Below are 71655 nucleotides of genomic sequence, written 5' to 3'. Positions count from 1 at the left end.
TATACTGTAGGTGTACAACATAACATATATATGTGTAAGTGTGACGATTCATCTTCACCATCAGCTGACTGGATTTGGAATCACCATGGTGTGTCTATGAGGGTGCTTCCAGAGAGGCTTAGTTGAGAAAGGAAGATCAGTCTTGAGTGTGGGTGGCACCATCCCACGGACTGCAGTCCAGACTAAACAAAAGTGAGTGTGACACCAGCACTGGCCCCCACTGCTCCCTGACCGTGGATACAGTATGTTCCACTGCTCCCTGACCGTGGATGCAGTGGGATCCACTGCTCCCTGACCGTGGATGCAGTATGTTCCACTGCTCCCTGACTGTGGATGCAGTATGTTCCACTGCTCCCTGACCGTGGATGCAGTGGGATCCACTGCTCCCTGACCGTGGATGCAGTATGTTCCACTGCTCCCTGACCGTGGATGCAGTATGTTCCACTGCTTCCCTGACCGTGGATGCAATGGGATCCACTGCTCCCTGCCATGGGGGCCAATCATCTCAAACCCTGAGCCCAAATAAAGCCTACCATCCATCCTTAAGCTGCTTTCCATCCGGCATTTTGTCACGACAATGGGGAGAGTCGCTAATATTTTAATAATTGGTGATAAAAGTGAGGAAATGGTTGTAGTAGTGAAGCAAATGCATCTATCTGTTATCTCACATCCACTGCGTCCTACAGTGTTCTTACAGTGTTCTAAGATGAACACATTTTCGCCAGGCCATGGTGGCACACAACTTTAATCCCAGCACTCAGGAGGCAGAGGCAGGCAGATCTCTGTGAGTTCGAGGCCAGCCTGGTGTACAGAGCGAGTTCCAGGACAGCCAGGGCTACACAGAGAAACCCTGTCTTGAAAAAAAAGATGAACACATCTTTGATTTATATTTTTGGTTAAATGTAGTGCATGAAGTCAAGCATTAATAGCAAGAACCAAAGGAAAAATTCCAATATTCAGAGTTCTATACTGATAGAAATTCCCACCACACCCCCACGGTCGGGCATTGGTCGTGCATGCCCGGCGGGACACTTAGTCATCTCCGCCTAGTCATATGTCCTGCGTGACCCATGCCCCACGGTTACGCGGCCATGTAGTCTCTCGGACTGTGTGCGCAGGTGCATCCTGACCTTTATAAGGCAGCGCCATGTCCGTGTCTCCCCCCCCCCCCCCCCCCCCCCCCCCGGTCTCCTTTCTCTCACGTGTCCTTCCACAGGCCTGATCACATCTGTCCCTTTCTCTTTGTCTTGATAAAACTCTTGTTAGTGGATTCGGTCGTGTGTCATGACTTTTCCTTTGGGGCAAGAGCGTCAAAAAAAAACCAAAAACCAACATATACTCCCGGGTTTTGTTTTATAGTCCCTTTGCTTTGTTTACATATGAACCAATAACCAGTTTGTTACTGTGTGTGTTTTTTTTTAAATAAGATGTCATCCTTTTGCAGAAAAATTGACATATAGAATAAAACCATGAGAAGTCTGGCAAAATAGACTGGGAACAGCAACTGCCCCACTCTGTCAAATGTCCCAGCAGCCTTATAATTACTGTCACCTTCCTTTAGGGAGCCCTCACTAGGAGCTCCGTGCAAGCCTAAGCATTTTGTGGCTTTGTCTGAAGTAATCTCCAAGACAGCTGCTGCTGGAGAGGCGTGATTACCTTGTCTCTGACTGGAGGTTTAGGATCCAGGCAGCAACCATCTAAGGGATGGCAGCTTTTCCAACTCAAATCAAATCACAGTGAATATTTCTTAAGGGATTTGCGTCTATTAAAAAAAAAAATACACACAAAAAAAAGCTCTACTGAATTTGATGTTTACTTCCTTTGCCGGTGACTCTTGTTAGGGGAGAAATGTTGAATTCTTTTTGAGGTCTAATGGATACATTAAAATCCATACGTGTTCAGTGCATACAACTGGATAATTATCCAGTGAGTGCCTGGTCTTCTAGAGCACACTCCGCCGGTAGACAATAATTGTTAGAAATCAGTTGTTTAGAATGCGACTGCCTAATCAGATGCTAGAGACCAACTCAAGCCTTTAGAGGCAGTTTACATCCTAGGAAAAGATTGTTTGGTTTTTTTTTCCTCTGACAAAAGGGCAATGTCATGGGGGCTTTGGAAAGCATGAGTGGAGGAAGTCTTCGGGAAAGTTCCTTCCTCTGTCTCCTTCCCAGGCCTTCGGCAGCCCTTGCCCTTCCTCTGTAGCTGGAGGGTGAGGGAGCGAGTCCTCCCACCCACCTTGCTACTCACGAACTTCCAATTTTATGCTTCCTACGTCCCTCTTTTTAATTCACAAACACACGTCATCTCCCATCCAAGTCCATGTGTTAATTCCTAGCTGATAAACTCAAAATAAAAATAGGGATTTTTACATGTCAAGTTAAACGCAAATGAATAAGACTGTCCCCTGATTGTGCCACCGACATAACCATCCGTCGGTGGAGGACACCGAGAACCAGCTAATTTCACAAAAGCTGCCCCGCAGACCTATTCTGCAGTCATTGGGCTGCGCTGACTATTCTGTGTGAAAGCCACATTGAAATCAAAGTGTTTTCCCAGGCTCTTGGAGTGCCCGGGTCAAGAACGCTGACAATCTGCTGTCACAGAGAGAGCCTGTCAGCATTGCCCCTGTCACACGGCCCAGTCGTCACTCCAATGAGAACAAGCAGGCAACCTGCTGCCTTGTGACAGGCGCTGTGACTCAGGGAGAGAGCCAAGTGCTATGAATGAAACCCCGGGGAAGGTCATTGTTTGGCCAGGGGAAATATGGCATCGCCCGCTGCACATACATAATTTTGAATTAAAAAGTGGGTAACTGTAAACCCAAGGGCAATATACTGACTGGGGACCCAACTCCTTTTTATAATCTCTGAGTTCCGCTCCAGCTTGAACCCTTCAGTCAAAGAACAGAGGGAGTGTGTCCTTTGAGGTTATTAATGCTTTAGGTAGGGGAATTGTTTGTGTTTTTTTTTAAATTATTTCCCTCGCTCCCTCTCTCCTTCCCTCCCTTCTTTCCTTCCTCCCTCCCTCCCTCCTTCCCTCCCTCCCTCCCTTCCTCCCTTCCTTCCTTCCTTTCTTAATTTCAGTTAAAGACAGGGTCTCACTATGTAGCCCCAGCTGGCCTCGAACTCACAGATATTCTCCTGCTTCTGGCTCCTGAGTGCACACGCTGTAACACTCAGCTAAGGAAAGTGTGGTTGGTGATTTAATTTGGTGCTCTGCCCATGGCAGAGTTCTTCAGAAGAGCTTCTAGCCACCACAAGTGCTATCATGAGGATCTCATAGATGCCCTTAGCGTTATTAGGCTCGACAAACCTTTTTGGCCAGAGGCTGTAGCTCAGTGGTAGAGTGTTTTCCTAGCCTATGGGGGACTCTGAGTTAAATCTCCGCCACCAAAAACAAAACACAAAAATAAACAAAACCTGAAAGTCTTTTTCAGGCATCATTTTCCCTGACACCCAGAGACACAAGGAAATCTGGTGAGCTCCCTCAAGTAACAGAATAAACCCTCAGAGCGCGTCAACTTTTTTTTTAAACTCCACAGATAAATTTCAAACGGCTTTTTAAACCCAATTTCTAAATAAATTGTTTCCAATGAAAAAAATTAAAAGAATATAGTTTAAAAATCACATTTAAAGTATGTCAGTTTGCCCTACCTTTCATCCCACCACTTGGGAGGCAAAGGCAGGCAGATCTCTGAGTTCAGAGGCCAGCCTGGTCTACAGAACGAGTTCCAGGACAGCCACAGCTACACCGAGAAACTGACTCGAAAAACCAAAAATAACTAACTAAACAAATAAAATATGCCTATTTTAAAAAAATATGCTTTTAGTTTCTTTTGTGAACTGGCCCCATGTTTGAGGTTTTTGTTCACGCTGGCAGATAATATTTGAAAGGACTACATCACTGCAAAAAAAAAACTGTAAAATTAAATAGATATTTTCAATATTTTAAAGGCCTTAAAGACTTCATGAAATGAAAATAAAAATCTGCACTCTGGAGGAAAAAATAATTGAATGTTTATCCATATGCTGAAAAGACCATAAATGAGTCTAAAAACTGCAAGTGGTTATATGTAAGAATAATCACCTTCAGGGCCAGCAACATGTTCAGAGAGTAGAAGTTCTTACCCTGCAAGTCTAAAGACATGAGCTCCATCCCTGAAATGCCCATACAGGTGAGGAAAAAGAACTGACACCAGGAAGTTGTACACACACACACACACACACACACACACACACACACACACACACACGCACACATACACACACACACTCTCGCACGCACATGCACGCACATTAACTTTTTAAAACTCACCTTTAATTTACATACATTGTTCCTCCAGCCCTACAGGGTAGTGCAGTGGAAAGACCATCTGTTAAGAGCCAAGCTTCACTCAAGCTCTGGTCCTGTCTGACTTGAACTGCTGCCCTGGGTGGATAACTGGTACCTCAACGCTTCCTTTCCTCCTCTATAAAGGAACGGGGGCTGGATGATGCTCTGTCTCAAGTCCTACAATGTCATTATGGTTCTGGCTTCAAATCCACCTTCTGTTCAGATCAAGGAAAGGTCTGACTGCCTAACATTTTTTTTTATTTAAAACAAAATAAAATAAATACAAACCAAAGTCCACCTGGAGAGACTATCATAAACCTCAGGCCACCCAGCGGCTCCCTGGCACTAGCATCAGGAATTTCATGTAGACCTCTGGCGACAGTTACCATCACTCCATCCTAAGCCTGTATGCTGTAGGAAGTGCTGCATTCATTCTCATGGCTATAATGCAACTTGTGTAGTCACAGACACCTTACTCTTCTCCTTTGCTGTCAGTATCTAAGAGTGAGTCACTGGACTATCCTCCCACTGAGAAGAGCCGTTCCCTCCAGCGAGTCTTGAAATTTCACCACAGGAAATTACACGGGACCGGTACCTCAGCTACAAAACAGGTCCCTGTTGTGTAATGAATGTTTAGAGTAAGCAGGACCAACCCTCAAAGCAGGGTGCTCAAACCTCTGAAGAAGCCAGCTCCCTTCTCGGTGATGTCCCAAGTCTTAAGATATAAATTGCACACAATGAAGTGGGCCTGCCTGTCTTTCTGGGCCATGAAAATGACTGGGGGGAAGTGGGAAAAAAATAAAGTAACATTACACTCAGCACACACACACACACACACACACACACACACACACACACACCCCAGTGTGTGGATTTAGGGTCACTTGGAAGAATATTTACTACCTATAGTCAAGATTTATAAAGCACAGAAAGGGAGCCAAAATCAGAGACATAGAGACAGGCAGAGACACAGACACACAGAGAGGCTTCTTCTGCCTAAGAGAATCATGAAGCCGGTCTGCCCTTCTGAGGCACTGAGTCAGTCCTGACCGGAGCCACACTCCTGGCTAACTGGCTAGAAGCTGCAAAGCTCAGACTACTTCCGAAACAGTGAATGATCGGCTTCAGCCAAACTGACCTCAATGAACCACCAGCTTCAGGAGAAAGCGAGCTAGCAGAGGACAGTGACGTCATAAAAACTTCGAAACTTGGGGACTCACTTCCTGTTTCTTTCCATGCACTAGCTGAATAACCGTCCAGTGGCTTTGGAGGCACAAGATGTGTGGTCTTAAGGACTGAGGAACGGGTTGGCTCACCCTATTGTAAACGCCTTTGGCAGGGCTTGAGGGTGTGCAACATGATCGCACTGACTCTTTTTTCAAGTTTCCATTTCCGGAGTCTAACCAAACACCAAATGCTTCAGGTGAGTGGCCCGGCAGGGAGCAAGCCTTTCTCACCCTGTCTGTCTCAGAGGCAGTGACTCTGACCCTATCTGGGGACAGCATAGTGGAAGATTTGTCCTCAGGTCCCGGCTCACTTTGTGAGTAAGGCTTGAGTTCTAGGACATTCATGCAGCGACGACACTCACTTCACAACAGCCTTCCTCTGTTGTTGGTGAAACAAGCAAAAATACCCTGCTGAAGAGACATGAACAGACAGCGTCTTAGCCCCTCATCACTGGCGTGACCCACTTAACAGGAGCAAGGGCTTATTTGGCTTGTGTGTCAAGGGTTTCAATCCACAGCAGCTTGGCCTCCCTGCTTTTGGATCTGGAATGAAGTGATGTAAGTGGAGGAAGCCTGCTCACATAGCATCTGGGAAGAAAGAGCTAGAGAGAACAGGGGTCATGGCAGAAAAGTGTTCTGCTGTGGAGGGCACGCCTGTGTGTTACAGTTATCAGCATATTTGGTGTCTGTCTACCAGCTGTGAAAACCAAAAATGCCTCCAAACATGGCTAAATGTTTCCTGCAGAACAAAACCATTCCAAGTTAAGACTATCCTTTCAAGTTCAAGCTTCATTTTGTCTTTTTTTTTTTTTTTTTTTTTTTTTTAGCTGAGGACCGAACCCAGGGCCTTGCGCTTGCTAGGCAAGCGCTCTACCAGAGCTAAATCCCCAACCCCCAAGTTCAGGCTTCATGCAATATTACAGACTCCTTTCCCAGCACCCACGGCCTTCATAGAGCAAGCTAGTGGTGGGCGTGACAGACATAGTCATACATGGGATCCCTTGAGACACAGGTTTGAGACTATGATTTGTCTACAAGAGATGAGAGGGAGGGCACAGAAGTTTTGAGAAGGACCAGGGAAGCAGGATTGGACAGAGTTGCAGTCCACATCACTGCAGAGAGGCCTCAGTCGGTTCCACAGGGGGATCTAGGGCTAGATGGCGCTTTAGAGTTGGGTTGACTGGAGGAGACAACATGGGCCTTACCTTATTTCCTTCCCCATACACTGCTATCTAGATCTGGGCGACACCCAAGGAAGGTGTATGTTCTCAAGCAAGGTGACATTCCATGAGGGCAATTCCAGGGGAACACGACAGCCACAAACAGTGCAGTGTGGGCCCTCTGTCTAAAACTGGTAATCAGGGTGGAGTCTGGCAGCCATAGAAATGGGTGTTATTGATTATACAATCATAGACTAACATACATAAGTACATAGATGAAGAATGGAAAATTAATATCAAAATAGTCATTAAATTGATAGTGCTGGGGAAGGCAAGATGGCTCAGGGCTTATCATGGCCTGCTGATGAGCCTGAAGACTTGAGTTGGATCCCAGGAACCTACATGGTGGGAGAAAGAGAACTTTGAAGGTCAAATAGTCCTTTGACCTTCAAGGCATGCTGTGTCCACTTCCTTTGCATAATAAGTAAATAAATGTAATAAAAACTTTTTAGAACCTAGCACTTTAAATAATTTATTTTCCTCTTGTTTTCAAAATCAGACATGATGATTTACACCTCCAGCATGATGGAGGAAGAGGCAGAAGGATTGCTAGTTCAAGGCCAGTCTGGGCTACAGAGTGAGCTCCTGTCTCAACAATGAAATGTTACTTAGGTTTTCATCATCTCATTCCCGCCACTAAGTGAAAAGTGCTACAGCCCCAAGAAATGGAATCCGTGGCTTCATAATACTGTATTACCTAGTCTCGTGGCTGTAACGATGCCAAACCTGTGTTATCTGGCCTGAAATACAGGAAACTCCCTTTTGTAGAAATGCTAGGCCATCTAAGCACTTTGTACACAAACAATCTCTGTAACTCTAAGGTAAGCACTTTATTAAGTCCATTTCACAAAAGATTTGGTTAACTAAGTCCAGATCAATATAGTAGGTAAATGGTGGGACTAAGGCTGGATCCATGACTTCCCGGTCCTGGCTTTTCCCAACCCCGTTTGATACCTGTATACATCTATTTCAAGTAGCCTTGAAGTTCCTTCGCTATATCATTAATGTACCTTCTTAGGAAAACCATGGTAGAAAAAGCTGCCCATGTTAACACTATGCTATAGGATTTTAAAAATGCCTTCAAAGATCTACTTTAAAGTGTTTTGGTATTTAAAAGCATTTAGATGCCAATGGAGATTGGAGGCCTACGGCTCTCAACTCTAAACCGGAAGCTTTGAAGGTGCCTATTTGAAGGATGACTCCCTAGTCAAAGCTTTATTCTTCCTAGAAACTTAAGGATCAAGACAAAAATTGCTTTAGAGATAATTCCCTCGGCACTATTTCTCAACTTCTGGGGGAAAGATAAGTCAGCTCAAATCCATTAGCATTTTCCTCCATTCCTCCTCCTCCTCTTTAGAAGGAGAAATATAGTTTATTGAGAAAGAACTCACCCGCAGGAACTGAAGTGGGCTAACGAACCCAGGGTGAAGCCCCCAAACATAATTAGCATTGGGGAAGCTAATTATTTCACCAAAAGATGAGCGAATTTCTAGATTCAAAGTTCTTAATCTTTAAAAAAAAAATGTCTAATCTTAACCTCAAAAATACCCCTTTCATCTGAGAATGGTCCTAGCCTTTTTAAGCCAAGCTCTTCAGAACCTCTGTCACACAGGAGTTCAGCGTGCATGCCAGTCATTAAGGCCTCCAAGACACATGAGCAAGTTGTCTCAAAATACTTTATTTGAAAGGGAGTGCATTTGCAAAGCGTGAAAAATAACTCCTCTCTACACATTCACACAAAGTCTGACCATGCTCTTGGGTTCACAACGCAGTAGCCTGTAAAGCCCTTGGTGCAACAGGGTGGTGCTTGCTCTAGGGAAGCTGGTCCTTCCATATTCTGAAAACTGGAGTTACAAGGCTGACCACAGAAAGGTAACCATCAGTAGAGTAATCTTGAAAAAAAGGGGGGGGGGGGCGGTGGTGGCGCACGCCTTTAATCCCAGCACTCGGAAGGCAGAACCAGGTGGATCTCTGTGAGTTCGAGGCCAGCCTGGGCTACAGAGTGAGATCCAGGACAGGCACCAAAACTACACAGAGAAACCTTGTCTCAACCTGCTTCCCACTGCCTAGCCAGCCGCTAGCCGGTCAGCTTCTGAACACAAAGGAGGATGTGTCTAAAGATGAGCTCTTTCCTCCATTGAAGAAGAATTCCTTTTAGAATGATCAATCCCAGGGCTTTATATACGCCAGTCCAATATTCTCTCACTACACTTACACTCCTAGGCCCAAGAATGCCCTCTTTTCTCTTTGGTGAATAGCCTGCTGACGGAGTCACAGATCTCTTTGGCACCCAAGCTAATACATTGGTTGCTTATTCAAACTGCAGACGGGGAAAGAAAAAAAAGTCACTTTTCAAAACTAGGTCAAGAATTTAAAAATGGGAGCCGTGGATGCGGCTCAGTTGGGAAAGTGCTTGCCTAGCATGTACAAGGGCTCTGTGTGAGCTCTCCGACATTGAATCGACTAAATGGGATGGTGCACACCTGTGATCCCAGCACCCCGGAAGTGAAAACTAAAAGTCCAGAAGTTCAAGGTCATCATCAGGTACATAGCAAGTGTGGGGCCAGCCTGGGCCATGTGAGTCTCCCTCTTAATATCTAGATCAGTGGTTCTCAACCTTCCCGCTGCTGTGACCCTTTAACACAGTTCCTCATGCTGTGGTGACCCCCAACCACATAATTATTTTCATTCCTACTTCATAAATGCAATTTTGCTACTTTTATGAATTGTAATGTAAGTATCTGTGTTTTCCAGTGGTTTTAGGCAACTCTTGTAAAAAGGTCATTGGATTAAGAACCACTGATCTGCCAGGCTATGGTGGTGCACCCCTTTAATCCCAGCACTCGGGAGGCAGAGCCAGGAGGATCTCTGTGAGTTCGAGGCCAGCCTGGTCTACAGAGCGAGATCCAGGACAGGCACCAAAACTACACAGAGAAACCCTGTCTTGAAGAAAAAAAAAAAAAAAGAACCACTGGATCTAGATCTATAATTTCTCCACTTAAAATTTATGCTGCTGAGGGTATGTATTCATTGAGCGAAACCCAAGTAGTTTGACAGTTACTCAAAAAGAAATAAACAAAGGCTCACAGACTGATCACAGACCGCTCTTCATCCCACACAGCACAGTCACCTGTGGAACCACTCTACGTCCATTCAAATCTCAGACACTTCCAACCCTGCCCTAAATATGATATGTTAACATCTTCACCCAAATACATCACATCCCCTTCCCTGGGGACAGAAACAAATGACACATTTGAACTCACAGGCTAACCGTACTTACTCTGCATCAGATTTAAAATTAAAATTTAAGAGAATTAGAGAGAGAGACAGAGACAGAGACAGAGACAGAGACACAGAAAGACAGAGAGACAGAGAGAAGAGCTAACCCAGACAGGCCTTTCAGCTTCAGCCAGACTTGCTGGCATTGTTTACATTCAGAGGAAACTCCTTTACTACGAGCGCTGCTTTCTTTTTAACCATCACTGGAAAAAAAACATACATGAGTTGAAATGAGAAAGTTGGTTTGATTCATCCAGGATTAGGGAATCCTTGCTTGTTTGATAAAGCCAGGTGTCCTGAAAGGACCTCACACACATTTATTCTCTGACCTCAGGACACAGCAGCTCCAAATGAATTTCTACTGAGAAAGGAAAACCAAGGAAGGTCATGGCACCCAATCTGTCCCCTGATGTCTCAGGAAACATGGACAAGGAATAAAGGAAACACTCAGCGAAGGGAGAGAGACCACCTCCTGGGTGCTGAGGCTTTTTCATGCATCCTTCCTTCTTTCATTTGAGTTGTTGAGCCGACTGTGTGTGGGGGAGGTTGGCTGCCAACACAAATCCAAGGACAAAAGTTCAGTTTCCAGATGGGACACCCCTTTTCATTTTTCATTTTTTTTATGTTTCATGTTTGTTTCTAGGGTGGATTTTTTTTTTTTTTTAAATTGGACCTGTCTGCCCCTTTGTCTTTCTTGGGGTAAAACTATTTTCAACCTTTTCCATGATGAAACCCCTTCCCTTGCCAGGCAGGTTTCCCAGGGTCTTAGGTGGTCTATATCATTTTCTTACGGGTAGACTGCCATCAAGTACATTTGTATTTTGTTTTGTTGAGCATGATTGGTAGTGCCCCCCTCCCTGGAAAAAAAAAGTACTAATTTCAGAGTATTAAAACAACTTTAAAGAAGCCAGGTGTGGTGGCACACGCCTTTAGTCCCAGCACTCAGGAGGCAGAGGCAGATGGCTCTCTATAAGTTTGAGGCCAGCCTGGTCTACAGAGCAAGTTCCAGGACAGCCAGGGCTACACAGAGAAACCCTGTCTTGAAACACAAAACCAAACCAAACAAAAATCATTTAAAGAAACTTATTTTTCCAATCTCTGAGATTTCACAGTTTAATGTCAAGAGAAACCTCTGGGGAGGGTCCATTTAACATGTGGTTGCAGAATCAAGGCTACGAAAAGACAAGAGGCCACAGGTCTGTGGATCCTATCAAGAGCCATGGCTATTGTAAGAAAGAAAATATTCTAGCAACCAGGACAGCCTGGGCATGTTTTCCTGGTTTGGGCTTTTCAATGAGATGACCCAGTTCTATATGTAATCCAACAATAGATGTGTCTTTTAAAAAGCTACAATTCATCTTAGTTTTCAACTCATTTGGGATGGGCTTTGCTATCCTGATAATACATCAATTTCGAAGTGAAAAGCTGCAGCTGGAAAGAGCTGTGGGTTAACCGGGGTTATATGCTCTGCATGTATAACTATAGTACATCCTGGGGGCATTCTATCAGAAACACAGAATTAGCTCCAAGGAAGCCAAATCAAACCTGAGAAAGGCGTCAAGATGCCCTCTCGGGGCTGTCCTACATACTCGGTATGCTTTAACCCGTAGGCAGAATATTTTCACGACTACAAATTAGACAGCCCTGAAAGAGGGAACTCAGTCAGGTTTTCCTGCGTGAAGTTCTAATCTGTCCCCCTGCAACTTTTCAGTTGAATTATGACTTCAGAATCACAGCATTCACCTCACCAAATCGTCTTTCAACTCGGTTCTGAAAGACAGCATTCCAGTCTGGATGCTGGAAAACTACTGACCAAGACACTGTGAAAAGGTCAGGGCCAACAGAGACCAGTTAGTACAGCCAGGCAGCTAGGAAGTGGTTTTCAGCCCCAAGAGACTCTGGTGTCATCCGGGACTCCTTCTCCACTGTCTGTCTTTGTACATCTTGACCATCCCTTTGATTTCACACAGAGGAGGGTTTGTTCTACCTTTAAAAGCACATCCTCCCCCCCCCCCACGCCCTCAGCATCCTGAACCAGTGGCTGTGAAAACAGGAGTTTGTTTTCTCACTGACAACTCTAGACTCCAGTGGTTCTCAACCTTCCTAGCACTGCGACCCTTTAATATAGTTCCTCATGTTGGGGTGACCCCTCCCAACCATAAAATTCCTTTCGTTGCTACTTTATAACTGTAATTCTGCTACAGCTGTAACTGTAATGTAAATAGCTGATTTGCAGGATATCTGATATGTCACACACACACACCCGTGGGAAGGCCAGTCAACCCTGGGGGGTCACAACCCACAGGTTGAGAACCTCCGCAGAGTGTCTCCAGTCCTTCCTTCCTGCCTGTGAATTTAGCAATCCAACCAAAACATGGAAGGCCCAGATTTCTTCCTGAGCAACAAGGAGAAAAGAGATGATTTCTCTGCTCAGTATTATTCTCAGGATGAAAAATAGTATGACTCCTGGTCCTTTGAAATATTCACAAATTATTTTCACAGTGTGTCTAAGACAGGGTAAAAGGCTAAGACAACATGGCCCAAGCCAAGCACACAGAGCTCTTGGTGAAAGGCTTGGCATTCTGAATGGGGGTAAAAACACCCTCAAGTTAAGTGGAGTGCCTCCTACATTTTTAAATAAAAACATCGGTGCATTAATATCTACAATCAAAATGACATTTTTTGGTGCTAGGGTTGAATCCCAGGAGCCCTGCTCTCAGCTCCATATGGATTCATCAAACTTTCCTACACAGTTGCTACAAGCTCCCTCCCCTAGTTTACCATATTATCAAGCCAGGCAGCACACACAGCTGGGTGGTATTTAAATATTTTTAAATCCAGGGTCATTCCTACTGGTTTCTTATAAGAAAAGCATGATCTTGACCATCAGATTTTTGTAATTATGCATTCTGACCCTTTAGCTTAAAAAAAAAGCTTCTGTACTTTTATGAAACTGCACATTTATGAAAGAGACCTAAACAAGTAAAAGTAATGTCAGAATTTAATTTCAACCTCTTCAAATACAATGAAAGAGTCGACTTTCTGAGAACACCCTAAGGAGAAGGAATCAATTTTGTAGTGTTCGCCCCCTCCAACACCCTTTTTCTTTTCCAAGATTAGGGCTTACTAGGAAATAAGTTTCTGAAAATAAAGTTTCATGGGGGGGGGCGGGTGGCCTACATTCAGAAATGTCTTAGAATAGGCATAAAAAAACTAATAAATAATCATAAACCAAAATACATTAAAATAAAATTACAGTACATAAATTGCTCCTACAAGGTCCATTACATTAGATGATCCTTTCAAAGGTTCATAAATAAAGTCGTCTTGACTCAGAATCGCTTCCTGCACGGTGATGAAGATTACGCAGAAAACTAAGAGGAACTGCAAGCAAGTTATCAGTCGGGTGATGTCCAAACTACTTGAGCTGGCACGGGGTGGGGAGACTTGTTCTTGATCCAAGTAAACACAACAGCAATGCATTTGTCCCACTTCCCGGAGTCCTCAAAACCTGGAAAGAAAGGACACGGAATGAAATGGGTGACTCAGAAATCAAGACCCCAGTTCCCTCCCGGCCAGTCTAAAGGATAGAGGGTCCAGAAAGACACCTTGGTGCGGAGACACGATTAAGTAGCACTAGAGTATTATGGCACTGGCCAAGGGCGATCGATCGCGGTGGTGGGAAGTTAGTCCATCCACCGTGCCCCGCTCCCTGCCCGAGTTCCTGTCCTTCCCTCCCCGCCTGGCCTCAACTAGCTCCAGCTTGCTCATCTTCTCGCCACCTCTCCAGAAACTTGAAAGGATTATTTCATTTTGCCTTGAGAGCGGAACCGGTGAACAAGCTCTCCACCCTTTCCCAGCAACCATGCCGCCAGGTTTCTAGGTGTTCCAAGTTGCCAGGACCTTCCTTACCTTGAGTGGCCGGGGTGCCGCCCTCTTCAGGCAGAGTTGGAGGTGCTGCGGAGAAGCCGGTGGCCGTGCGGCTGCGAGTGAGGAGGAGGCTGGTGCGCGTGCTGGAGTTGGTGTGGATGAGGGTGCGGGTGCGGATGAGGATGAGGGTGAGGGTGTGGATGAGGATGCGGGTAGGAGTGGAGCTGTTGGGGCTGAGGCTTGGGTAGCTGTTGGGGCTGCATCTGCGGCTGGGGCTGCATCTGCGGCTGGGGCTGCATCTGCGGCTGGGGCTGGATCTGCGGTTGGGACTGGGGCTGGGGCTGGGGCTGGATCTGCTGCGTCTGCGGAGGCTGCTGCTGGACCAGGTGCTGCTGCTTCTGCCGCGTCGACTTGACCGCCAGTATGGCCTGACGGTTTTTGTACTGCACCATCTGCAACGTGATCTCCGCGTTCCAGCCCTGGTCCTGGGGGCACCGAAAGTCGATCTCTTTGCCCTCCGCCATCACCACAGTGAAGTACATGTACTTGCCCTTGCGCTCCACGCAGTCCACAGTCTTCATATTGGAAAAGTGCAATTCCTTGAGCTTGACTGGTGGCTCGAGGCCGGCGACGGCGGGGCCACTAGGTTGGGACTGTTCCGCGGTCCCCTGCCCGGGCTGCTGCTGCTGCTGCTGTTGCTGCTGCTGCTGTTGCAGCTGCTTGGGCGGGATGAGCAGCAGCCCTTCCTCGGTGAGGATGCAGCACTTCTTCTTCCAGAGCTGCAGCAGCCCGTCGCTGCGCTTCTCCAGCACTCCTTCCTTCAGCGCCTTGCAGCCGCTGCTCTCCAGCATCCTTCCGGCATAAGGGGTGCTGCTGCTGCTGCTGCTACTGCTGCTGCTGCTGCTGCTGCTGCTGCTGCTGCTGCTGCTCGGCTCGGCCTTTCGGCTTCCAGATGCCCGGGCTGGGGGCAGCAGCAGCAGCCGCGCGCCGTCCTCACTCCAGCGGCTTCCGCGGCCGCCTGCCCGGAGAGCGCAGAGGAGGCTGAGTCGCAGGAGGCAGAGCGGTGGCGGTGGCGGTGGCGGTGGCGGTGGCGGTTCGGGGTCCCGGCACAGGGACAGCCGCGTCCTGACGCGCCACAAGATCCCGGAGCGGCGAGCCGGCTGCTCTCTGCCGTCCTCCCGCGAGCGCTCACTGAAGGGCACTGGCCGGGCCCCCTCGCGGCGCTTTTCAATGGGCCACCCTCCCCGCCCCCGAGTGACACCCAGCGGAAAAGGCGGCTCCTGGCGCCCGCGCCGCGGGGGAAAACCCAGCTCCGAGAGGCGCTCGGCGGCCGGCGTCCGCCTCATGAACTGGGGGGCCTTCCCCGGGCCCGCCGCGGACACGCCCCCGCGCCCCGGCCCCGCCCAGCCGCCACGCCCCCCTCCGCGCCCTAGCTCCGCCCCCGCCGCCCACGGCCTTCCGCGCCCGGCTCCGAGCTCCGGAAACTCTTGGCGGCTCCAGGCGGTCGCCGAGGTCGCCGCGACTGCCAGGCGACAGATGCCTACGCCCAGAGGGCGCCGAAAGGCCATCCCCACGGTCCCGCCCTTCCTTGGCGGGGCAGCTCTCCGCAGCTGCCCGGGCGAGAGTGCCTGGGGAGCCGGCCCTAGGGTGAGCGCGTAGACGGTTCCACGGCGTGACACCTATGTAAACATCTCAGGGAACAAAGCCCAAGAGTGCTTCCTACTTTTTTCAGTCACTAAATGGTGCGTCCTGAAGAAAATTAGGTAAGTCAGAACAACAAGGCTACTGGTTTGATGTCGTGGCAGGGAAAGAGGGGTAGACTCACTCCACGTATAATCTTGACTTCCCACCCCAGGGCACTGGCAATGGCCAGATTCACCACCCACCCACCCACTCACCCCGGCCCCACGCTCTCAGGTTTTTGTTTCCTTATGTGTGTTTCCCTCTATGTATGTATGTGAACACAAATCAGAAGTCAGCAGATCCCCTGGTACTGGAATTTAGGTTGTGAGCCAGATGGAAATTGAACCAGTGTCTTCTGCAAGAGGCGCTCTTAACTGCTGAACCATCCACCTCTCTAGTCCCTTGGGCTTCCTTCTGGATCAGACCTTGCCCTCCTCTGCAACAGGAGCAGTATTACGAGATCACATGCATAAGCCTTGGCAGGTGTCCTACAAACACCTACTGGAATCTTGACTTTGGGAAGACCCCACCCCCATCCTTGTACTTAAATATTTCAGAGACGCTGCTTCCTGGGAAGGCAGAATAAAAGGTAGAGATCTCTCCTCTGATTGGGGAAGTAACCTCTGAGTCTTACTCTCACCATAAGGGTGGGACAGAATAGTCGGGTTGGTCAGACATGGGCTGCTGCCACACCGCAAGAATCAAGAATCCAAGCGAAGAGAAAGTGAAACATGAAGCACTCAAGTTGTGTTCCATGCTAAGAAATTAAAACTTAATGTCTTAAAAAACAGGATTCTTGAACCTTCCTCCAAGGCACAATGCCCAATCAAATGGGCCAGTTTCAAACCAATCTTGAGTCCTAAATGAATTTGGCTGTATTCCAGGGCCTTTCAATACTTTTTCAATAAAGAATTAGAACTGTGTGAAGATTTCTAATGCAATTACACACGAACAGTATCTCCGTGTATATCTATGAGTAGATTTGCAATTCTGACTACCAAACATCTTTCTTTTCCCCCCTGCCTCTGTAGAACAAGTGATCATTCCAGTTCCCACATGACCAGTGGTCCATCTTTTTAGCAGAATGGCATTCTCGTATATCTGTAAAGGGCACTCCCAATCTCTAATTCAGAGTCCCTGAAGCCAGGTACAGTTGACAAAGACATTTGTATGGAAAAACAGACTGAACTGTAACCCAGTTTACCAGAATATAAAACACTCTTTTCCTAAGTTACTTGCCAATGCCCAAACAGCCAACACAGATTTCAAATGCACTCACTTAATTCTGACTAAAGACTTTAGTCAATGTACAGTGACCACAATGAATTCGATTATTGCAAATTTAAGTTTCAGAGTTTTGCAGAAACTCTGTTTATTTCAGCAACCACCATTACCACCTCACTGGCTATAGTGGTCCTTTTTTTTTTTTTTCTTTTAAGAAAAACAAAACCAAAAGCCCCAAGATAATTTGTCAGAAAATGCACTGTAGGAAACAATCATTAAAAAATGTTTTGCTGTCAGGCGGTGGTGGCACAAGCCTTTAATCCCAGCACTCAGGAGGCAGAGGCAGAGGCAGGTGGATCTCTGTGGGTTCGAGGCCAGCTCTGGGCTACAGAATGAGTTCCAGGAAAGGCACCAAAGCTACACAGAGAAACCCTGTCTCGAAAAAACCAAAAGTTTTGCTAATGGTTCATTCAACTTTTCTTGGAGGACATCATTGTTTTCCACCTGTCTGGTACATCCAGGTACTTAGTGCCAAAGAATAAGACTACTAATGAAGTTAAAAGCTCTTATTAGTAAGGGCATTTCTTTGGTATTAAAAGAAGGCTCTTAAGTCACAGGGAAGTGAGATACATAGGGCTTTTAATGAACCCTGAAAAAGTTAACATTCCAGAGACAATCAAGGAATCATTAAGTATACAAAATGACTCCTTGGACAGAAATAGTAAGGGATCATGGCACAGAAGCTCTTATGTAGAGCCCTGAGCTTTGGGACTGCATTGTAGTCGAAATGTCTACTTAGAACACTCATCTAGACTACACTCTCAGTAAGGACTCCAAATACCCTACCTAAATGGCATCTAAACAGTTCCAGGGACCAATGGGTGATTGAATTGATGATCACCACCCTGTACAATGATGTGTAAGGGGTCTGCAGAGCACAAACATGAAGGCAGCTTACAGCAGTTGGGGTAAGAGTAAGGACGAAGGTGTTCAGCTCTGCCATCAAGTCCGACCTTGCTTTCCGGTTTCCTGTGTATGTCAGTGTTTTCCTTAAGTACTTAAATGCGTGTTGTAAAGACTGCAAATGTGTCAGGCACATCTGCTTTGCACCAATCTTACCCCTGTATATACATAGCTGTCGTTTATCAGACCCCATTTTCCTCAAACTACCTCTGGAGCTTATTACCATCACCATCCTGACCCTGATTATCCTCTGGGCAAAATCTTCCTAATTTTTTTTTTTTTTTTTTTTTTTTTTTTTGGTTTTTCGAGACAGGGTTTCTCTGTGTAGCTTTGCGCCTTTCCTGGATCTCGCGCTGTCCTCGAACTCACAGAGATCCGCCTGCCTCTGCCTCCCGAGTGCTGGGATTAAAGGCGTGCGCCACCACCGCCCGGCTAAATCTTCCTAATTTTATTCATCTTAAGTTTTCAATAGAAGAGTCTTCCAGGCTGGAGAGATGGCTCAGAGGTTAAGAGCACTGGCTGCTCTTCCTGAGGCCCCGAGTTCAATTCCCAGCAACCACATGGTTTCTCATAACCATCAATAATGAGATCTGGCGCCCTCTTCTGGCCTGCAGGTGTACACGCACGCAGAACATTGTATACATAATAAATAAATAAATCTTAAAAAAAAAAAAAGTCTTCCCATTACTTCACATTTTGCTCACACCAATGGAGCCTTACTGGTCACTCAGTCTGCCATCAGCACAACTCCCTTAATGTTTCCTATAGTACGTACTACCTTCCAGCATAGCAGCGAATTGACTATGCCCATTGTTTATTTCTGTTCTTTACTGAAACAGAAACCTTTCAAGGTAAGGGTCACAGGGCACGGTGCTTCTTCACACCTGTAACAGCAATACTTTTTTTTTTAAGGCCAAACCAGATTGTTGTGAGTTCAAGGTGTAGGCTAGAGGCAATGTCTCAAAAGTAAAAATTCAAGATGTCACACCACATGCATGTGGTCTATCTTTAAAATGGAATACAACTCATGCTAAGCCTTAAGTCCATCCAAATTGAACCCCACAAGTCTTTTTCTAAGCAATATTGTGAGGCATTTACATACCAGCATCCCAATGTCTGCAAGAGTAATTAAAAGATTGAAGAGCCAATACTAAGGACTGGTAAACGGCTCAGAGGGTAAGGGGCTGGTCTCTCAAGCTACTGTACCTCCCCATACCACTCCTATCACATGCACACCAAGACGAAAATTTCTTTAAAAAGATATGTCAGCACCCTGGAGGGTATGGCAGGGAAAATGTCATGAGGAGATCAGCCTGTGCTACAGAGAGACCCTACCTCAAAAAACCAAAAACAAACGAAAAAGCTAAAACCATGAAAATGTCAGGTAATCGTATTCAGTGTTTAAAACAAATTGCCTCATCCACATAAGAGTTCTCATTTCCTAATTTTCTGAAAGAAAAAAACCTCAAAATTCTTACTTTCTAACTTCTAAGTCAATTTTCAAGATAACGCTTCCCAGGCTTTTTGCATTATTAGCTGGTGAACTAGTGCCCCCTAGTGACCACTTAGCATAGCACAGCTGAACGCCTTCTCGAGTATTATAGGGCTGCGGTTCCAATTTCACCTTACAGCTGCCTAGAGTTTAAAGCCCAGGCTTGCTCCCTAGCACCGCCCCCACAGAACATTCTGAGGAGCAAGCAGTGCGTGCACACACCACCCTCCCCACCCCCCTTTCCGTATGCTAGGCACGGGACTAGGGCCTTGTAAATGCTCAGCAAGTACTAGGGAGTGAACATCTCTAGCACAGCAATTCCCCACCTCCAGGTACTAGCCAGACCTTTAATCACCCTCTAGCCCTCATTGTGACACTCTAATTCCTACCCCCAAACCTCTGCACATGGCCTTTTGTCTTCCCTCCTTCCAGGGAATGGTGTGTGGGTGTGTGTGTGTGTGTGCTTGTGCGCGTATGACATTAATGACAGTGCATTTAGGCCAGAAGAGGCCATTAGATAAGAGAAACTGGAGTTGCTGGGAAGCACAGCTCTTCATCTACCTCCAGGCAATGAATATTAACTCCACCCACACTGAAGGCTCTCTGCCTTCCCCCAATCCTGTAACCTGTTCTCCAAAGTAGTTTAAATTCCACCTGAGTGAGCTCCTTCCTAATCCTATTTCCCATCAGAGCTAGGCAGACAGACCTGTGCGTTGACCAATCTGGTCTACACAGTGAGAGGCCACTCAGGCCCGTAACAATGGAAACTTAACCAATGTCTTCCCATAATGCTGGAAGCACCAAATGCTAAGTCCAAATTCACACCCAACCAAGGCACCGTCATCTAGTAAGACAGGTTCAAAGCAAGGCAGCCAGATCAACATCAGGCTGAAGATGGAAGTGAAATGCATTTCATTTTTCTTGTCGTCTCTGGATACTAACAGACCACAGAAGCCACACAGACGTGGGCTTTCTAAAGTTAATTGACTCTGAAACTGAGGTGGGGCCATGGCTAGCTATACTACCCAGTCTTTAGTATTTACATGTATCTAGGAACCTGTTACCCAAGCAAGACTGTGGCCTTTGAAATCACTAAGTAAACATTTTAAAACCTGGCTGCTGGAGAGATGGCTCAGCAGTTGAGAGCGAGCACTGGCTGTTCTTCCAGAGGTCCCGAGTTCAATTCCCAGCAGCCACATGGTGGCTCACAGCCACCTATAGTGGGATCTGATGCCCTCTTCTGGTGTACAGGCATACACGTAGGCAGAACACTTCATACATAAAATATTTAAAAACTTAAAAAAAATTTTAAAGCCACATTAAGCTCTAGAATTAGCTTCCAAAGTAAGCTCACAAAGTAAAACTATCAATTTTAAGTTTTCTTGTGTTGAGAACTTGTCGAATTCTACGGTTACATTACATCCGGTTCTAGATGTATTTTATTAATTCTCACATCTTTAATATAAATCAAAGTATTGGCAAATAGGACTTGCCAATACCTGGGTTCCTCTTCTACCTGGTCATTAAAAGCTCTACAGTACAGATTATTCAGGATTGCATGGTTTTAATACACAATTACACCTTTCTCACTTTCATTCATATCACAAAATAAACTTCTAGATGGCTCAAATACTAATTATTAGGGGGGAAATCAGCAGTTTGTACTTATGTATTATTCTGTATCTTTCATTTTAAAAATCCTTAATTCAACCAAGAAAAAGGTTACCTCCCGTTTGGGCTGCTTTTGTTTCGTTCTAAAGATTTATTTTTCTTTTATGCTTATGAGATTGTCTGTAGTGGCTGGTCCCTGAGTCTCCCTTGAACAGGAGTTATATAAGACATTGTGTAGGATGTGAACCCAGGTCCTCTGCAATACACCCCCCATCACCTTTAAGAAATGAGGGAGAGACCTATAATGAGCCTAGAAAAACTTCTCAAGCCTTATTCAATTACATACAAATCCAAAAACATATAGGTACTACAAATCAAGCCTGAGAAACATAATTACCAAAATGAATTGAAATTGCATTTTTAAGATTTTTTTTAACTTTTAAAGAATACTTTCATACTGAAAAAAATACAGCAGTAACAGCATACCATGTTTAATTTTCCATCCAGTAATTCAGGGAAAAGACTGTATGTAAATGAACACAAAATGCCAGCAAAATGCCAAAGGAATCTATTGTTATTAAAGTAACTGAAATCTTGAGCCTCCTTTGGCTAAATCTCATGTAGCACAGGCTCACCATCCCTGGCACTGACTGTCTGGAGCAGCTGTACCCACGCTGGAACCTCCCCTGGCTCACCTCTTCTCTGCTGTACCCCTGCTCTAATCTTTGTCCTCTCCAGTTGCCTAGGACCGTCCCTAGCCTCTATCCCATACGTATGTCAGTTTTTCATTCCTCTAGGCCAATGGAACACATTTCCTGCTCATCTTCAAAATCCCAGCCCCAAGTTTGTATCCTGGCAGAAACGTCATGAACTGTTGCGTTTGTCCCTTGCATTAGCTGTTCCCAATTCCTGTTCAGTTAAAAATGTAGTTTGAAAGCACAGCCTCTATTTTAAGCAGCTTAACCATGAGCTTTATGTGAAACTGAAAGTCTATTAATGATTCATTTCCGTTCAACTGTTGTGCCGAATTTCTCTTGATATCCGTCAATAACTTATTTTGAACCTGAAAACCCTGAAACTAGATGTCAGTAAGAAACAGGATGTGAAAATCAGGAGGGAAACTGATGCCAGCATCTTTAAATGAAAGTAACTCCTATACCAATGTTTCTATTACTCTAAAACGTGTAATAAACCTTATTTCATCCAAGAACTTGTTTCTAATCCACGTTAGTTTAATGTCTGGATTTGTAAACTAGTACACATAACACATCTGTTAATAACAGAACCACTCTGCCACTGCCAGATACATTTACTTTTAGAAACTTGGTGGTTAAAGTGGCCAGTTACCACTTTTAAAACAAAATTGAGTTTATAGGATGTAAGATATATATACAATACAGGATTTTTAAAAACTGGATAGCACATGTTTTCCAAAGTCCCTATAAATTATGCTTCTTCTGGATTATATATTCTGTAAATCTAAAAATAGTGTTTGGTTTAAAGTCAAAATTAAAGGCTGTCTTATTAGACTAACCATTAAAAATGAACTATAAATCTCACACGAAGCCCTGAAATCACAGCATTCAAATATTTTAGATTTTCTATTTCTGCACAGCAAGATACGGTTTTCATTTGTAATTTTCAATGTGATTAGCCTGTAACTAAAATAAACCCACAAATTCAGACTGTCTTACAAACAGTAATATAAAAACTTTGAATTCAGTTACCTCAAGGCTTAACATACACCACCTGAACTTAAGCACACAAAAAAATAAAAGCCAATGTCTTCTTCCTAATGTGAATGTGTAAATGAGCTAATAAGAGGTAGAATTCCATTTTTCTGTTGCTAACTCACCATCGCCAACAATGAAGACGTCTACCTTCCCATACAGAAGAGTGACTATTAGCATTGCTTTGAATCTGAGCAAACTGCAAGGCACCTCCCAGACATTCCGAGTAAGCTACTCAGTTGTGAGACTACTCTGTCCACCTAGCAGATTTGATCGGTCTTCCAAATTCCTTTCTCAAGAGTTTGTGTTTTTAAAGAACTGTACAGGGCTTCTATCATGTTTTGGATGGAAAACAAGAGAACTTCTTGACACCCCATGAATAGGACAGTTTAAGCATTGCAAATGTAAAATCAGAATTGTCCAAAAGATAATGATTATAGACAATGAAGAATAAACCATGGAATTTCTTTCTGCTCTTCACATCAGAAACTTACATGTCTAAGGAGGTCCTCTTAAAAATGAATTTTAACAGGCATAGTGCTCTCCAGAGCAGAATAGCTGCTCTCCAATCTTCAAAGAAATGATGTATAGTTGTAAAAACTTCAAATATCACCAGTATATTTTATAAAATTAGATCCAATTTTATTAAGGATTTCAAATTACACATTTCAGACTTCTAGAATGGAAGAGACCCATCAGGGGACTGACAGTATGTCGTAATGAACACTGACCCCCATGTCCACACAGCACACTCCCATTCCACAACAAGCAGCAGCTACTGTTCCTTTGGCAACAGCTACTTCCTCAGGAAGGGAGGGAGAGAGGGAGGGAGGGAGGGAGGGACTGCACTAGCTCTCCAAATCCACTGAAAATGGGATTCGATCTTTAGATCACAAACTTGAATGTTCAAGAAAATAAGCTGTGTTTAGACGATTATGATTACAGAAAATAGTACAAACCATCTAATAGAAAGCAACCAAAGTATTTTCAAAATAAAGGAGACAATGCAATTGGTTAAGGATTTCCAGTAGTTAAAAATCTCAGGAAGGTCAGCTACAGAATGTGTTCCCATCCTAAGACCTCAATACAAAAATTTCACAAAGAGCTATCACCTCTCCACCAAAGAAAAAAAAACTTGATGTAAATTTTATTAACAGCAGGAACGATAGACTGTCCAAGTACAATCCAATCAATATACCCTGTGAAGAAAAGTTCCTTCCCCCCAATGAACAGTAATTAGCCTGAGGTATTTTTAATGTAGCTCTCAGTATCTAAAACTTAATGTCACCCTCCCCTGCAATGGCCTCATTACCATTTTGGGATCTATTACAATGTGGTCACTTGAAACCCCAAAGTGGGGGGGGGGGGGAACTAAATAAAAACAACCCATCGATCTCTTGAAATTGCACACTAATCTCATCCATCCCCACTACAATAGGAGCCACATGCTCAGACCTATAATAGAGGTGTTTAAACTTCATTCTCCAGTTTAATTAGTCAAGCTTAGTGTGACTGCAATGTGGTACAAAGGCCTGATTTTTTTTTTTTTTTGAGCATTTAGTAAGACAGAGAAAGTTTGTGAGATTTACCCCAGTATGCCTTAACATATCTGTGAGGTAGTTAAATCAACAGGACTACCCATTCGTAACTGTCCACAGCAAACAGGAGCATGGCTAGAGGACACACGACTCATCCTTGAGCAGAAACACAGAAGCCAAAAAAAATTTTAAAAAAAGAGATCACACATTACTTGTCCCCCTTTTAAAAGCACAGAAGTATTGCCACCTCCAAGGGTGTTCAATATGGAAAACTAGGCATCCCTGAACTCCAGCTAACCCTCTGCAATAGCCTCCATCAGTACAAACTGAGACATCATCCTGTGAGAGCTAAGACTGTAGAACATTTTTATTTTAGGCTATAAAAACAAAATTAGGCAAACAAACGAGAAAATTCAAAATAGGTTCAAATGATGTAAATCCATCCTTTCCAGGAAAGCAGAAGGGTAGGCCCTACCACAAAGAAAAGATAATTAATGGAGGTTAATTTTCAAAGTACATTTAAATACTATCAGATTAACTTCTGAAAACACAACAAAAAAACCTAGGGTTTGTTCACCTTGCTATGATAAAATATAAAACTCCCTTAATAATCTGTTAGAAGGTTTGATCTTAACTGGAAATTCGTCACCACCATTTCCTTTCCTCCAATCTGTCAGTCACCGCATCATCCCCTAACGACGTAACAGAAGCAGGAGCTAATGCAGGCAGACTCCAACCTGTTCTATCAGCTGCAAACAACTTTGGTTCTTTAGGAAACAAACAGCTACACCAAACAATATGCTCAACAGCTGACTTTCATAACTGTATTCCAATATGGTGAAAATATTCCAGAAGAACCAAGCTGCAGCAATAAACGGACATGCATTAGCAAGGATTTATGCATTCAACATATCTGACAGAACTCTAGTTGGGATGCTAGGTAGAACAAATTGGTCTTTAAAATATCCATTTCCTTTCCTTTAAAAACTTACTGAGTCTACCAAGAAAGTACAAAACATAAGGCTGTAAGTAAGAGACAGTCGGGTTTAGGCTATTACAGGGTAGGCCGTCCTCGGGGCCAGACTTCCTGCTTCACTGCTGCTTGCACTCTGCTGGGTTCTGATCCTTCTGTCAAAGGAAAACAACACGTCAATCTACCTCCCACCTGCTTGGTATTCGTCACACAACACTTCTTTATTATCACACTACCTCCAGTCTGGTGTAAACAAGTGACATGGGATAGTGACACATGACTTAAGTTAGCAAGTCACTGAAGTATGCAATAAAGACCACCATGTTGGACATGTCGGCAATTATCATCTGTCCTTTTATTTTCCAAGATATTTATATTCAGACTAATTCATACCTATCAAAATACTATTTTACTTCCCTTATACTTGCTTAATTAAACACCTTCCTGAAATTCCACAGCATATGGTCGATGAATAAAATAAAGGAAATGCTAGGTTTTAAATGAGTCCTGCGAATTATTACAGACTCTGAGGGAGAAGCAGCTTCCACTAACCCTAAAATTCCCCTAACCCTGAAATTGTAGACTGGGACTTGTAGGGATTAAATTCTAACAGTAACGGTGGTGGGGAGAATCACCACCCAGCACTGCCCTCAAGGTCAGAGCACTCCTGCCCCCAGAGCTCCTGTAGCTGACTAATTCTAACTGCCCTTGGGTAGAAAACAACCCAAGCAATACATGTTGAATCCTTAGAAAGAGCCAAGGCCGACTCCCTTTAGTCAAAGTTAAAGTAAAAGAAACAGCGCTGGGTTTGCTCACCTTTGGGTCATAGTCAGGATCGTTTTCCTCATCTCCTTCTTCTTCCCCTTCCTATATTAAAGTTCAAAATGCATCCATGAAGTAGGTACATATTAGGAAAACTCGGCTCACAATGTATGGAAATTTTAGTACAAGTTACTCTACGGGTCAACAGATTTTCATGATTACAGAGTTTGTGGATAATACAATTTAATTTGAAAGCTTCTAACATGAAAAATTTCCCAACACAACTTGAGACATCCAGACAGCTTTTATTGAAAAGATTTACTGCAGCCAACGTTGGAAAAGTTTACTGCAGCTTTTGACTTCTTCAAAGAGCTGATAACCCTGCAGCAGAACAAAATTATTTGAAATAAAAAAAAAAAATGTTGCTGAGTTTTGCAATTTATTTATTGAAACCTTATACATACATTGTTTGGCTGTAGAATTCTAAAATCATATTTTCCAAATAAAATTTATCCCAAATCACAGAATGATTATAGCAACGGATTACATTAATCACTCAATTTGCTCCTCAATGTGTTATACAGTGAACTATTTGCTCATTTGGTAAACATTACCTCATCAGCTTCTTCACCTTCTTCATCATACTGAAAAGAAGACAGGCAAAAGTGTGAATGAGTAACAGTAAGTGAGGAAACACTCAGTACTTACATTAGTAAACACCCATCGTTTGGAACACCAAATGTAAAAACGAAACCACCACCATAAATGCCATTAAGTGGCGAAAACTCCCCAGTTCTGTGCTAGCTACAGGCTGAAGCAGCCCCTAAGATCTCTTTAGAGTCTAGACTACCCATATAAACACCATCATAAACACTCAGGAGGTCTGGTTGTTTCAGGGGGGCTGGAGAGACGGCTCAGCAGTGAAAAGAGCACTGGCTGCTTTTGCAGAGGTCTCGAGTTCAATTCCCAGCAACCACATGGTGGCTCACAACCATCTGTAATGACATTCTGGCCTGCAGGAACACATGCAGGCAAAACACTGTATATATAATCTTTAAAAACTAAAAGTGAGCCGGGCGGTGGTGGCGCACGCCTTTAATCCCAGCACTCGGGAGGCAGAGCCAGGCGGATCTCTGTGAGTTCGAGGCCAGCCTGGTCTCCAAAGCGAGTTCCAGGAAAGGCGCAAAGCTACACAGAGAAACCCTGTCTCGAAAAACCAAAAAAAAAAAAAAAAAAAAACTAAAAGTGAAAGTAAAAGAATCCAAATATCCTAGAGACTTCTAAATTGAGAAAAGCTATCCAAAGGATTAGCTGAATTATGAATTCTTCTCTGCCCTACTTTTATAGAACAATAAATCTCAGAAACCCTCCCAAACGGCCCCAGGGCAGGATTCCAGGGCACTCACATCATCGTCATCATCCTCAATAGCCTCGCCAGTAAAGTATAACACTGATCTTGGGATTATCCGCTCCCGTAAAAAGTGACCAATTTCAAAGTCTGCAGCCAGGATAACTTCAGCATCGTCATCCTGTAAGAAGCATTGTCACGTGAGTTAGCCCTGTTCTCCTGTCACTTTAAACTTTACACATGTAGATAAGTGGTCATCTACATGTGCTAGCTTTGCAAGTTATTAATACCTAAAAATAAGTTAACAGGCCAGCATATACACAAACCAAAATTATACTAAATAAATAGGACTATTTATATATGATAGAGGGCTTTTTGTTTAAAGAGCAAAAGGCAAAAGCAACTTTGCTACATGAAGGCAATTTTCCTTTGAAAATACTGAGGCTGGGCGGGTAGTGGCGCACACCTTTAATCCCAGCACTCAGGAGGCAGAGGCAGGTGGATCTCTGAGAGTTCGAGGCCAGCCTGGTCTACAGAGCGAGATCCAGGACAGGATCCAAAGCTACACAGAGAAACCCTGTTGGGGGGAGAGGATGAAAATAAGGCTGGCAGCCGGGCGGTGGTGGCGCACGCCTTTAATCCCAGCACTCGGGAGGCAGAGCCAGGCGGATCTCTGTAAGTTCGAAGCCAGCCTGGGCTACCAAGTGAGTTCCAGGAAAGGCGCAAAGCTACACAGAGAAACCCTGTCTCGAAAAACCAAAAAAAAAAGAAAAGAAAAGAAAAGAAGGCTGGCAAGATGGCTCAGCAGGTAAGGCTCAGTGGTTAGGAGCACTGGCTGCTCTTGCGGAAGACCTGGGGATTCAGTTCTCAACACCCACAAAGCCACTCACACTCAACTGTAAGTGACTCCAGTTCAAGGGGATTTCTCTTCTGACTCATGCAGGCATCAGGCACACAAGTGGAACACACACACACACACACACAGGAAATTAATACACATAAAGCAGTACTAAATCTTCGGCAGGCATGATGGCACTTGTCTTTTATCCCAGCACCTGGGCAGCAGGTGGATCTCTGTGAGTTCAAGGCCAGTCAGTGCCACAAGGAGCCTGCCTTTTAAGGAGGGGAAAAAAAATGCTAGCTTCAACCAGCCCATACTATAATTTAAGATCTAGTTCTTTAATTTCATGTATACTAAATTGAAAAAATAAACTCAACTTACCAGATCTCCATTCTCAGGGACTGCAAAATTAAGAAAAGAAATCCAAATGTGAAAAAAAATAAACAATGTTTACAATAAACACCTGTGGGTAAGACCAAAACTAAGACACTACTTACCTTCAGGAGGGGTAAAAAAATTAAAGAAAGAATCATTGGAAACTGTTTTAGTCACAGTTCGAACTGTCCCACGTCCCTTGTGTTTCTGCTTCTTTTTAATGGTTTTCAAAGTAACATTCTTTCCTTTTTTCCAATCTATCTGGCACCTTAGGAAACAAAATATTTACATTTTATATTTTAACACACTTGATTGCTAGATCTTTTTAGAAGCGTTCATGTCAAACTAAAATTTTACAGGATAATTGGCTTAGTTAGCAGAAAAATTTTCTAAACAAAACTTTAAAATCTGTAGATTTACACGAGCAATAACACATGATATGAATAAAGTGAATAAACAGTGTATTCTTTCCCAGACTCAGAGGAAAATGACCGACGACGGTGTCTGGCAATGGACAAATCTAACAGACCCACAAGGGACTGCAATACTGTAAGCTCTGCCAACAGTGAAACAGAAAACACAGCCGTACAATGAACTCACCCTGTACAACCCATAATTTCTGGTCCATCAAAAGAAAAGGGATCAGAATCATCTGGTTCTGACCTCATCCTGTAAGTCTTTGTTAACACTTCATTTGTGAAATATTCATTGGGTTCAAAGTGAAATTCTAAGATAAAACTCTTTAAAAGAAAAGAAAAGTGAGTTAAGTTCTCAGCCCATGAATTTCAACGCATCAGTAAACAGCCTGACCTGGGGCTTAATAAGCATGCATCCCAGTCTAATGCTCTCCGCGAGCTGAAACACAATCCTAACAGGAATGTAAGGGACACCCCTAACTCTGTTAAAGGCATAAGATAACCACTATGTTTCAACTTAAATAATCATCTAGGGCAGGTAAATCCAAATAAATGACCAAGTGCCCCTTCTTCCCATCCCCACAGAGACACTAATTTTTAGATATGAAGCTAGGCCCAACTCGACACAGGAAAACTCTTGAGCCTTTACTCAGCACTGCCCACAGCTGGCACAGGAGGGGTTATTAGCTGATCTCTCTCCTCACGGAGCCCTTTAGCACCAGCTACCTGAAGTCCTTCCCAGGCACACATCTGAACACATTGCTACCTTGTCATATTTTATCACTTTATCAAGGATCACTGACTGGCTGTACAGAACCACAAGCACCAAGAGCAAGCAGACATGTATCTAATCCCTAACTCCAGAATATCATGTTTAAACTCATCTGTAAAAACATTACAAAACTAAGTATTGATTTAGAAGTTCTTTCTTACCATAGGCTGGCCAGCATCTGAGAACTTCACTTTAATATCTTTCAAGTGCTTCAGGATAGGTTCATCATGTTCCTATAAATTAAAATAAAAATGAGTATCTCATTTGGCACTTGAGGGTCAATGTTCTGTTACTATACAAAAACTCCTGACTAAAGAAAGCATCTGTTACAGTGAAGTTTTGTATAGGAACTATGAACCCTAAAACTTCTCCACCATATTATTATGGTTTACACTGAAGCTGCCTCATACTGAGGGACCCACCTGAAAAATGCAAGTCTAAAAAAGGTCATTTTTTTTAAAGATTTATTTATTTATTAATTATATATACTGAAGAGGGTGCCAGATCTCATTACAGATGGTTGTGAGCCACCATGTGGTTGCTGGGAATTGAACTCAGGACCTCTAGAAGAGCAGTCAGTGCTCGTTACCTCTGAGCTATCTCTCCAGCCCCAAAAAGGCCATTTTTAAAACCATGTTTCCTGATTATATGCCTTTTCAAACTGTTCCTTCTCTACTTGGGTATCGCAGGAATGCAGTCAGCACCCACTGAGATTATTCCTTTGGTCACTGTTTACTCCAGCAAGCACAAGACAGGGCGATCAGCCCAACAGGACAATCAATGGCTAGAACTCGAGGCAGCTGCTCCAAAGGAGGTTAACATCTGCTGCTTTCCCAGGGAGGGAGTCAAATCGCTTCCTATTTTCAATGCCAGTTTCCCCTGGAGTCCCAAGTTTTAGCGCAACACAAATGAGACAGTATTTTCTCAGCAACCCTCCCTCGATACTAAAGTATAGGAAAACAAGGTCTTATGAACTATGAGAAGAACCAACTGATAATCAATCACAAAGATACTATTTCATTACTAAACTTTTAAAATACTTGGATTAATCAAAGACAAATTTTCTTTCTATATAAAACTATAAATAAGAAGTCAACTGAAGAAATTAGCAACCAAAGATATTTAAATGTCAGGCTTCTTTTAGTAAGCAGGTGGTTTTATGAATTAAATTACCTGAACCATATCACTGAGCAAATCCACATTCTTAAAAACTGTCAACCAAAATTCAGGAATCCCTTTAGGGTCTTCTTTCTCTTCATCCTTTTTCTCATCTTCAATCTTGGCCTTTTCTTTCATTTCCTCCTTGAAAAAGACAGCAAACAACTGAATTATATATTAGGTCTTTGGATAAACGTATGACAGTGGCCTAACTTTCAATCTCAATCAACAAAGGTCTGGTGTAACTGTGCACATACTGCCGGCCCTCATTCCGAACTTCAGTTCCACAGAAATCAAGAGGCACCAGGCAGAGATCAAGGGCTGCAGGAACATCGTAGAAAGCAAACAGAGACCTGCCCAATGTTCAGCCTGACATTCAATCAGAATAATGTACTGATTACATCTCTAAAAGCAATGGTCGCCTAACATGTCACAGCTGTTGTTACCGACTACAGGCAGGTCACTTGAAAACTGTACGGATCTTCAACAGTCACCATAGAGTTCAAAGAAAACAATACAAAAAGCTCGAACTACTACAATAGAAGGCTAAAGGATGGTTCATCTGCGTTATTCACATACAAAAAAGGACACGGTTGAGAGCCAGACCTTACTAAGCTGTTTACATAACACCACATGCCATCAATCAATGCACTCGTGACAACTCCTTATGCTCCTGCCACCTGAACGTACAGGAAAACACCACTGGTACTCACTGCAACTTCTTCTTCCTCATCTGGTTTCCATTCACACTCTTCTTCTGTAGGTTCATAAATTGCATTAATGATCTCAAATCGCTAAAAGGAAAAAAAAAAAAGCTTGTGTAAAAACATTAGCACCCAAGCTTAAAACCATTGGTTTCTGATTAAGGACTCATAGATTTAATTACTAAATACCACAACTTTCAATAGTTATTAATGGTTCCACAAACACCTCCAATACCCATTCCATTCAGATATCTCAATATCAAACCATTTCCAAGTTTGTTTTCCCGAGGTAGTTTTAAAGAGTAGTGTAAACCGTTACCTTATCAAATAAAGGCTGATAGAGCACAGCATACTTCCTCTCGAGATCATGAACTTCCTCATAGAATTTGGCTTCTATCTGTGCACATTTCACTTGAAGGTTTTTGAGAGCATTCACTCGTCTTTTGACTACTTTAGGCAAGCTGAAAGTTTAGAAACCACTTCCATAAAAATCAGAAAAACACAAGTCACAGTTTTTCACATTAAAACGGGAAACATAAGGCTGGGCGGTGGTGGCACACGCCTTTAATCCCAGCACTCGGGAGGCAGAGCCAGGCGGATCTCTGTGAGTTCGAGGCCAGCCTGGGCTACCAAGTGAGTCCCAGGAAAGGCGCAAAGCTACACAGAGAAACCCTGTCTCAAAAAACCAAAAAAAAAAAAAAAAAAAAGCAAAAAAAACCGGAAACATAAAAAATGGGTATGTTTTAGTTGAAGCAAGGAATTTAAAATTCAATAGAAATAGATCCTTTCATTATAAAAGCGAGTAATCAACAGTAATCAACTCTAATTATTTGTAATAAAGTTCAGTATCAACAGTCTCAATAATAAATGCAATCTAGAGTAAAACAAGGAGCTGCCATCCTGACTCGACATAACAACAGTTATTTGATGTGTGTAAGCAGCTACCTCGTCTGTATTTTAACTAGGGCAAAGAAGACACACATGGACTTGCAGAAATGGTTATTTTCCACTTTCTACATTTAAATTAATTTGGAACTTGAAATTATAGTAAGAAAATATTATGAAGAATACGCATTTTCATACCTGAGATACAACTGATATAATACACAATGTGGTTTATTTGGTGTTTTTTAGATATTGCCAACGGGATGCCTCAAGGACATAGCCAAGCTGACCCTTGACCTCCTGATCTTTCCACTTCTACCACACAAGTGCTGGGATTACAAGGTGTGTACAACCACACACCTGGTTGACATATTCTTTTTTAATTACACACAATGAAATTCATAAACCCTTCCTTCCCCCTTCCCCTAAAGTTCACACGCAAGCAAGACATATTTAATCTTAGACAATCTCAGCAAGAAATACCCTAAAAATCCAGGTCAAATTTTCTATCCACAGTTTGTAAAATAATCTTCTTACCTAACCATTAAAATAGTTAAAATTAAAGAATTAACACTTTCAACTAGATCAGTTTTCTCTAATTCTTACAATTAATCTGCACAAGCCTGATGACTGAAGTTGGATTTCCAGAATTTGCAGTGGAAGGTGGAGAACTAACTCCTGTACACTGTGGGTGTGTCAATGTGTGCTCAAAGAGAAAAATGGAAAAGGTGAAATCACACCCCTGCAGAGTGAGGAAGTAGCACAGGCTGCTGGCTTTCTTCCTCATTCTAAAATTAGCCCTAGAAATTTTAGAGCAAGCCACAAAACCATCTCAGGAAAGCAGGCACACACACACACCTCCACAGTCAACTTTAAGCTGTTTGCTGTCTAATTAGTATACACAGAATAAACTGCAGCTTGGGACAAGATGCCTGAAAGCAAGTTGATGACAGTCTAGGGGAAACCATTTTGTAAGAAAGAAATCCTTTAAATTCTGTTCTTCCCTGGGACAACTACTGCCTCTTCCTATTCAATAACATTAAAGACAAAATTCCAAAGGAAACAGTAAGTTATCCATAAACGGAAAGGAATAAAATTTATACCAGTCTTCAAAGCTAAACACTGTTTACAAGAGAGAAAAAGACTTGTAGTCTGAAGAACTGACTTCACAATAAATGAATGCTGTGTAAGCTTCTGGTCAAGATAAATGTATTGGACACTGCTGTGGAACAATCCTTTTCTACACTATGATTATGTATTACTCTCATTGGTTAAAAAAAGCTGACAGGCTGGTAGCTGGGCAATTAGTTAAGCTGGACAGCAAAACTGAGAATGATGGGAAGAAGGACGGTGCAGTCAGGAGAGGCACCAGGCAGCTGCCAAACAAGCCATGAACCACGTGGAAAAGCATAAATAGAAGTATGGGTTAATCTAAGTGTAAGAGTTAACTATTAACAAGCCTGAGCTATTGGCCAAGCATTTATGATTCATATTCAGCCTCTGAGTCAGTTATTTGGGACCAGGCAGTCGGGAGAGAAACAGCCGTTTACAGGGTGCATTAGGCTTTCCCAAGAGGTAAACCATACTATTTAAAGCAATTTAAGTAAAAAGTACAAGTAATACTATAAGGTATGGTAGTAAATTGAATATGGCCTTGAAAGAGAAAAGAAAGCAGTATTTGTAAGCAATACACATCTTAAGAATATTCAATAAGCAATACACTATCAACACAGCTGTGTATGACCAGGGAAGTAACTACAGAGGATGAACTAGCTATAAACAAAGGAAGTCACAAATAAAGACAGCTCCAGTTAGTCCAAACATAATTTCACTTTCAGGACATATAAAGCTGAGGCTCACAACTGCTTGTAACTCAAGCTCCAGAGGGATTCCATACCTCTGAGTCCCATTAAGGCACCTCCACTCAATGTGCACATGCATATTGCACTCAAACTTGCTCACTCTCTCTTCCTCTCTCTCTCTAAGATCTCAAAAAAAAAAAAAAAAAATTAGAGGCTACAAAGATGACAATGGTTAAGAGCATTTGATTCCAAGCATCCACGTAAAGCCGCTTACAACTTCCAGGAACTCCAGTTCCAGGGGATCTGACACCCTCTTCTGGTTTGCCTTAGAATCGCACACACTGTGCATACGCTTGCACAGTACACACACGTAACAAAACAAAAAGCTTAAGTGTTAAAAACAACCTTAACCACACACGCACGAATAGAAAAACGCCGTCCTTTAAAAAAACGTGTGGAGTGGTGATGCATGCCTACGATCCCAGACCCTGAGAGGTAGAGACAGCCATATCAAGCATGACGCCAGATTAGTCAAACTGAGTCCGTATCTCAAAACAAAAGGCTGAACTTAAGAAAGAAAACTTTAGCTTATACTACTGGATAGAAGACATACATGAATAAAATAAGAAAGCTAGAGTATGTGTCTTAATGCTAGGGGGGAAGAAGTATGGCCAAAGAAACTACAAAATACAAAGACAAGAAGAGTAGAGACACACAGAGCCATAAACAGATTTAAAATGTAACCAGTCTACAGTGGGAACTGGAAGTCATGGTTTTTACATATCTTTCCTAGAAACTTTCACAGTGAACAGTTACTACACAGAAATAAAGGCAGCTTGTGCAGTACAAACACTGAGTTACTCTGGTCAGGATGTCTTCTTCACTCGACAGCTGGCGAGTCGTGCATATAGGTCAAATGCCAACACTGGAGATAGTTCTCTCCTCCCACTCCTGTGGGGGTTCCAGGGATTCAATTCGGGTAGTCAGGACTCCATCACTGGAGTACCAAATGCCTTACCTGCTAAGCTATCTCCCCAACCCCAGTCAGTATTTACAGAATAGTTACAAAAACAAGAGGGGAGGCTGAAGAGATGGCTCAGTGATGAGTGTTTACTGCTCTTGCAGAGGACCCAAGTTCATTTCCCAGCACCCACGTTGGACTGCTCACAACTACCAGTAACTCTAGTTCCAGAGGATCTATTGTCCTTGTCTAGCCACCCTGGGCAACCACAATATGCACATAAATAAAAAAATTAATCATAAGAAAAGAGAATGCTGAGGCCATGATGGACAGATTAAAGTAAGTACATACATGGCTAGAGACAAGGGAGAGAGCAGCCATGGAAATACGCAAAAGAAATCCGAAGTGAAATTAAGAGCCAGGCACTTAGGAGGCAGAGGCAAATAAATCTGAGTTTGAGGCCAGCCTGGTCTGAACAGCAACTTCCAGGACAGTCAGGGCTACACAGAGAAACCCTGTCTCAAAAAACTAAACAGAAACAAAAATTACAGTTCTAAGAAACATTAGCGACACCAAGACAACTGGGTATTTTAAACCTAAACTACAGCATAGTACATACATGTTTAGAAAACAGCAAACCAAAACTGACACTAAGGAAAACTTGGACAAAGCAAATTAGATTTAAAAAAAAAAAAAAAAACGGTAGGTAGCTGGGGGCAATAGCACCCTTCTTTATTACCAGTAGCTGGGAGGCAAAGGCAGGCAAGATCTCTGTGGATTCTAGGTCAGCCTGGTCTACGTACCGGAACTCCAGGAGAGCCAGGACTACTCTTTTGTTCCCCCAGAAAGGGGGGCGGGGGGCGCGGGCGCGAGGACACAAGGCTAGAAACGGCTCAGCTGTTAGGAGCACTTGCTGATCTTGGAGGACTGGGGTTAGCCAGGTTCCCAGCATTCTCATGGTGGTTCATAGCTATTAACAACCCATAAAAGTTTCTTTGTATACATAAATACACACATACATAAGCTTATCTCACAAGTAAATGATGTAACATACTAACAATTATGTCTATTCCTAGGGGATGAGGTTAATTTGACATCAAATACACTTAGAGGGGGTGTGCTATAAATTACTCCAATGATTTTAGCAATATTACTGGATACACTACCATTTAAAAAAAAAAACACAGCATTTCTCCATATAAGCAGGAATACAATATAAAAGAATACTTTATTAACAGGAATATCATATGCAAAATATACAGAAATGAATATAATCAATATTCTAAGAAGAAAACCACAAAACTGAAAGCTAGCATGTGTTTATGAACAACACAAGGCTATGGATGAGATGATACTAAAGATCCCCACCACCTGTCAATTTATGAACTGTAACTGATAGCAAACTTGCCAGGTTAAAACTGAGAACCCTGTCAAACCTGTGGACAGAGGTGTAGGCAGCTTGGCTTCTTGATTGTATTTAAGCATAGGACAGTATGGAAGGAAGCATCTTGTCTGTCAGACAAGGACAAAGGAATCATGTCCTGACCAACACGAAGACTGTACTTAAGAGCCGAGATTATGGAAGCAACTCACTGTCTCCCGTGTTAACACACACTCTGAAGCGACAGCTAGCAGATGTGTCAAAGACAAGAACAGACAAAAAGACCAGTGAAATCCGTGTGCTACTCACAAAGTCAACAATTCAAAAGAGCCTCCTATGTTAACAGGTGGACATGTATAAATGGAAAAAGAACGGTTCACAGTTAACGGTTTAATAAGAACTTACCAGAACAGGAGGAAGGGATGGATGTTTATCTGTACCAAGAACAAAGCTAGACTTTGGAGGAATGCAGGTACTAAGAAAGACTTCTCAACAATTTGAATCCACAAGTCATCAGCACAAAATGGAAAACAAAACACCCATTTGCTAATACAAAAATTAAGGATTTGTTTACTGAAGGACTCCATAGAATATTTTTTGCAATAATAAGGGAGAAAATATGAACACATGAGGAATTCTACAAAATATAAAATGACAGTAACCTCAGTTAAGAAATGGACAGAGGGTGCAAACGGGCTACAAGGCTCACTCATTCCTGAAAAGCAACTCCAAGTTTACTAGAAAGCAGAATATACAAGTAAAACCAGATCATACTTTCTATGGTGGAAAAGAAAATCATCTACAAAAAGTTGGATGCCAACTTTTGGCAGAGACATGGAAGATAAAGCCACCTTCAGACTAAACATCTCTGGAAAGAAACCCCAGCATTTCCAGAAATCTTGCTATAAGCCCTGAAGATTGTCTGCTCTCTAAGCAGGAATTCTACCAAAGTAACAGCCCAAAGAACTTCTTCCAATCCCTTAAGGGGAGAAAGAGAACAATGAGCACCCATCCCAGGACAATCTGGCCAACACAACAGTAGACACACAGAATCAGGAAGCGTGTCCAGTAAACAGAGGGCAGTAGACATGGACCTTAAAATCAGAAAGCTGAGTTAGGCAGCACATGAAGTAACCCATATTTTTTTTTAAAAAAAAGGAACCTGTATTTCTAATTCTGTACATTCCTAACCAATTTCTAAACAAATCATAGAAATGGCTAAGAACAGTGTACTTCCTGCAGACCTGAACCAAGTCAAAAGGCCTAAGCTATTCAGAGCTCTACATTCTTAACTCCCCAAAATCTTATACTAGCTATTAACAGACATTAGCGTTCCATGATGACACAGGTAAACGTCAGCAGTTTTTTTATAGAAAGATAAATGAGGGTAGAAAAAAAAAGAAACTTGTACCTTTCAATGTATCCTGTTGGTGTGTCTACCAGACCATCCAGTCTTTCCTGAAGGGCTGCAAGAATCTGAGGATTTTGCATCATCTGAACAGTCAGCTGACGCGCTTTTAAAAAGAAAGGGGGCATTGAAAAAGGGATTTGTGAAACCGTTTCTGCTGTTTCCACTGGACACCAATCATGAAGTCTTGCTAACAGGCACATAAAATGCTGGTATGACAAGTAGAAATGTGTGGAGTAAGCTAAGGAAACCCAGCACTTAGAAACGTTCGGGTTTCTAATGATATTTAAAGTACAGGATTTCTCTAGGCCTTTATCACAAGCACAACGGACAAAATTTTTCTAGTCCTGTTCGTTATCTTGCGTTTCACCACCTTTCTAAAGTTTCGGGAAGCTCAAAGCTCTGTCACAATGCTGCCTACTACCCAAGACTCGACAAGTCACCTGAGGGCAGACAACTTACCAGAAAACTCCATGTATGTACATTTAACTTGAGAGTGTAACAAAATCATTCTCAGTTATATTCTTGGAGACTAATTTGCTTTTAATAATAATTAAGAACTAGATGATACACAGCTGTAATAATAGGCATTTAGGAACATCAATTATAGCAACTGAAAAAAAATTCTAAAGAAGGCAGGAACTCCGTATTTTCATAATTAAAATACATCTGGCTAAAAACGAAAGGGAGTCACCTGGTTACCTCAGTACTCCTGGACCATCTACCCACCAGTACTACTCCTCATGCACGTTATCTGCTAGGCAAACTTTCACTGATTCCACATACATTTAATAACACCCTTCTGATGTTAATAGGGTGCATTTTTAAAGACAGCTTTCTTACATAATTAAATAGTAAACATAGGTTAGAAGCATTGCCAAGTAACTCCCATTTCCAACCCTTCTAGTATTACACAGCTAGGTACTCTCTAACTCCACAGTAGGGTGAAATGTTCATGAGTTACTACGTTCATGTCTTCCTTGCTTACTGCTTCCTCTTACACAAAAGCGCAGTTACTAAACTCAGGAATGGATGAGGAGATAAAGGATAACAACAGACAGGGGTCCAGAAAAGAGTGGGAGAACAGTTCCTATTGCTCTCCTCTAGAGGACACATGCCAGCACTGCTGGCTCCTGAAGTAATTGAAAAGAATACCTTTGATTTTTGTTTCTTCACCCGTTTCTTCTTCTTCTACTTCTTCAACGTCATCCAAATCTTGATCAAGTTCAGACTGTTCTTTGCTACAATGTCATAGCATCACACCATAGTTTAAATGTATGAATTACAAAACAAAATTATAGAGAAACTTGTATTGACTTTCTAAAAATAAACAGGGTTCTTTCAAAGGACAGAGATTCACAAGTGATTATGATTTCGAACTATGTAACACGGACACAAGTACTAACTGAAGTTGGTACTTAAAACCATCTAGCCAAAAACAAGCTTCAGGCTGCACAAACGCAGTCTGGTAGGTTTGTGACCGCAGGAAGCATGTTTTCAAACTTGTATCCAATGACTGCATTCCTCTGTCTTTGTAATGAAGCGTACTATCATTTTATATAGGGCAGTAAAATACCAAGATGAAGTCCGTTTCCTAGCCGATTTCATAACTGTCTTGGTAATGACATTTATTTGCTATTGTTTTTGTACATTTATTTCATGTGGCCTATGCTGGCATCTAACTTCCTATGTAGCTGAAGGCTACATAGGAACTTGATCCTCCTGCCTCCACCTTCCAGAGTGCTAGGTAGGATTACAGGCCTACACCATCATGCCCAGAGTACAGCACTAAATTGGTGGTGGATTTTTTGTTGTTTGGTTTTGGTTTGGGGACAGTTTCCCTGTTGAAGTCCTGGTAGTCCTGGAACCTGCTCTATAGACAAGGCTGGCCTCAAACTGAGAGGCTTGCCTCTGCTTCTGCTGGGATTAAAGGTGTGCACCATCACCACCTGGCTTGTTTTTGAGATGGGATGCCTGTCACCACGTAGCCCTGGCTGTCTGGCTGTGGTAATGAGATCTTATAAAACAGAACATATTTAAAACTGTAAGAATCCTTATAAAATGGTAGATAGCTAGGAAACCTTTCTGATCTTGATCCATCCTTCCCTTCTGGATTAACTACAGATTCAGCAGTTACATTGGACCATGAGACATCCCAGAAAATACAGGTAACCACACTAAGGATGGGGAGACAGATCTCTATGAGTCTGATGCCAGCCTGGTCTAGAGTGAGTTCCAGGACAGCCAGTACTACACAGAGAAACCCTGTCTTGGGGGGAAAAAAAAGGCAACAGGGATCCTGCATCTCTGGTTATGAACACTTTTTTACTTCATAGTAAAAATGGAGAAGAAATGCCAACATCGTGCTTAAATTTTAGCCATAACAGTTCCATGAGGAGAAAGACAGATTTCTTCATCATCTTGGAAGAATCAGCAAACCCTACTTTGCGGATATGGGATTCCATCTAGAAACGAAGAGGGTGGGATTAAGGACAATTTTCCTTTATTTTTTGGTTTTGTTTTGACAAGGTTTTGCCATGTGTAACAAGGCAGCCCACAAACTCAACTATCTTCCAATCGCAATCTCTAGAGTCCTGGAACTATAGTATGATCCTATGAACCACCACAGAGAAAAACTCAGGGCTAATTCCAGGATCTCTGACTCCTTACAATCATCTGTGTGTGAATTCAGAGCCGGAGGTTGCTGTTGGGTAAGTCACAGCCGCCGCACCTTTAGTATCATCAAGTATTTACTGAACGAATCTCACAAACTGTATCATATGGCCAAATCTAGCCTACTTCTATCTATAAATACCACAATTTGTATTAGAACAAGGCTCAAAGTGACTACAGCACTCACTCCTAGGCCTTTCTCAGTTGACTGGCTCTTACTTTGAGGGGTCCCGTCTCCCACGTTCCCAGGGCTAACAGCCATATAGAATTAAATATTAGGGTGGAGAAATCAAGCTGTTATAATCAATTTGCAACTTTTTAAATTATTTACAAAATGATCAATACTAAGCTAATATGGCAGACTAATGGCATCTAATTTTAATTCTTCCAAAATCGCCAGTTCAAAAACAAAGATAGTATTGTTAAAAGAGTTAAGACTAAATGTCAAGAAAAAGAGATCAAAATTTTGAAGCCAGAAAACATAAATAAAATCCAAGTAGGCAATGTGAAGGATAAGCCTGGCAGTCTTCAAAAGAATAAAAGCTAACAGTATTGGGTGTCTAATTTAACTACTTATAAACTAGAATGCTAAAAAGCCTCTCCCTGGCTGCCAGGATTCCTACAACAGTGGACTACTAAGAAAGGAAAGGCAGAGCCAGGCGGATCTCTGTGAGTTCGAGGCCAGCCTGGGCTACCAAGTGAGTCCCAGGAAAGGCGCAAAGCTACACAGAGAAACCCTGTCTCGAAAAACCAAAAAAAAAAGAAAGGTCACTCTGAAGTTGGGTGTTCTAATACCCATCGATGACCCAACCGCAGAGTCCCACGTTAACAGGACCCTCTACCAAGCCTTCACGATTTTAATCAACTATTGTTAATCTTTCAATGCACTCACCCCAGATCCCAACATCAATTTTAACAAGCAGATAATAAGCACTACCCCATTAGGAAAGCCGATTACAAATTAAGTCTGAAGTGAAAGGAGAGAGGAGTAAGTAAGACTGAAGAGGAAAGAGACACCCAGAGAAAGACAGTACAGTCAAGTGAGGAGGGAACAAAGATCAAGAGGGGGGAGGAAAGCAACAGATTTCAGAACGCAAACGGAAAACAATGAGTCTACGTCTGTCCAGGAAGAAGAGCAAAGAGACAAGATGAAAAATTACAAGATACGAACTAGAAGACCACTCCAAGATAGGACATCTAACAAGAGTTACACAAAGAAGAGACAAGCCAATGAGCAGTCAGTCAAAACAAACATGTCCTAGAACCGAAAGCCACTGAATTTGGCGGACTGAAAGGGTCCACTACCGAATGGCTGTATCAAGTGTGAAAAATTAGACATTTTCAAAGATAAAGCCAAATGAAGGAAACCCATCAAAAGAAATACAGTGTATGTGACCAGAGAAATGTGGCTCTGAATTTAACATCACACCGGAGGCGGTGACAGCAGAGGCACCTTCAGACTTCTGAATAAAGATGTTCGTTAGAGTGCTACAGCCTAACTGTCACTAAAGGAGCCTGCATGTCAGAGAATCTACTTCCTGTCCTCTTCTAAAGACAGCAAGCATGCATAAACAGGCAAAATTGTCACACATATTTGTATTTGTTGACCTTATGGTAAGGTTCCTGTCCCTCCCCCAACCCCATGCCCTGGATATATCTAAAGCCACTGGCAATCTTAATTAATTAATCACAGTGTTATACTGTAACTACTGTGAGCTGGTAAGGCTACTGTCAAATTAAACAAGACAAACCTTGGGCAACCTATCCCATCCTCCCTGACCATATTCTATGAGACACCCTCCCACACTAGACACGCACCACAGGAAAACGTGCCTACCCCTGTAGTTGAAGCTGTCAGAACAAACCCCAGTAGAGCCTCAAGAAAGGTTAAGCCACTAAAAGCAAAACTGCTTTCAAGTTAAGTCAGTGCTTCCTCTTAAAAACTCACCAGTCAGCTGAGGAGACAGCTCAGGGGCAGAGCAGGAACCTAGCATATGTGAAACCCTAAATTCAATTCCTACTACAGTCCTAGCCGCCTCCCCAAACCAGCATTAACATTCTAAAGAACGCAAAGAAATGAATTAAACAAGATTGAGACGCGTCCTTACAACTCTGGATAAGGAGGTGGAGAATGTAACTGAGAAAGAACGAAAAGGGACAATTCTAACAGCAATCTCCCCACTTTTAAGTTGTATACGTGCTGTTGCTGCGTCAATTCTACACGTGTTTACACATATACGTGTTAATAGGAACATGGTGAGAAATACACATGCTAAAAATTCTCCCAAGTATTTATGAACTACTACCACGATCAGCATGTTTTGCTTTTTTGAGACAAGGTTTCTCTTTGTAACAGCCTTGACTGCCCTGGAACTTGCTTTATAGAACAGGCTGCCCTCGAACTCAGAGAGATTCGCCTGCCTCTGCCTCCCAAGTGCTGGGATTAAAGGTGTGTGTCACTACACCTGTTCTGTTTTGTTTTGTTTTTCAGAGCTGAGGACTGAACCCAGGGCCTTGCACTTGCTAGGCAAGAGCTCTACCACTGAGCTAAATCCCCAACCCATTTTGTTTTTTTTTGAATGTGCCCTAGGCATGAAACAGCTTTGGCCACCAAGCCAGGCATCAAGCTAGGATGAACAAAGGACTGTCATCTGCTCTGCCCCTGACTGATATAAGAACAACACCACCAAGGTGTCTCTCTGCCCATTGCCAGGGGGTGGTCTACTCAACTTATGAGTGATTATACATAATGCATTTTAGATTAGATATTGTACCCAACTTCCAACAGAGCGGGTACCAAGGATGTCAGTAATATACATTTTTATAATACACAATTTGTACTGCTATTCACTACATCACAATACAAACTCCCTAAAAAGGAGTGAAATATCCACCACTTACTTGTCCATGTCTGCCATCTTGTAAGAAGAACTCCAAATATCTAAAAGAGAAAAGAATCAGTATTAAAAACAAGCATGATTTACTTAAAGCTAAGAAAAACCCTATGAATCAATAAAACACTTAATCTAGTAATTATATATTCTCTTTAAAATAGCATGTGTTAAGGAAAAAAACCATGACGCCTTTAATCCCAGCACTCAGGGAGGCAGAGGCAGCAGAACTCTGTGAGTTCAAGGCCAACTTGATCTACAAAGTGAGTTCTAGGACAGCCAGGACTAGAAACCCTGTCTACACCTCCACGCCCCACCCCACCACCCAAAAAAACCATGGAACACACAAAGACTCTGTTATAAAAACGAAAGCAATGACCTCGAACTCAGATATCCACCTGCCTCTGCTTCCTGGGTGTTGGGATTAAAGAAGTATGGGGACCACCACCACCACCAGAGGTGAGTTTCTTTTGTTTTCTTTTAAAGACAGGCTTTCATCATTAACCCTGGATAGTATGAACTCACTACATAGACCAGGCTAGCCTCAATGCAGAGATCCATCTGTCTCTGCTTCCCCAGGGCTGGTACTAGAGAAATCCACTTTGTATTTTAATCCACTTTTTTTAGCAGTATTTTAAAGTGACAAATGACATCAATATTTATTGTGTGTGCACCATGGTATGTGTGGAGGTCAGAGGACAACTTACAACTTTACCCAGTAAGCCATCACTATTATTTTTTAACTCAAATTCATTTCAAAAGCAAAACTTTGCTTAACTACTGCCCTTTCTATGACTCTAGAGGTCTCTGAAAAGCTTAATATTTCTTGCATCTTTCAGCTAGTTTATGAAAACTGGTCCCAGTACTTTGGAACAGCTAATGCAGGAGGAGGATTACTAAGCGATGGAGGCCAGCCTGGACTAAGTAGAAGACTGCCTAAAAACCTATTTCTTATGGCCATCCTCTTGGCATCTGGAGGCTTCTGAAGATGCCCACTGCATCAGGGTTTGGATGAGGAAAGAAAGCAGCAACTGAAACCCAACACTACAGCACAGAGTTGAGTTCTCAGTCATGTGACCATCAGGAAGGTGGCTCACATCAGCAGGGCAGCCTAGCTCTGTGGGACCACTCAGAAGCCTTCCATCATGTATACTATACCACCAGTCTTTGGAACACGGTTTCCCTGCACTGTTGAAGACCCAGCCACCAAAACACCTACACAATGTCACCAGAAAAGAAACGTGAGTTGTGGTGATAATGTGTTCCCCAAAATATTGTGCACCCTAATAAACTTATCTGGGGTCAGAGAGCAGAATAGTCACTAGATACAGAGGCCAGAAAATGGTGGCACACACGCCTTTAATTCTATCACTTGGGAGGCAGAGATCCATCTGGATCTCTGTGAGTTCAAGGCTACACTGGAAATGGCCAGGCATGGTGAAAAACCTTTAATCCCAGGAAGTGATGGCAGGAAGCAGAAAGGTATAAAAGGTGTGAGGACCAGGAACTAGGCTGGTTAAGCTTTTAGACTTTTGAGCAGCAGTTCAGCTAGGATCCATTTGGATGAGGACACAGGCTTCCAATCAAGAGGAAACAGGATCAGCTGAGGAACTGGCAAGTGAGGTGGCTGTGGCCTGTTCTGCTTCTCTGATCTTCCAGCGTTCACCCCAATAACTGGCTCCAGGTTTGTTTTATTAATAAGGACTTTTAAGATTCATGCTAGTGAGCACTGGAGACCGCACTGGTAATGCCTTAAAACTGAAGCCCAGAAACAGCACTTGTGATTTCTGCTCACACTGTATTGGCAAGAACCTGGCAACACACGCCTCACTGGCTGGAGTATAGTGCGAGTACATGTGTCTGAGTGTGCAGAGAAAGCAGAAGAGAGTGCCTGCAGTTAACACATGTTCATGGGTGTCACAGGAATCTGAACTCATGGCCCTCATCACTGAGCAACATGCATCATCTCTCCAGCCCTCCCATTTGCTTTACACAGCACATAGTACTGAAATTGTCTCTAGCAACAGCCAGTGTTTATAACATGGTTAGTAAGCAATTATGAATACTAATTTAAAATTATGAACACCACCAATCCTTAATCTCGAACGAAATACAACTGGGATTATATGCTCTGCCTATGAAATCAAAGATTCTTTCAATGCAGGGGAAACCGGGGTAAACACATGTTCTTAAATCTGGATTAAGTTACTTTTCCTAGAAAGTAATTTGGCCACAAGAGTAAAAAGCCTTGAACGCACACTACACTAAACTACATTGCCAGTTCCCAAAACAAGACCTCTGTACAAAAGCACCTAGGAAGCAATAACAGTTCCATATAACAGGGAAGACAATAGGGACAAGTGAGAAGTTTCCTTAAAACAAAACTGGGTTTCACCCGGAGCCTAGGCTGGCCTAGAACTAGGCACCACAGGAAGGAGACTGTCCAACTCTTGGTAATCTTACCTCAGACTCTTGAATGCTAGGATAGTAGGCACGAACCCACTAATTGAGAACACTTTTCATTCTGTATTATTTTGTTTTACTATATGCACTAATATAATTGAACAACATCTTAGAACTTGCTGGGTTAACTAAATACCTCATCTAGTAAACCCTGCAACTGTATGAATAAATGTACAGGCATAACTTAACCTGTACCCGACATCCAGAAAATTCTCAATTAGCATGGGGTCAATGTTTCTGCAACATACTAGGTTAGGATGATGTAACAGTTAAGTGTTGTGACTGTTGATTGTTAACTTGGCAGGATCTGGACTCACCTAAGGTCAAGTCTCTCAGCATGCTTGTGACAATGATGACATTAACTGAAGTGGGGAAAAACCCTTCCTAAATGTGCACAGGACCAGCCTACAGGCTAGGCAGGGTCCCACACTTAGGGAAGTAACGGGAGTGCTAGCCTTCATCTCTGACCAGCTGATTCAAGCCCCTGCCACCCACCATGACTTCCTCACCATAATGTGAGCCGAGAGAAACTCTTGCCTAAGATGCTTCTCGATTAGCATTTCGTCAGAGCAACAAAGAGTACCTCAGGTATATATAGCAACAACAACAACGTTTCTAGAAATCGAAGTTAGAAAAGGAGGGGTTGTTCTCGGGGCTCCACGGCTGGATTCTAAACCAACATACCCAATAAACCGCAAGTATCAGTAGTCTACACAAGACCCCAGCTTGGTCAGCAGGAGGTCATGAGAGCACACTGAGAAGCACACCCTTGTGAAGGCCGGCATCATGTTTACTGAAACAGCCTTTCTTAGTCAGAAGCGCGACTGCGGCGCAGAGGACCTGAGTGGGACTCCTTGAACACAGAGCTGGACATGACTGAAAGCAGGCCTAACAGAGGGAAGCGGACACAGGCGGACCCGGGGGCCTGGCCATTCATCCTAAACCCATCATCAGTAAGCCTGAGGCCCAGTCAGAGATCTTGGGTCCACACTCAGAAAAACAGTATTCTTTTTCTTGGAATGAAAAACTTCCACTCCAAATTAGTGACAGCAAACTAAGCAGGTCAACTCTTGAAAAATCGAAAAGTACAGAATAAAATTTGTTTAAAAATTGTAAAAGCACAGAAACCCTAGCAGAACCATTAAGAATTAAGAATCCTAGCTATTTCTGCCCTAAGGTCAACCGCCATTATCAAATTAAAAAAGAAAAATGTAGCCGGGCGGTGGTAGCGCACGCCTTTAATCCCAGCACTCGGGAGGCAGAGCCAGGCGGATCTCTGTGAGTTCGAGGCCAGCCTGGTCTCCATAAGCGAGTTCCAGGAAAGGCGCAAAGCTACACAGAGAAACCCTGTCTCGAAAAACCAAAAAAAAAAAAAAAAAAAAAAAAAGAAAAATGTTCATTTACTGGGGGAGAGGGTTGGCACAAGTATGGAGACCACTCAGGGTCCCAGTGACGAAGCCTGGGTCTTAAGAGCTTTAGCTGAGGCATCTCAATAGCTCCCTGTGCTATATGAAACAGCCTCCCACAGCACTGACCAGCTAAGAATTCAGTATGTAGTCAAGGATGGCCCTGAACCTTTATCCTCCCCCTTTAAATGGGATTACATGTGTGTGCACCACTTAGCCACCTGAAATTTAGTTTTAATAACCTGAGCTAGTCAAAATCTTAGGCACACTGAGGGAAGTAACTCGGTGGTAGACAAGTGCCTAGTATGCACAATGCCTTGACGTCAATCTGCTGCCCCATAAAAAAGAAAAAAAAAAATCACAGACCCATCCAACCTTTACAGCAATCCCCCTGAATTAAGCAGGAACCCCCAATAAACCACTTCTCCTGGACTAACATCGCAAATTAATCTCCTGTGCTGTCCCCTAAATGCCTAAGCTATGGCTTAGCTTAGTGTACCCTCATGTGTTCACAGGCACTTGCGCAGATCAAAAATAAGTGAAGGACACCTTCATCCTACACCTCAAATAATTCGTAAAAGCAAGAAACTGGTCCTACACTCTAAAAGCTTAAATATTATCAAATGGACAAAGGCCAAAAGGACTAAGTCCAAGATGAAAGGAACTGGGCTCTGGGGGTACAACTTAATGGTAGAGCATTACTCAGCGTGCAGAAAGGTCTGAGTTTAATCTTCGGGAGGAAGAGGCAGAAGAGAACCATCTACAAGAGATAAAGATATTGAATGTAGGAAATAACTTCCAGAACAAAAATTACAAACTGACATCAAGCGGCTGGCTTAACAATAAATTCGGTTCAACTGAAGAATGGATTAGGTCTGAGGCTGGACACACATTCTAGAAGTATACAGGCGGTAACATTCAGAAATAAACTACTAAGAAATCTCTGGAAATGATCAAAGACACCCATCCAGATAAAAGGAGCCCTATAAATCCTCCTTTCCTACTGAAGAACCCAAAACAAAACATGCTAAGATACAGCAGTAAAAAGACAAAATATTGCCATGATCCCAGCACGTGAGTGTATTAACCATAATCTTAGACCACATGCAACCAAAACAGCCTTTAAAAACAAAGTTAAATGTAGGCAGTGCAGATAATTGGAGGCAAAAAAAAAAAAAAAAAAACCTCCAAGCAATCTCACTAGAATATTCTATTACATCTACCCTTAACTAGAAAAGACAGTGACCCCAGGATGACAGTCTAAGAAAGATGTAGGGCAAAAAGAATTATGTATGTATCTAAAGTTTTTTGGTTATTTTTACATGTGGTACCACTATTGCTCAAGATGTGCTCAAACTGCTGAGCCAGTGATCCCCCAGCCTCAGATACCCCAGTGCTGAACTTCAGGTGTATGTATGCCACCATATTCAGCTATATCCACCATCTTTAGAGCAGTAAAACAAAATACAATCCTAACCAAACTGTACTACCATGAGGGGTAAAAAACTTCAAGACCATTATCAGATATAGAAGGTTCAATGTGTAATCCAATATTGCATAGACCATCTCAATGGGAAAAGATGCTGGTTTTTAATTTTCCTTAAGTCAATTATTAATCTGAATTGAAGTAAGTAAACTCTTCCACAGAAGTTGGGGAGGGGGGAGGAGACCCTGACTACACACACACACACACACACACACACACACACACACACACAAAACCTTATCATTTTATGGTCTTAGATATATCTAACAGCCAGATATCCAAGCATCTGTTACCAACTTCTTAGCTTCTGGTGGGTCATTCTGGAAAAATCCCCATGATATCCATCAGCAGACAATTTCCTCATTAGAAAACAGTGACTTAGGAAGCAGGCCTAAGTCACTTTAAAATGGACTTTTCTCCCTCTCAGACTTCACCCCATCAATTTCAGAAGTGGTTCTTCTGGAACACTCTCATCAGGTCAGGGCACAGCACCAAATGGGCTCCAACTCAACTTAGTTTCAACAGCATCTTTTTTTTTTTTTTTAAAACACTCACTTTTTCATTCCCGTGATACTGAGTGAAGTCAGAACTGGCCGGGCCATGTATTGAACTCCCAAGCAGAATGGACTACTGGAGAACACTACCTTCTTTCTGTCCAGAAGATCTCCAGAGGTAGAGTAACAGCAGATGTACATGTACCAGGGCCTGGCATCTGGCAAAACCCCCTCACTTCCTAGTAACAATTTATCTATATTCAACTGTGTTTTATGTATATGTGACAAATACAGCTTACACATGCAAAGACAGGGCTTCTAAGCAGTCACTACTTAGTTACATGCAAGCATCCATGTTGGAACAGATTCACCTGACTATACTGTAGCTTTTCCCCACAGTAAATCCAGGACCGTGCTTTTGAATTCCACATTGATGTCCAGCACTTCAAGTCAGACAACATCCTTAGCTGGGTGGTGGTGACTCAGGCCTTTAATCCCAGCACTTGGGAGGCAGAGGCGGGAGACTATGAGTTTGAGGCTAGCCTGGTCTACAGGATGAGTTCCAGGACAGCCGGGGCTACAGAGAAACCCTGCCTAAAAAAAAAAAAAAAAAAAAAAACCAAAAAACCCACCAATAAAGGGGCTGAAGAGATGGCTCAATGAATGTTTAAGAGCGCTTGTTTTCCCTGCAGAAACCAGGAAACCCACCTGGCAGTTCATACTAGGATCTGAGACCATCTTCTAACCTTTACAGGTACCAGGCACGCACAGGGTGCACAGACATACACGTGAGCAAGACACTCATACACATAAAATTAAGTCAAAAAAAAAAAAAAAAGCTTTTTATCACGCTAGTTAAAATATTAGTACTCTCGAAAAACCAAAAAAAAAAAAAAAATATTAGTACTGCCACCTAACCCATATACAGTAAGATAGCTTCAAAAGAGAAAGCTAGTGTTACCTGACAGCATTAAATAAATGAATGAATGATGCATGTGGAATTTAAAAACTGCCACGCCTTTCATCTCAGCATTCCATGGGCAGGAGTTGGATCTGAGTTCAAGGGCAGCCTCCTCTACATAGCAGAGCTTTTTAAGAAGCCTCAGTAATCACTGACTCATATTTGTTCCCTCTGGAGTATCTTTCTTTAATGTTTTGTAACCTTTATTTCTATGTGAATGGGTGTTCTACCTACATGTATGTCTGTACACCATGTGTGTGCATGTTGGATCCCCTGGGACCAGAGTAAGACAGTTGTGAGCTGCCATGTGAATGCTAGGAATTGAACCCAGGTCCTCTGGAAGAGCGGCCAGGTCACCAGCCCCTGTAGCTCCTTTACCAGTGTAAATAAATAAATAAAAGCTTTTCAAGTTAAAAAAAAAAATGGTCCAAATCCATTCTTAGCAATGAAAGGCAGAGTGACTATCCTAAGGTACACAGTTACTTCTTACAAACCCAGTAGCATGGTCCACTGTGATTCATGAACTACAGACAGGGATGCAGCAGCTGTTCCCACCACCTCACCTCCAGTAAGTGCAACAAGAACTTGTTACTCCTCAGAGGAAACTAGTTTGAAATGTTTAATCAGTTCTAACATTCTAACAGACCCTTTTCTGTAAAGCAACTCGTAATTACCTTAAGCTTTCCCAACTCGCCTCAGTCCACAGGGCTTAACCCTCCATACACAGACAAACCAATATGCTTATGGTATGAGATATAGGTCAGAACAGACTGAATTTTAGGATATGAATAGAATGATCACTCGTATTTCTAGAATTAAATGAAGACTCTTTAATACTTTTGAATTTATAACCCAACAAAATAAGCAATGTATTCTGATGCTTTCAGATCTTTTTTAGTCACATTCTGCCTCTTTTACTCACCCTTTCCTGTACCTGAGGCCAATATTAGTAAGTAAATAATCAAATAAACTATAAAGTTTTAGTCACACTGGCTCTGCCAAGAGTGGGGTTTTTTGTTTGTTTGTTTTTTGAATCTCATGAGAGGACAGGTCAGGTGCCACACTCAGATTTAAACTACTGTCAACTATAGGCTCCAAGACTAAAAACAAAAAACAAAAAACCAAACAGGTATTCTGCAAGATAAAACTGACAGGCTTTTTTTCCTCGATATGCTGAGTAGCCTTTAACTTTTAATAATAATAATTTTAATAATCTAAAGGCTGACTTGAAAAGAACATCTATTAGTTAAGTCAAGATTTTAGGACAGATGTCTAAGTCCTGCTAATGCTAAGTTAAACCCTCCAAATCCAGATTTGGAAGTAAAGTAGTTGTATAGTTTAAATCTGGGATGTGCACTTCAACTGCAAACAAGCTTGAGACAAGAATTCCAAGACCACCGAAAACCCCACTTACCTACAGTTGGTTTTAAATAAATTACGCCTAACACAACCCAAAGTATTTCTTTGGATTGGTTTGAAAAGATGTTTTGATGGCAACACTTTTCAAAAATAACCCTTGTGTTGGCTCTCCTGAAACCAGGTTAGTATTTTGGGTCTCCAAAACGTTGTCTTTTCAGAATTTCGACAGGCGATGCCTTGAAATAGGGAGTCCTTGAAGACAGCCTGTGCCTGGTTCACGGTTTGATTCTGGAAGTCTAGCCCTCCAGACTGGACCTGCCTCCTCCCTCCTCCCTCCACTGCCACTGAGATCTCTACAGAAATGTGGCGCACAGAGCTCAGTCAGTATATACTAATGAATGCCTTGCTCCATCTCATCATACTCCATCCACTTCATCCCTCGTGAGAATTCTGGGAAGTTCCGGCAGAGAAAACTACGTTGCTGGTCTATCAGAATCGAACCCCCCGCCCCGCCCCGCGCCACCCCCAACAAGCCTTATTTTCATTTTAGAACCCCTGGGAGGTTTAAAGAGACTTAAGATCAAGTTCTCTCCACACCAATAAGGCCAAGGTACCCAGCGAAGAAGCTCTAACTGTACCTGCGAGACACAAAACAATCTCTTGTTTAAAAAAAAAAAAAAAAAAAAACAGCTAAGCTAAATGGCTTTGCACGCATTAACCCCTTAACAGCCCTTAAAGGCCGCGCAGGCTCCTTCTCCCACCCCCACCCCCCCACCTCCCCATCCCCCTCTTCCCCGCTCCATCCTCCCCATCCGCCAGCACATTTTTCTCCAGGGAAGCGTGCGAGCCCTGGGGGGGGGGGGGACACGCTCCAACTCTTGGGTTTAGCCGGGTGAGCCCGGGCCGGGGTGGGGTGGTGGGGGAATGGGAGGATAAGAGGATGGAAAGGTTGGGGGGGTGGGGTGGTCCTCCCGCCGTGCGCGGCGCGTCCCCACGTGCCCGGCTCCTCGGCGCGCGCGGAGGCCGCGGCCTGCGCAAACCCCCTCCCGGGCGGGCGGGCGGACCGGCCAGCGGGCGAGCAGGCGGAACTCGCGGCCACCGTTCCTTCCATTCCCCCTCCCTCCCTCCGTCCCCCCCGCGGCCTGCTCGCGGTGCTCCTCCCGTGGTGGTGGTGGTGTTGGGGGGTGGGGTGCGGGGGGGGAAAGAGAAGACCACCGAGGCAGCCGGCGGCCCGGGGCGAGCCATGCGCTCCGCGGCGTGGCCTCCTCGTCTTCCTCCTCCTCCTCCTCCTCCACGCTCCCCGCGGCCTCGCTGTCCCGCGCGCCCCCCCCCCGGCCCGGGGTCCCTCAGGCCGCACGGAACCCACCCCCGACATCACCCACCCACCCACCCCCACACACCCACCCCTCGCAGGCCCCCCGAGCTCCCCGGGCCCCCTCCCAGCCGTTACCGTTCCAGGAGGCTCGAACGCGGAGCCGGGCGGCCGGAGCTGCGCAGGCAGTGACTCAGGGCGGCGGCGGCGGCGGCGGCGGCAGCGGCGGCGGCGGGAGGAGCGGGAGGAGCGGGAGGAGCAGGAGGCGGCGCCGCGAGCAGATGGCGCTAAAAAAGACCCGAGAGCCCGCCGCTCGCGCTCATATACAATTAGCGTCAGCACGTAGGGGCCGCTCCCCGGCACCCCCCCCACACACACCCCGCCTCGGCGTCGCCTAGCAACGGGAGCGGGAGGCGGGGCCCGGGCCGTGTTGCCTAGGAACAGAGCCGGCCTTCTTCCCGCCTCCCCCCCGCCCTCCCAGAGCCCTAGGCTTCCCGCCAGAGTCGCTCCTCTCGCGCGCTCCCCGCCGTCTCCTCTCCTCTCCCCTCCGCGGTGGGATGGAAATCCCAAAGTCACTGCTGCGACCCTGTTTCTCCTTGCAACGCTGCGGGAGGGACAGCCAGCAGCCTAGTCGCCGGCTTGCTGTATCCCGCCCGGCTCGGATTCCCATCCGCGTCCAGGCCTAATGCCTGCAACTCTGACCCCCCCCCCCCCTCCTCTGCTCTGAAATCATTTTCCCACCCCGGCTAAGAACCACAGCTCTTGCCTTGTGAACACGGCAGCAGCGGCATCTTCTGCTGATTCTGCTTCTAAGTCAAGGGGTCTCCACGCCTTGTAGGGTGTTGCGCATCGTGTTTACCTGATGAACAATCCTTCATTTCTGCGTTAGTTCATTTGATCGTAGAAAAAGGGCGAATTGTGTGCATTCTTAAACTGCTTTATAATGAAAACAACCAGTGCATCTGTTTTTCATCTTGCCGAAGAAGTAAATCCTGTATAAAACCCTTAAGCTTGTGAATCCTTGCGGCTCTTTTTCTGTTGGCTGCAAATCACCTGTTAACTCTTTGTGTTTGGGGCTTTTCGTATGTTTTGGTTTTAGACAGGGTCTCACTGTGTAGCCCAGGCTGGTATCAGATTTTAAAATCTTCCAGAGTGTGGGTATGTGCCAAAACGCTGAGAAACTATTCATAAAACAGTTGTGCTCCAAGTGTGGTCTGACCTTCCACACACCCTTTAAGGTGGAAGGTCCAATCTGTGTCTATAATATTGACGCACTGTCTACATTTTAAATTCCCATTCTCCACAAGTCTACACTGGAGTCTTCCAGACAATACACATCATATGATAGGGAAACATTGGAAAAACAATCAGATGTGGAAGAACTTGGTAAAAAGTAATATGCTCATATAAAAGGCTATGTGCCATGACTATTTTAATGAAGGAATAACTGCTCTTCAAGATTTGTCAGTATTGGGGCCTGTGGATGTAGCTCATTTGGTTAAGAGTGCCTGCCTAATATGCATGAAGCCCTGGGATCAAACCCCAGCAGCGCATAAATGGTGTATGGTGTCATACTTCTGTAGTAGCAGTACTCCAGAGCTGGAGGCAGAGGGCTAAGCAGTGTAGGGTCATAGAGAGTTCCAGGCCAATGTGGAATTCTTAAGGCCCTGACTCAAAAGAGAAAGAAAAGAAAAAAATTGCTGGTTAATCTCCAACAAGATAACTATCAGTACCTAGAATGCACACAGCAGTTCTTTAGGGGAAAGTGGAGTGTGGTGTCACACACCAGTTAAGCCAGAACTCAGGAGATAAAGACAGGAGGATTTGCCGGGGGTGGGGGTGGCGGATCTCTGTGAGTTTGAGGCCAGCCTGGTCTACTGAGTGAGATCCAGGACAGGCACCAAAGCTACACAGAGAAACCCTGTCTCGAAAAACCAAAAGTAAATAAATAAATAAAGACAGGAGGATTTTGAATTCTAGCACTGCCTGGCTACATAATGAGACCCTACCTTGAAGCTAAACAAAGCTTTTGGAATCTTACCATTTTTTTTAATGTGAAAGGAAAGGTCCTGAGACTTCTGAATATTATGTTCAAAATGCCTGTAGTCTCCCATTGGAGTCCTCAGATACAGCAACCAGCACTTCCATTTTAGAGAATGCCATTTTTTAAAAAATTATATTTATTTATGTGTGTGTGTATGCCCTTGAGCGTGTACCTGCAAATGCACATGGACCACTGAGTGCATGTTCAGGTCAGAAGACAACATTGAAGGAGTCAGCTCCCTCCTACCACGTGGTTACAAGGGATCTAACTTAGGTCATCAGACTTGGTGCTAAGCACCTTTCCACACTGAACCGTCTCACGGTTGAGTTTTTTCTTTGGTACTCTCTAACTGTAGTGAGATGAGTTATTTTTCTAGCTGGAGATATGCTTCGATTTACTCACTTGCTTGGGTACTTCATATGTGATTCTTCTGTTTGGTTGGTATCGAAATGATGTATTCTTACTATGTCTGTAAAGTAGATGAACAAATTGTAAGTTCACGCTGATCTAAGACGGGTCTCAAGGCCATTGGAGGCAAAACCAGACTTCCTATTCAGGCCGCCTGGCTCCGGAGCCTGTACTTATGGTCTCTCCAGTTAAATGCATACATAGGACGCAGTTCTATGCTTTGAGGAATTCATTTCCAGAGAGACCGGTATGTCAACAATCAGTTCTGCCACTCACTGGCGGTGCTTCCTGCAGAGGAGAGGACTCTGGGGAAGATTTTGGAAACGTGATGCTGAAAGCAGTCTCGAAAAGAAGTAAGAACGCTTTGTGACAATAAGACCCACGTTCCCAGCAAAAGAACAGCCAGACGGAAAAAGGTTAGTCTAGGTTGTTCAAGGTCACGTAGGAAATCGAGGATCAAGTCCAGAGCCGCTGACATATGACTGCCTTTTTGCCTAGTCATGGCAGTCACCTTTAGACAAACTCAAGCCAAGGCCTCGTGAAATGAGGGGTATGGTGGTTAATAGCATCAATTTGACGGGACCTAGGAGAAAAACCTAGGTGTGTCCACGAAGGAGTAAGGAGAATACCAGCGTTAATTGCTTTCTAGTTCCTGACTGGATTCAATATAATGGGTATCACCATGTGTAGCTAGAGTTTTCCTGCCTGGCCCACACTCAGGACAAATCTCTATCACCCACCAGTCCCACAGCCGCTCAGACCTGACCAAGTAAACACAGAGACTTATATTGGTTACAAACTGTATGGCCGTGGCAGGCTTCTTGCTAACTGTTCTTACAGCTTAAATTAATCCATTTCCATTAATCTATACCTTGCCACATGGCTCGTGGCTTACCGGCATCTTCACATGCTGTTTGTCATCGTGGCGGCTGGCAGTGTCTCTGACTCAGCCTTCCACTTCCCAGCTTTATTCTCCCCCTTGTCCCGCCTACACTTCCTGCCTGGCCAATGGCCAATCAGTGTTTTATTTATTGACTAATTAGCAACACATTTGCCATACAGAACATCCCACAGCAACCATGCCTCCCCCGCCATGAAAGACTGACTGCACCCTCAAACTCTGAGCCAAACGGAATCCATCCTTCCTTCCTTCCTTCCTTCCTTCCTTCCTTCCTTCCTTCCTTCCTTCCTTCCTTCCTTCCTTCCATTGTATCTGTTAGGTACGTTGTCACAATTTTTAAAAAGTAACTAATACAGGTTGGTGTCAAGTATGTTGTTAGTTGAATTTGGACTTACTCATAATTCACTCTCTTCAGATTTCAAACCACCTCCGTTCTAAATATCACTTCTTCTTTGTTTATTTGTTGTTTGCCTTTTGTTTATTGAGGCAGGGTCTCTCTAGGTTGCCCATCCTAGTACTTATTCTCTATGTTGACTAGACATCAGTCTGCCTTTGCCTCCCACGCGCTAGGATTAAAAGCGTGTGTTACCCGGCAGAACGGACCGTGTTGGCCGGGTCTCAGGTGAGCTGGCCCTGAGGACTCGAGAGTGGGAGAGCTGACCCCACCATGCCCCATCTCCCATGTGATGGTGAGGGAAAGATTCCCTCCCCCTTCACCCCCTCACCACCTACAGCAGGCAGGAGAGCTGGCCCCCTCCCTCACCAGCTGAAGCCCTTGGGAGAGCAGGCCCTGAACCTCGTCTGAGCAGCACAGTAGAGCTGGCCCTGTTGGTGGGGGAGGAAGGGGGAGCATGGGAGAGCTAGTCCCACCCCTCATATGCCATTAGGTGGTGTGGGTGAGAGAGAGAGAGAGATACCCTTCCCTCCACCCCTGCCTGTGGCAGGTGGGAGAGCTGGCCATGAGATCATGGGAGTGGGAGAGCTGGCCCTGCCCCTCACCGACCCTGTTGGTGAGGGTGGGGGTGAGCCAGCCCTGAGGGTGTGTGTGTGTGTGTGGGAGAGCTGGCCCCACGATTCCTCTGTCATGTGGCAGCATGGGCAAGGGAGAGATGTCCCCCACCCCTGCCCCCTCGCCTCTTGCCACCTGGGGCAGGCATGAGAGCAGGCCCTGGGGTCATGAGAGTAGGAGAGCTGGCCTTGCCCCTCACCAGCTGCAGCACTTGGAAGAGTGGGCCCCCCTGCGCCTCACCTGGGCCACACAGTAGAGCAAGAGAACCGGCCCCAGCCCTTGCTGCCTGTGGCACCGGGGGAGCTAGCCAGGGCAGTGCTGGGGAGCTCACCCTGGGTGAGAGAGGGCTGGCATGTCAGGCTGACCAAGCCAGCTACCACGCAGGCCCAGAACCAGAGCTTTGAGTTGGCCCACCCCAACATCCACCCCATCTATGAACTGCTAGAGCATGTGAAGGGCCCGGTCCTGCAGATCCAAAGCTGCAGGATCTCCATGACACAGGGCAACAAAAAGATGTTCAAGAGGAGCCCCAGTGAGGGCCCAGGATCATTAGTGTAGCAGAAGCCAGAGGCCTCAAGCCAGCCCCATGACTCATTGCAATGAACACTTCCAAGTAAAGATGTATGGACTAAAGGGTATGCCGTGTGACTCACTGGACCACACTACAGCTTCCAGGATGAGATCTTTTGGGGGAGTCGGAGGGTAGGAAGGTTGCAAGGGCAGAGGGCAGATACAAAGGGACAGGGGAATGAATGGGATTGGGATGCATGATGTAAAGTCCACAAAGAATCAATTTTTTAAAAAAGTTTTTTTTTAAAGCATGTGCTAGCATGCATGGTTTAAATATTACTTCTTAGTAATGAAAAAATAAACACCTTTACATAGTTGTACACAATCAGTATTATATTCTCTGTTGTCAAATTCTGTGTCTCCTATATTCCTGAGTTAAGATTTATACGGTTGAGGTTATTTCATTGTTTGGATTTTTTTTTTTAAATCAGCTATATTCTTCCAGCTGAAGTATTTGTAGTTTCAAGTGGGACTAGGTTGTAGTAGAGTTGAACTGTGCAGTTCAGTACTTGTACTCAGTTCAAGAACTCAGGGTGTGCCGGGCAGTGGTGGCACACGCCTTTAATCCCAGCACTTGGGAGGCAGAGCCAGGCGGGTCTCTGTGAGTTCGAGGCCAGCCTGGTCTCCAAAGCGAGTTCCAAGAAAGGCGCAAAGCTACACAGAGAAACCCTGTCTCGAAAAACCAAAAAAAAAAGAACTCAGGGTGTATGGTATGGCTTCTGTGATACCCTGAGATAGGATGGTGAGATGCAATCACAGCCTCTTTATCATACTAGCAATAAGCCACAGCCCCCCCTCCCCCGCCCCGCCGTACCCCAGACTTCAGTACTGTGGAGGAAAAATGAACAAGGACAGTGTGACACACTGATAGAATTTTAGTTATTAAGATTGGGAGTGGGAGGGAAGTAGGGGAAGTTTGAGAAGGAATTAGTATTAGATTGACTTGGAAAGAAATCGAGCTGGGAAATATAGCCAGAAGGGGAAAGCTGGGATACTGTTATGGTCCACAGACTTTAGAGATGTAGGTTTTTGATTTTACTTTATGTGTATGAGTGTTTGTCTGCATCTATGTCTGTGTACCATGTGGCTGTCTGGTGCACACAGAGGCCAGATGAGGGCACTGGATTCCCTGGAACTGGAGTTACAGATGGTTGTGTGCTGCCCTGTGGGTTCTGGGAACCAAGCTCAGGTCCTCTGGAGGAGCAGTAAATTCTCCTAACTGCTGAGCCATCTCTCTAGCCCAGTTCTGGAGATCATTAGGGCCGTGGAAAGAGAGGAGATATAAAGAGAAGAGGAAAATGAAGAGAGGAAGAACAGAGCTTAGAACAAGAAGAGAGGCACATGAGTTGTGTGTAGGAATAGTAGAGAGTGCCCAATCATAGACTAGATGAAGAAACACACAGAACAATCCTTAAAACGAACTGAGTAGTTGTGTGACAGACTTTCCCTGGGAAGACAATGCACACACATCATCTCCTGATCCCAGAAAGGGGACTCACAACAAACCAAGGCAGTGATTGCACCAAAGTCCAATTTGGTGAAGCAACTTTTTTTCCCTATGGTTACTAACAGAAGTATAGGTGAAGGGTTACTTACTAAGAGCAGGGATGTCCCCTGATTCAGAAGCAAAATCTTCAGGAGGTGCTGCTGTGGTCCTTAGCCAGGGTGGGAAAATGGGTTCAGAGGAAGAATTGCAGGAATTAGGCCTTGAACTCACAGAGCTCCACTTGCCTGTGCCCCTGGAGTACAGAGAGTAAAGGGATGAGCTAAGTTTGGCCTTGGTGTTCCAAGTTCTTCAATTTGCTTCACTATATTCTGGTGAGACAAACTGATTGTAGAAATAGCTTCCTTTTTTACATGGAATATGTTATATGTGCTGTGCTTTCTATGGGCTTTTGTTATTAAACATGCTACCACAAAACTAGCTCTGAAGATACACATTTTCTCACTTTTTTACACCTAGGAGGGAATCCTTAAGAGGCACTGCTGTGGAATCATCCTCTTGTACACTGTAAAGATTTGTCACTCGAATTGGTTTAATAAAACACTGATTGGCCGGGCGGTGGTGGCGCACGCCTTTAATCCCAGCACTCGGGAGGCAGAGCCAGGCGGATCTCTGTGAGTTCGAGGCCAGCCTGGTCTCCAAAGCGAGTTCCAGGAAAGGCGCAAAGCTACACAGAGAAACCCTGTCTCGAAAAACCAAAAAAAAAAAAAAAAACACTGATTGGCCAGTAGCTGGACAGGAAGTATAGGTGGGGTGACCAAACTAAAGATGATGGGAAGGAGAAGAGCGGAGTCACCAGCCAGACACAGAGGGAACAGGAGATGAATGTGCCATGCTAATGAAGGTACCAAGCTATGGAGCAAAGTAGAGAAATATGGGTTAATTTAAGTATAAGAGATAGCTAGTAACTAACTCTTGTTAATTGGCCAAGTGTTTACAATTAATCTCTGTGTGGTAATTTGGGAAGCGGCTGCCAGGTATTTGGGAGTTGTTGGTGGGACAGAAACTTCTGTTTATGGGGCACTAAATACCATGAGTTTTGCATATAATGCTCTTCAAATTGTAGCCTATGAGAACTTGCACAAAAGCTGGGCATGGTGGCAGAGGGGCTTTCCTGGTGGGCAGGAAGCTAGGCCCAGATAAAAACCTACCAGGTGGCCAAGGCAGGTAGATCTCTGTAAGTTGAAGACTAGCCTGGACTACATAGCAAGTTCTAGGACAACCAGGACTATGGAGAGAGACCCTGTCTCAAAAAAAAAAAAGAAATGAAGGAAGAAAGGAAGAAGAGAAAAAGAAAATGGTGTCTTGCCTTGAGAAAAAAAGTCACATGCCAACTTTTAACTGAACAATCTAACTTCATCTGCAATTTTCCACTTGAAGGGTTCTGCTTCTTATGAGATTTTTGTAGATTCGGATTAAAAATAACAGATAAGGTACTGCATTTATTTTTATTATGAAAATGAATTGGCAGGAAAATAGAAAACAGGGTTTTCTTCATCTCCCACCTCTCAGCTGCTGATGCAGAGAGACCCAGAGGGCGGATTGTGAAGCACACCAGGCGATGTACGTACGGCACTGCCGAGGCACAGAGCTACCCTTAATTATCCAATAGTAATACTGCCTTGCTTTCTAAAGAACATAAAACATCTATCATTGGAAATGGCAAAGCAAAACATCATTGATAATTGCGAGTTTCGCTCACTACGTCACCACGATCATGTCACACGTGATCTGTACTTGAAAAAGGATGCATGGGAAGCCACACAACCACTGTCCAACCCAACCCACACGTGAATAAATCACAAGAGGAGGCATTTATTCTGTGTGACGCTGTGACATCAAGTTGTCATCTACACATATTACACTCAAGGACTGCCTAATCAAGTTACAATTTTTTTTTCAGAAGAACTTAAACTTACGAGTAACTTTGGGGAGGGCCATATTTAGAGCTCTCCTGAGCTTGCGGTGGTGGGTTGGACGCTCCTGGTCTAAGCCATGATGAAAAAACCCGGAACCAGAGTGTTAATCAATCATGCCACCTCCAACTATACATTGAACTATCAGTTTTGGAGATCGTGGGGAGGCTGAACAGTTGACAGGTACCTAGAAGGTGGCGTCTAGAGAGGGAAGGGCCTCCCCTTCCTCAGACCTTATCTCTTCATCTAGATGTCATCTCTATTTTTTATTCTATGTCATTTAATAATCCAGTATAGCTGTAAATATAAGCCAGTATTTCCCTGTGTTCTGTAAGTCACTGAGAAAAAAAAATTGTCACATTGGACACAAAGGGATTTTTATCCTGGTGACTTTAGAAATAAAAAGTGAGGTACAGAGCCCAAACTCTCAGGCAAAACCTTTCTGGTGTTTTTTTTTGTGTGTGTGAGGTCAAATTTTTAATGAGAAAGAAAAAAGGTTGAGTAAAATGTTAATCCGCATGGCAAGAATAAGACCACTACCACAACTTGAGCCAAATTAGTAGCAAACTTGATTTTTTTTTATTGGAGTGCCCCAAGGGCTGGCCAGCAACTGCCTCCTAAGTCGGGTTAAAGAGAGCAACCCTGATTTCATTTTTTGGGACCCTCGTAATGAGTAAAAGTAGTTTTACAAAAGAGAGACAATAGGAAAATAAGGAAAGACAGAAAATAAAATCTAAAAAAAAAAAAAAAGCCATCATGTGGTCACCATGTGATTAGGAAGGGTTTAGGGAGGTCAAGGAGGACCAGGGAGGGTGAGGGTGTTCTCAAAAACAAGTCAAGGTCATGGGTTGGGGAAGGTCAGGTTCCAGGAAACAGAGAGCAACTCGATTCTTACAGTAAATAGAAACTTATTTCTAACAAGACAGCATAACGGCCCCTGCCTTCACAATGGAGTCAGGCGGGTTCCTCCTAACGTCGGTTGCGGGAGACGCAGGCTGCTTGCTGACAGAGTAATAGGCATTTTATCAAGTTGTTGAAGTGGACTGAGGTCTGGTCATTTTTGCTAGTCATGAAGATGGTATTCATTTATTTATTTGTTTGAGACAGGGTCTCACTTTGTAGACTTGGCTGGCCTGGAATGTACTTCCAAGAAAAGGCTAGCCTCAAACACATTGAGGTCCATCTGCCTTGGCTTACTGATGTGCTCCACCGTGCCTGGCATAGGGTGATATGTTGCTAGAGTTTTCCTGCCTGGCCCACAGTCAGGACAAATCTCTCTCACCCGCCAGTCCCAAGCCGCTCAAACCCGACCAAGTAAACACAGAGACTTATATTGGTTACAAACTGTATGGCCGTGGCAGGCTTCTTGCTAACTGTTCTTACAGCTTAAATTAATCCATTTCTATTAATCTATACCTTGCCACGTGGCTTGTGGCTTACCGGTACTTTACATCTTCCTTGTCCTGATGGCGGCTGGCAGTGTCCCCCCACTCAGCCTTCCACTTCCCAGCTCTCTTCTCCTCCTTGTCCCGCCTATACTTCCTGCCTGGCCACGGGCTAATCAGTGATTTATTTATTGACCAATCAGCAACACATTTGACATACAGACCATCCCACAGCACTTCCCCTTTTCTTTTCTTAAAAAGGAAGGTTTTAACCTTTACACATCTCCAAAGTCAGCTTGGTATATTTGGGAATTTGGGCGTAGCTTCTCTTACTACTTCCTGCTGGAGGGGGGCGCTGTATCTTCTGGGGAAACAAAGAAAATTTTAGGATCATGGAGTAGTCCATGAGGGTGTATCGTCTGAGCCAGTTGCCTTGAAACGGTTCTGGATGTTGGATCATCTGGGCCATGGTGTCATCGGAAACCTTTCAGGTGGTCTTGGCTGGTCAAACCTGATGTGTCTTAATCTGGAACAAATCCATAGCCTCTGGCTTTCTGTGGAAACAAAAGCAGAGTCTCCTTTCCAAAGTAACATATCCTTATATCCAAATTTTGAAGTCAAGGTACCTTTAAAATATACATTTTGGCATAACTCAACAGCTTTTGTAATCAAATGTTTTTCTTTAGTTACGAATATCAAAGAGAACATAATCCAGATTCTTTGTGTGGTAGCCATCTTTACGTGGCTTATTTTTTTATATTAGCTTGAGCCTATTGCTTTGAACTGTAGCCTTCTAAGCCTGAAACGGCGCTGGTGCTGTGGCTGTTGGCTCCGCCCACTTTAGCTTTCCAACATGGCTGCGGTAAACATACCGCCAGCTCTGGGAGCCATTGTGGGTCTATGCTTCTATCAAAGCAGCGTGTAGCTCAGAAACCTCTTTTTTTTTTTTTTTTGTTTTGTACTAGCAAAGGCTAAATCCACCACACAGCTTAATGTGCCACTTGCAGAGACCTCATTCCCGCCATATGGTGGCAGGTCGAGCACGCACCCTAGGAACCCACGCACGCTAGGAACCCGCCAGTAGCTCAAACCGCAGGCTGCCGCTGGCTTAAAAGAGACAACTAGGAGCTGTTTTTAGCTCCGTTTTAGAATCTTTTTATTTTGGTTTTAGGTGGAAACTCTTGCCCCACGTTGGGCGCCATTTGTTGCTAGAGTTTTCCTGCCTGGCCCACAGTCAGGACAAATCTCTCTCACCCGCCAGTCCCAAGCCGCTCAAACCCGACCAAGTAAGCACAGAGACTTATATTGGTTACAAACTGTATGGCCGTGGCAGGCTTCTTGCTAACTGTTCTTACAGCTTAAATTAATCCATTTCTATTAATCTATACCTTGCCACGTGGCTTGTGGCTTACCGGTACTTTACATCTTCCTTGTCCTGATGGCGGCTGGCAGTGTCCCCCCACTCAGCCTTCCACTTCCCAGCTCTCTTCTCCTCCTTGTCCCGCCTATACTTCCTGCCTGGCCACAGGCTAATCAGTGATTTATTTATTGACCAATCAGCAACACATTTGACATACAGACCATCCCACAGTAGTGATATTTCTTTGTTTTTGTTCTGTTTTGTTGAGACATGGTCTGTATGTATTTTGGTCTGTCTCAGAACTCTCTACATAGACTGTATGTAGAGAGGCTGGCCTTGAACTCACAGAGATCTGCCCGTAAGACAGCGTTTTTAAAGAAATATCTTACACGTAGTTTAAGACTATTTCCCTGTAACGAGTCTTTCTCTGTCCCACCAGCCAGCTCCCAAATAATGACATGGAGACTTCTTACTAATTATGAAATCTCGGCTTATAGCTTAGGCTTGTTCCTAACTAGCTCTTATAACATAAATCAACCCATTTATATTAATCTACATTCTATCACATGGCATTACCTCTCTTCCATCTAGCACCTCTTGTTTTCTCTCCATGTCTCCTGGCTTCTCTTGCCCCTCAATTCCTCCTCTTCTTCCTTTCTCTCCCAGGAAATCCCACTTACACCTCCTGCCTAGCTATTGGCCATTAAACTCTTTATTAAACCAATCACAGCACTACATCTTCACACAGTGTACAAATATCCCACAACATTTCCCCATATAAAATACAAGTCAGTGGACAGTTTATCCTTTTGGACACCTTCCTACACCTGTTATTCTCCCCCAGCTCTTAAAGTCAGAGGACAGACAAGGCATACTTCATACATTGATACCAGGGAAAAACCAGTCATGGATGAAGGACACAGAACCTATTATCTCTTTTCCCCAGGGGGCTCTCTATTTCTATTTCATTAGGCCCCAAAGAGCAGATAATAGAAACCCTGACCCCCTGATGGTGGGTCACAATTAGAGCTGTCACTTTGTAAGATGTGATTGGTACTTACCATTGATGGCAATCTTGTGGGGCTAAGGCTTCGACCTGTGGCATGTGACTCTGACCTCAGGTAGATATCATTAGAATAAAACTGAAGTGTAAGACATCGGGTAGGTGAATGGAGAGCTTCTTGGCCTATAGGGAAAATTCCCACACACATGGTGTCAGAAGTGTGGAATACAGAACATGACAGTAGGAAACTTTTTGATTTCATGCCCCTCACGGGTCTCAAATCTGTATTGAGTGCCTACATGTTAAAAAGTTAGCTTTTATTAAAATAATTTATCTAAATATAGCAAGAAGTCAGTTTCTATCAGTTCATCGCATTAGCACATAAAGTAAGTTCATTCTATTAATTCAGTCATTCACTTGACAAAACCTTGTTGAGCATTTGCTGTGTTTAAATGCTGAGGTTTGTAACGTTGGAGACACAATGGAAGAATCCAGTTGAAGTCATAGCCCAAAATGTAATAAAAGGAAGTACTTTTTTTTTATTTGGTTTTTTGAGACAGGGTTTCTCTGTGTAGTTTTGGAGCCTGTCCTGGAACTCACTCTGTAGCCCAGGCTGGCCTCAAACTCACAGAGATCCGCCTGCCTCTGCCTCCCGAGTGCTGGGATTAAAGGCGTGCGCCACCACCACCCGGCTGGAAGTATGTACTATTAAAGGGAAAACACTTTATGAAAGTAAAGTAACCAAATGCTCCAATCCCTCATCTATTAAATGAAAATGCCAGTCTCTCTCCTGTAGGGCTGAGAAAATCATTAATAAGATGATAAGGCTGAAAGCAGAGGAAAAATGGAACTACTTATGACCGCAGCCCAGTCGGCCTGGAAGGAGAGCCTAGAATTCCCAGTTCATTCTCCTTTCCCTCCTGGGAAGGTGGTTACCTTCCTAAACCATGTTTCTCAGCCCTCCATACAATGACACATGTGTTGCTAAATTCTTGTCAATACAGTGTGAGCAGAAATCACCAGTGCTGTTTCTAGGCTTCAGTTTCAAGGCATTACCAGTGCGGTCTCCAGGTGCTCACGTTTCTTTTCTGGTGACGTTGTGTAAGTGTTTTGGTGGCTGAGTCTTCAACAGTGCAGGGAAACCGTGTTCCAAAGGCTGGTGGTATAGTATACATGATGGAAGGCTTCTGAGTGGTCCCACAGAGCTAGGCTGCCCTGCTGATGTGAGCCACCTTCCTGATGGTCACATGACTGAGAACTCAACTCTGTGCTGTTTAAGCTGAGGTAGTGTTGGGTTTCAGTTGCTGCTTTCTTTCCTCATCCAAACCCTGATCCAGTGGGCATCTTCAGAAGCCTCCAGATGCCAAGAGGAACCCAAGGGGATGACTAGAAGAAGCGGATGGCTCAGTAATGGGTCTGCTTTCTGGCAAACATTAGCAAGTGAAATTGGAGAATGGAAAGTTAAAAACGAAGGAGGGGAATTTATACTGTTCTGTTCATAATCTCTCATGCAACCTTGAATCCAGAATGGTGAGGAGGCCTTACAAATTACGGAAAAATTGGTGGGAAATGCTTCTCTGCTTTTCATAGTGTATTAGATCGTAGTCTTCAGGGAGAACTCTCATGTATGTGTATGTGGGAGAAAGACAGCCGTATAGGTATTATCCAGCTTATGATGGCTTCCGCACATACACTCGCAATGACGTATACAAAAGCCATATACATTCTGTAAAGACTATACTTTGAGATTTGGATCTTGATCTTTTCCTAAGCTAACGGTATGCAGAATGGTACCCTGTCTCGATTTTGGGCAGCTAAGGCTGTCAGTGGGTTATAGGTGTATCAGCTACATCTTTGAGTTACAATATTTAGAGCTATTGACACTTTTATAAGGATGCGTGATAACCCCATTATAAGTTAAGGAGTGCTAATATTGTCAGGGATATGTTAGGGACAGAGACTGACAGAGATAGACAGAAAGAGAGCACAGAGGACTCGGAATCCAGCAGGTCCACTCTGGATAACTGGTAAGAAGGAGGTCCAACATACAGTCTGGTGGGGAAGTCTCAAGAGGTGCTAACTTAGCCGGGCGGTGGTGGCGCATGCCTTTAATCCCAGCTCTCGGGAGGCAGAGGCAGGTGGATCTCTGTGAGTTCGAGGCCAACCTGGGCTACAGAGTGAGTTCCAGGAAAGGCGCAAAGCTACACAGAGAAACCCTGTCTCGAAAAAAAACCAAAAAAAAAAAAAAAAAAAAAAAAAGGTGCTAACTTAGCAGTGTCCACACATATTCTGCTTGCCCTTCAGAAATGCGGATTGCTAGGCCTCCACTTCCATCCCCCTCCCACAAACATATACACTACTCTATGGGACCTGGAGTGATAAAGCTCACATTGGCAATCCCAAAGCCGTCCCTTTAAATAACCTAGATGCTGGGGAAGAAATGAGAATCCTGGGCTGGGTCTTCTGGGTAATGGGTACGCGGGAAGACTGAGGAAGAGTGGGGTATGCCAGGGACCAGCTTCAGTGGGGCGTTCAGGGCCCAAGGACAATGTGTGGAGTTGTGGAGGGAAATGAGGAGACAGACTGGATCTGAGGTTGAATCAGGAGGGCTAACCTGTGCCATTTATTAAAAAAGGAACACTTTTTTTTTTTGGCTTTTTGAGACAGGGTTTCTCTGTGTAGCTTTGTGCCTTTCCTGGAACTCACTTGGTAGCCCAGGCTGGCCTCGAACTCACAGAGATCCGCCTGGCTCTGCCTCCCGAGTGCTGGGATTAAAGGCGTGCGCCACCACCGCCCGGCGGAACACATCTTTTATACTCAACAGTCTACCACAGGCAAGATTGAAAGCAGACTCAATCAATGGGGATGGAAAATGGCCATTAACTTCATTCGAGCATGTTTCCTGAGACAAAAGCATGCAGTTCAGCAAGTATCCAAATGCCTATAAGGTTCAGTAACTCCACCAGGCACCCACCCTCTTACGTCAAGGAAGGGCCACAAGTTCCTCCTGCCAGAGATAAGAACTGCTCTTAGCAAGCAGGAACTTTCCTCAAGCCCCTGAGGGAATGGAGGCCTGTATCCAAATTCCTGTCCTCAGGAAAAGGACTTCCTTGGGGACCAGACACTTCACTACAATTTGAGAGCAATTTTCATTCCCCAAGAGGCACTGAGCTGTTCCCTAATTGTACCCCTCTGTGTCTTAGTCTTACTCTGTGGCCCCGTTCCCCTCATACACTCCCCAAAGGGAAAGTCCTGATGTCTTACACCTTTCCCATTATACCATACCATTCTGATTACTTACTAACTGAACTCTTGCCCTTAATGGCCTCAGGCTCTGGATCTGGATTGTAGACATTTCATCCTTGGGGTCAGGTGTGGTTAGTAAATCTCTAACTTTTCTGTTCTTGGTGTAATTAGGAGGGCACACAATGGGATTCCTGGTTCTGCGGTGGTGGGGATTTTTTTCCCCCAAAGAATTATTTTGTTTAAAGAGACTGTCGTTTTATACATTTTCATCCTTCAAAGCCCACACAAAAATTTCCCAAAGGGAAAGGCATAAGGGAACTCTTGTAACACATAGTGAGACTCATTAAAAAGGGAAGTAAAGGAGGTGCTGGAGAAGTTGTTAGAATTCTGCCCTCACTCCAGCTGCATGACCGCATATGTGCAGTTCAGGAGTTAAGTAAAGGGTCTTGTGTCTTGTGTCATCAGTGTGCGCTGGGGATTACGTACACGCAGCATGGTCACACAATCTGGGCACGCATGTCGTAGCTCTGTAGGCCCACCTGCGCCTTAAAGAGCCGTGACTCAGACCCCACCCTCTCTCTCTGTTCTGTCCCCCTCCCCCCCCATCTTTCTCTCTCTCTCTGCACTTGCTCCTTCCCCAGGCCTGGTTCTCTTGTTCCCCACACCCACCCCTCTTCCTCCTAATAAAAATGATACCGATACTGGGATAGTTGTGGACGTGACCTTTCCGCGAGGTAACCAGCGCCAGTAACCAGTGCCGCTTATCAATCATTCTTACAGAAGTGTGGTCCGCCATGTCGAAATGCTGGAATTTTGTCAAGCAGCAATGGTTGCTATGTATGTGGTCCAGCCCAGGAAAAGAGGAACCAGGGAAGCAGTTCTCAACCTGTGGGTCGAGACCCCTCTGGGGTCGAATATCAGATATCCTGTGTATCAGATATTATGATTCCTAACAGTAGTAAAATTATAGCTATGAAGTAGCAACAAAATAACTTTACTGCTGAGGGTCACCACAACGTGAAGAACGGTATGAAAGGGTCACAGCCCTAGGAAGGTTGAGAACCAGCCAGCTAGAGGTAGCAATAAAGCCCTTAGTGGGAGCCACGAGCCACATCTGTTACTGAGCATGAGAAATGTACAAAATCCACATTTGATTGCAGAGAGCCCTATTGGTGAAATTTTTTTTTTTTTTTTTTTGGTTTTTCGAGACAGGGTTTCTCTGTGTAGCTTTGCACCTTTCCTGGAACTCACTTTGGAGACCAGGCTGGCCTCGAACTCACAGAGATCCGCCTGGCTCTGCCTCCCGAGTGCTGGGATTAAAGGCGTGCGCCACCACCGCCCGGCCTATTGGTGAAATTATTAAGGCCACTCCACGTGGTTAAAAGGGAGGTTTATTTTGTGGGGTAACTCACAAGTGAAGGGATAGGGTACAGGGTCTGGGAAAGGTATGGCGCAGTCCGGTAGTGTTCTCTGGAGAACTCTGCTCCATCTACCTCCAGCATCCAGGGTCCAGGAACCAAGACAGCCTGCGCATCCGGATCTCTCTCATCCCCGCCTTGTAGGTGTGACAGTTACCGAAGCCTCAATGGGGGTTGCAGCTTCCAGACCAAAGCTGGAATGGCTACCCACTACAGAGCACAAATTAAAATTTAAGATACTTCATTCATTTTCAACATTAGCTGAATGTTGAAATAGTATTTCGGATACCTAGGATTAAGTAAAACACATTACAATCAGGTTTTGCTGTTTGTGTTTCCTTCTCAAAGAAAACATGGAAATGAAGAAATTTGAAATTATCTCCACGGCTTACTATTGGTCAGTCCAGGTTCAGATCTGGGGGTGCTGTAAGATAGAGACCACAGGCCAAACTCAGTCCAGTGACTATCTCCGAAAACATTCATTTTCTTATCTGTAGGTATGTGTAAGCCTGTGTGTACAAAGCTGTCTGTGTGGAGGTCAGAAGGCAACCCTTGGGAGCCGGCTCTGTCCGTCTACCGTGATAGTTCTGGACACTGAACTCAGGTGGTCGGCCTTGGAGGCGAGAACTTTACTCACTGAGCCATCTTGCGGTCTTGCCACCTCGCCCTTGCGGCGGAGAGCCCCAATGACTCTTTTTATAAATGAAGTTTCATGAGGACACCGCCACGGCGTTTGCGTGCAGCTTGTTTGTGGCCGTTCTCCCTGTTCCGATGCTCAGCAGCCCAAGAGTGGACTCGTTAAAAGAGGCAGAGTGGCGTCCGTGCCTAAGGTATTTATTTATGGTGCGGCCCTTTGCAGAAATGCTCTGCAATTTCTTTCCCTTCTTTTCGCTTTTCTTTTTGAGATGGGGTCTCTATACACATAGCCCTGGCTGTCCTGAGACTCCTTATGCAGACCAAGGTGGTCTCAAACCCAGAGAGATCTGCCTGCCTCTTCCTCCCAAGTGCTACGATTAAAGGTGTGCAACGCCATGCCGGGTTTTGCAATCGCTTAAGTTTTCAGGCCATGAGAATCTTTACATTTGATATGTGGTTTAAAATTATTTTTTCTCACCGGGTGGTGGTAGCGCACGCCTTTAATCCCAGCACTCGGGAGGCAGAAGCAGGCGGATGTCTGTGAGTTCGAGGCCAGCCTGGGCTACAGAGTGAGTTCCAGGACAACCTGGGCTACACAAGAAAACCCTGTCTGGAAAAAAAAAAAAAAAACAGCAACAAAAAAAATTATTCTCTCTCAAACTTTATCATTCCTTTTAGTAATGTCAGCTTTAGATGTAACCTGAAAGTATACTGGTTTTAATGTGATGTAGGGGAAATTAAGCCAAGACATCAGAAAATGTTGAGACCCCATTCTGAAGCCTTCAGTATAGGCAGCCTCTCTTGCTAAAGGAAGTATGGTGGAACTCAACATCAAAGTCTCTCTCTCTCTGTGTGGTATGTGTGTATATGTGTGTGTGTTGTGGGGGACCGGTGAGAGGCCTGTTTGAACTGAAAATGATAGGAAGGGACCCCATGCTGACAGAAGTTCAAAGGAAAACCCCTGAAAGCAAACTTTCTACTCTTTGTAGCTCGGGGACCCCCGGTGTGGCTGGTAAATAGGAGTGGAAGTGGATATGGGGGACCTATTCTTCCCAAGTGAGGTCCCCTCCCTACACAGAAGGGCTCGCCTGGGTTTGTGTCCGTGGGCGGGCCACATGCTAGCAGTCCTGCGCTAGGGTTGGGAAGATGAGATGGACCCTTGCCCAAGTGGCTTACTCAGTACCCAGCCCGTGGCCATATTCCAGAAACTTCCGATTTTTTTTCATTCATAAGCAAAAGTGCAGAACAGGAGA

At 44.1% G+C, this 71655-nt stretch overlaps 2 protein-coding genes and 1 non-coding gene across 8 annotated transcripts; all 3 read right to left on the bottom strand.

Moving 5' to 3' along the window:
• Positions 1 to 13043: 13043 nt before the first annotated feature.
• Positions 13044 to 15298, bottom strand: Phlda1 (pleckstrin homology like domain family A member 1). Its single transcript, XM_052753361.1, has 2 exons — positions 13973 to 15298; positions 13044 to 13571 (listed from the first exon to the last, which is right to left on the bottom strand). The coding sequence occupies exon 1, from the start codon at positions 15274 to 15276 to the stop codon at positions 13999 to 14001; it is 1278 nt and encodes a 425-aa protein (XP_052609321.1). The 5' UTR covers positions 15277 to 15298; the 3' UTR covers positions 13044 to 13571; positions 13973 to 13998.
• A 9222-nt stretch (positions 15299 to 24520) lies between these two features.
• Nap1l1 (nucleosome assembly protein 1 like 1) lies at positions 24521 to 53274 on the bottom strand. 6 transcript variants are annotated; one of them, XM_052753358.1, is made up of 16 exons: positions 53141 to 53274; positions 43532 to 43571; positions 39113 to 39198; positions 37961 to 38063; positions 31840 to 31981; positions 31530 to 31610; positions 30832 to 30960; positions 29820 to 29891; positions 29071 to 29210; positions 28593 to 28738; positions 28477 to 28496; positions 27313 to 27435; positions 26521 to 26550; positions 25961 to 26011; positions 25230 to 25296; positions 24521 to 24642 (listed from the first exon to the last, which is right to left on the bottom strand). In XM_052753358.1, the coding sequence occupies exons 2-15, from the start codon at positions 43546 to 43548 to the stop codon at positions 25264 to 25266; spliced, it is 1173 nt and encodes a 390-aa protein (XP_052609318.1). In that variant the 5' UTR covers positions 43549 to 43571; positions 53141 to 53274; the 3' UTR covers positions 24521 to 24642; positions 25230 to 25263. The 6 variants fall into 6 exon arrangements, with proteins under 6 accessions (XP_052609318.1, XP_052609316.1, XP_052609317.1 ...); XM_052753356.1 differs by having other exon boundaries at positions 25230 to 25299; positions 53141 to 53273; XM_052753357.1 differs by having other exon boundaries at positions 24521 to 25296.
• On the bottom strand, positions 43208 to 43348 carry LOC128120143 (small nucleolar RNA SNORA48). The gene has a single exon (XR_008221788.1). It is a non-coding gene; the product is annotated as a small nucleolar RNA SNORA48 (small nucleolar RNA).
• Positions 53275 to 71655: the final 18381 nt, after the last annotated feature.

This window comes from Peromyscus californicus, unplaced genomic scaffold (assembly GCF_007827085.1).
Source record: "Peromyscus californicus insignis strain IS unplaced genomic scaffold, ASM782708v3 Scaffold_24__1_contigs__length_46423439, whole genome shotgun sequence".
Lineage (NCBI taxonomy): Eukaryota > Metazoa > Chordata > Mammalia > Rodentia > Cricetidae > Peromyscus > Peromyscus californicus.
This window is presented reverse-complemented; position numbering and strand designations above follow the sequence as displayed.

What these genes read in the sequence shown, in the direction of transcription:
- Phlda1 (XM_052753361.1), bottom strand. Translation starts at nt 15,276, where the DNA reads ATGAGGCGGACGCCGGCCGCCGAGCGCCTCTCGGAGCTGGGTTTTCCC.
- Nap1l1 (XM_052753354.1), bottom strand. An exon ending in ATCAGCCTTTATTTGATAAG is followed by an intron (nt 31,611 to 31,839) that starts GTAACGGTTTAC and finishes TTTTCCTTTTAG; the next exon opens with CGATTTGAGATCATTAATGC. An exon ending in TGCTCAGTGATATGGTTCAG is followed by an intron (nt 29,892 to 30,831) that starts GTAATTTAATTC and finishes TTTAATTTATAG; the next exon opens with GAACATGATGAACCTATCCT.